We start from the raw sequence: 72,089 nt of genomic DNA, 5'->3' as shown, positions 1-72,089 counted from the left end.
TGAAGCCTTAACTGGACAAAATACTCACTTGAAAACTTTGTACTTCTCAATGTACTTGATAGTGCGTGCATCTAATACAAGAATACTTCAGAACTGGTGCAGTGACATAACGCAAAATCAGGAGTGGATCAAAGTGCCATTTCAACGTTAGTGTCACGTTTGACTTAAAATGATCAGCGACAGAGGATATTATAGCAAAAACTGGAAAAGATCTAAATGCCCCTCAACTGATAAGAGATAGAACACCACTCAGAAATGAAAAGGAATCAATTAGGGATCCATGAAACAGCATGAACAAACCTTAAAAACATTATGCTACATGAAAGAAGCCAGACACAAAAGACAACATATTGTATGATTCCATTTATATGAAATTTCTAGTCAAAAAAGCATGTCGGTGGTTGTCTGGGTCTGAGAGTGGAAGCAGGATTGACTGCAAATGGGCCTGCCGGAACTTTTGGTGGTATTGGAAATGTTCTAAAACTGGATTATAGTGATGGTTGCACAACCGTATAAATTTGTTAAAACTCGTGGAACTGTGCGCTTACGATAGGTGAATGTTATACTATGTAAATTATACCTTAATGAAGCTGTCAGAAAAATCATGGCTCCTTTGAATTGCCTCCCTAGCTGAGCAGTACAGGAGAAAATTTCCCTTATACTTCTCAGTTGTGGATTTATTTATTGGAAAAGGGTCTGGACTTCTCTTAAAGTCAGAATATTATATAACCTGGTCACTTTCCCCTTTTCCAGGATATGGTCAGAACATCAGTGTCTATCTATCCTCCTGCTGGCCAGCTTCATGGGCCTTAGAGACGGCACGATACCACCAGCAGGGCCTTGCTGGGCTCTTGCCCACTCACTAGGCAGTGGGGATGCCAAGCAGGAAATAGTGCTTTTGAAGCCCTTTCTATACTGTTGTGCTCTTCAGCAGACAGGATGTAGGATCCTTCTATGCTGCCAAAATCAGCAGCAATTGTAAAGAGAAAACACTAGACCAGTATAAAAAATTTGTGGGCTTTTTCTCCCCCAGATAACTCATCTCACATTGAAAGTACAAAGCAGTTATGATATTTTCAACCTTGTAACCTAAAATCATACAGCTATTCAAAGCTAACAATCCAGGCAGACAGCATTTTGAGGAAACAATTGCCATTTTCCACCTTTCTTGTTCACATAATCAAGGAATGTAACTTACACATCGTCCACGTTCTCTGCTCCTCTTCCAAACGGTACCCTGGAACTGTGCTAAGTACGTAATAAGTCCTGGATAAATACTTGTTGATTTGATTGATTCTTTGTCTACCCCAGTGACAATGGCCAGATTAGAATTGATGGGATTATTTCCACAAGCCTGGAATGGAACACCATGTACACTGTGGTCTCAGTAATTTGATGGATGATGATGTGTTTTATAATGATTACTTTCACATCTCAAACCTCCAGAACTTCTCAAATCCAAACCAGAAAATCAAAAAAAAGGCTTAAGGCTATTTTAGCTCTCACCAGTTCGTGCCAAAACTGCAAACCAAACCCAAGTAGGTGAAAGTTATCGTAACTCACAATTCTAGGAAAATCAATTTCAATTTTCCTAATGTTTAAAACAGACAAGCTTGGCCTCCAATTTTGTCTTGTTTGTTTGTTTAAAAAAAAAAAAACGGCACCAGGGTTTCCATGTGGTTTGAAATTCAGATTTTAAAAAGCCAAGAAATACACGGCTAAGTCCTTGGAAAAGCACACAAAAGACAAACTAAAATGAACAATAAATCGCAACTTGATATTGACCTGGGGATGACATTGGTGCTATTTTTTAACTTTTCTGAGTATTTCTTTTTAAAATACACCTCTGGCTGCCCCCCACACACATATTAGATAAAGGGAGAGCAATAGGAATGGGCTCCAGTCCAGCCCACTCAGCGGCTGAAAGTGAATGTGATTCCTGGGATCTCTCCACGGGGATCGTCAGCGATGAAGCACGCAGTCAATAGCCCTCCCTCACTTGAAGTGAAGACAGCCCGTGGGGAGCACTGGCTCCATTAAAGGCTGCAAGCCACAGAAGTCATTCTCTCTGGAGATGAGGAACGTGTGGGCTAGAAAGAGAGTCAAGAGCCACCTACCTGGTATAGTTATTCCCCCCAAATTGCCAAAAGTCAGGCTCCACGTCCCTTATTCTCAAATCAAATAATGCAGAGAGAGAGCTGGAAATGACATCTCTTGCCATACACCTGTGGTTTATTTCTATCTTTCCATTCAGTATTTACTAAAAGTTTCAACCCATGTGTAACTCACTGAATTTTGAACTATTTTCCTTTTTGACTGTATCTGATTCTCAGGGCTTTGAAAGATCCTTAAGGGGTAGGATTGAGCCTTTCCATCTTGTAGCCTTGGCCTCCAGCCCAGGGCCAGTTAAAGAGTGTGCCTTCAATTAATGTTGGTTGAATGGATGGATGGGTGAATGGATGAATAGAAATGGATGGATGGGTGGGTAGGTCAATGGATGAGTAGGCAGATGGATGGGTAGATAGATAGGTGGATGAGTGGGTGGGTAGGTGGATGGATGGATGGGTAGATGCATGCACGGATAGATAAAGAAATAGACCAATCAGTCAATAAGTTTTCCACTTTCGAGCTCCTACATGTCAGGGTGCCCCGGTTTTCAACTGTTATATATATGCATGGCATTATCATTAAGTTCCAGACATCCATCTGTTCTGATGATAAGCCTAGTGGGAACAGACAAAAAAAGAGTTCCATGCTTCACTGATGCCACATGTGGAAAGCTCTTTGCCAAATGCACTATCACCTGAAAACTACTCTTCCTGATATCTTATTCCATTTATAGATTCTGGCTCTAAAGCGTAAGATTTTATTTTTTGAATTAAAATGTGATAAGAGACATTTCAGTCCCCAGAGTCTCTTCTCTGTCTGTAGGTCAGAAGTTATTCGCTGGAGTCCCAGCATCTCCCTTGAGTTATTGCTTCTGCTGGCCAAACCTCCTTAGCCTTCAAACCAAATGATGTCATATTCTTTACGGTGCAGTTTTCCGACAGTTGACTTGTATCTACATATGTACACATATCTTAGATTTCCCACTGCTTACAGAAATTGCAGGCAGGGGAGCAAGTTTTAATTCTACATGGTGAGCGCTTCACAGAGGATTTTGGTGATAATGCTAATGAAAAATGTGTTGGCATTTGTTGAACTGACTATTGGTGACTGCATGGTTTTGCAGCACATTATGTAATGATATGCAATCACCGCTGGAACAAGGTCTCTTAGAGACACTGTACTTCTAACACAGAAAATTACAATATTAAATAATAAATACTACTTATTAAGCACCCACCAAATGCCAGGCGCTATGCAGGGCTCTTACACACATTAGCTTATTCATTTCACATTAGAGTCCCAGGAAGTAAGGAATGTTATTTCCACTCTGCTGATAAGATAATTGAATCTCAGAAAAACAAAGTGTAGTGCTCAGGGATACATAACTAGAAACTGGGTAGGTAGGACTTAAACCCAGATCCAACCTGTGTTCTTTCTACTCCACCACTTGAGTTAGATAGTTCTAAGAAAAAACACATTTCTCTTGCTTATTTCTTTTGCTTATTCCGCAGGGCATTGTGGTACTGCTCATGTACTAAAAACTGTGCTCAGAGTTATTGTGGTTTTGAGCTTAAAAAAAAAAAATGAGATCAGATGTGTAGATTTACTTCAACTTCAGTACAATGTGACCTCAAAAAAAACCTTAATCTTTCATGTACCGATTTCCACAATATGCATATTCACAGGTACTCTGGGTAGAATGAGTCTAGTTGATTGCCTCCAAAGCAACAAGTCTTGTCCGAGAATACAAGGCTGGTGGGAGAGTGGGATAGGACATCGCAACTCTTGACAATCTTTGCCTATATTTGCCTGTAATGAGAATTCAGGGCACATTTACAGCACTTCCGTTTGGCTTTGCTTTACGGAGTTTTTAACACAGTGGCAAACAGGAGGTGACTGCCAGCTGGCTGAAATCTACCGTTAATCTGAAAGGTCAAAAAGCCTCCTTTGTTTGATATACGCCATCCCTCCCCGTTCCTTTATAGCCTGTGCAGTGGTGACCCTGTGAGGAACGTATCTGTTCTTGTCCTGGAGTGTTGTGGTGATGCGAGGTGCTGAGGTGGTTCTTGGGCTCAGTCTAAGGTCAGCCTTTCCCCTATTTCATTTCATGGCCCAATAGGCACAGAGTTTGTGGTTTCCCCTCTATCTCTGCGAGCATGCAAGGCCAAGGCAGACGCCCAAGACTGAGAACAAAAGAACACCCAGTTGCCCAATAGTTCAAGACACCCTAGTCAGCCCCGTCCACCCCAGGTAGCATTCATGTGCCTTCCAACCTCCACACACAAACACACGCACTCCCCAAGCAGCATCCTCCCCTTTCTCCCATCCCAGTCCATGTTCCCTTAGCCCCACATTTTCTTTAGTCATTCAGAAATTTTCATCTTAAGATACAGCAAGTAATTTCTTCCTTGATGCATTACTCCTTCTCTACCCCACCCTATCCTCGCTCTGAGGTAATTTCCTAATTCTCTTTGACAAGACAGCTTACTCTTGATGAGGATTAAAGGTTATTTTTAACCTGTACCGCACACAAGGAAATGATGCAATGATTTCTTTGAGCCGGCTGAATGGTTCCTCTTTTGACCAAAAAAGAATTAATATGATTCTGAACTTGAAGTTGTTTCTGGCCTTTGTGAGTAATTTCATAATCACAGAATCAAGTCCATGTCTTGCAATGTAAAGGGTTTGCTAGTAGCAATTGGTTCCTAAGTCACTGGCCTTTGCATCAGATGTAGACCCTAATGTTAAAAATCTGAAGGATTTTACATCATCACGTGCTCTCGTGAAGATCTCTTAGCTCCCAAAAGACCTCCTGCGCCCTCTTTACCCCTTTCACAAAGTCTACTCCAACAGCGGAAGAGAGGTAGTTGACTGCCACCTGGGGCTATGTTGATAGGCACCAAGATGTCCAAGATGCCCACTGTCCCTTCAATCTCTGTCTAGACCTTCCACACAGCACATAGACACCTCTCAATCCATCACTATTTCTCAACTATTTGTGCATCTAAGTTCCTATGTCTGTATCAGGGTTTCTCAGCCTCAGCACTATTGGAATTTTGGGTCAGATAATGCCGTGTTGTGAGGTTGTTTACGCATTATAGGATGGTTACCAGCATTGCTGGCCTCTACCCAGTAGATGCCGGTAGCTTCCCTCCTCAGTTACGACAACCAAAAATATCTCCAGGCATCGCCGAATCTCCCCCAGGGAGGCAAAATTGCCCCCAGCTGAGAAATACTGGCCTTTCTGCTGTTCTAAATTACAAGTTCCTTTTGTATCGGAACTAGCCTAATTTGTACAGACTTCACAACAGGAAGGTGCTTAAAGAGGCTGTTTAATGATGATCACAATCACTAAAAATGTAACAAGAATTTTTGGCTCACGGCTAAAGAAAACAGAAAATTTAAACAGATGATCAAGTAAACAGTAGATAATTTGTCTTAGCCTTCCGTTCTTATGAATAAGATTAAAACAATACTTGGCTCTCTTTTGTGAACCGCACAGGGGAATTGAAAATTTGTAAGAAAGAGTTCAGCCCCTCCTAATTAAACTGCTCCCACAAAATAAGGTAAGAGGCAGGTAGACCGAAATCACCAACAGCAGTGTGAAGGCTTGTACCCTCGCAGCGAGGCGTCTGCGCAGGGATAAACATTCCTTTGCTATGACTGTTCTGTGAGGCAGGGAATGAGGACCGCACACCATCCCCTCATGGGATCTGGCCCTTGTAAAGTACTTCAAGGTTCTTTCAAGGGTGAAAAAGCAAGAGATAGATATGAACCGATACATCATTATAACTCCTGCTGCTATTCATCCATTCAAGAGGCATGAAACTGCTGGATTTGGAAAAGAAAACCTTCTAAATGATCTCTTTATAGCCCTCTCTCTAGGCAAAGGAACAAAACCTTTTATCAGTAATCTGATGAATTACGTGGCTTATTTTTATTCTATTCATAAGAGACAAGGCATGCAGGTCCTGCTTGTTCTTACATGCATTGGTTAACAATTCAATTAAGCAAATATTTATTGAAACCAGGGCAAGGCCGTCTGATAGTCACCAGCCATTGTAATGGAAATATCCAACAAGTAAAACATGAAGATCTGCCCTCAGAGTTTATCATTTTTATAACAGTTGGTTGTATATTTGTATTATAGCCCCACACGTACTTGACTTTCTGTACTTTAAGACTCAATATTGAGTGTCCTAGGAGAGGTTTAAAAAATCCGGTGGTGATTGAAAGGTCTGAGCGACCACAGATGATAGGGGATCAAGAAAGAGTTTATGGAGATAGCTTTTGAAATAAGGATGAGTGAAGTTAACGATGAAGTTTCTTCCTGATTATAAAACTAATGCATGTTTCTCATTTTTAAAAAAATATAGACAATAAAGAAAAGCCCAAGGAGAAAATGATCTAGCTCCCGTAAGCAGTAGAAGGCTTGGGCAAAGGTGCAGGTGGGAACTGTGGGGCCCCCGAGGAGCTTTGGGGGATCACAGGTAGGGGAATGAATGCCAGACCTAATTAGGAGGGTGATGGGGAGACACTGATGGTTGAGGGCTCTCGGCGTGGCCTCCTTTCACCCTCACAACAACTCTGTGAGGTCACAGTGGTTCTGCTTGATTTTCAGATGCGGAGCTAGAGGATTTAAGGTGTGCAGTAATTTGTCCAAGGTCATGCAGCTAGTAGATGGAAGAGGTGGGCACTCCAAAACCACATGCCCCTCATACAAAGTGGGGATTGAGCGAGGCAAGACAAAGACTGCAATTTAAAGCATCAAGAGTCCAGCTGAGGCAGGTGTGCCTTTGACACAATGGAATGGATCAAAAGGTTTCATAGGCACGGGAAGAGGATCAGACTTGCTTTGGAGATAAAAGACCCATTTACAGCCCAGAGACAGCCACACAGAGCAGGTGGCTCAGCCGTGCTCCTTGGTGGAGGGCACCTCCCCTGGCCTTCAGGTACCCAGCAGGGCACACCATTGCTAAGGTACCACCCACATGAGGTCAGGATCCCTTCCCAGGCTTTGAGCAGTTCCCTTTGTACTTGTCGTGGGGAGTTTGTGCCACTGGCCCATTCCACCTGTTCCAGACCATGCAGCTACGAGCCAGGCTGCTCATCAGGTGTGAGTGGCTGGAACCCCCAGCACATTCCTGAGAGACTCCGGGATGTGTTCCCAGGCTCACCGTGCCCCTGGTAGTTCCAGGCCTCTCGCCAAGAAAGGACAACATTTCAATGGAAGATTCATGAGTATGAACAGGATTAAGAGTGTCAGATGCTGCAGAAAGGACATAGTACACAGGGCAACTGATTTTGACTTTCATGGAGTTACTGGGAATCTTTGAGGAAGTACTTGTGAACAGTAGTGGGGCAAAAGCTGGACTCTCAGGGTTACAGAGGGAAGGAACAATGACTAAATAAATATGTTAGGTATGATCTACTCCTTCCAGAAGTATGTTGATAAGGAGAAGCACAGAGCTGAGAGGTGGTAGCGGGTAGAGGATTTGTTTAAGGCCAGGTGAGATGTGAACTTTTCTCCTCCAACAGCATCCAACCAACCAACATTTTTTTGTGCCTTGTATGTGCCAGGCACTGTCCTAGACACCAGAGACACAGCCATGAATATGACTGACAAAATTCCTGTCCTCATGCAGCTTATATTTGGGGGAGGGAATAGGAGGGGGAGAGAACAGAAAACAAAAATGAAAATAAGTACATAAATATAAATAAAGTAATTTGAGATAATGATGTGAAAATGCCAATGATATATTAGTGAAAAAAATAGATCAGTGTAATAAGATAGAGGCTGGCTGAGTTTGGGGTAAGGAGTGGTCCCACAAGGCCTCCCCAAGGAGGTGACATTGGAGGGGAAGCCTCAGTAGTGAAAAGGAACTAGCCATGTGGTTTCTGACAGAGGGGACAGAAAGTTCAGAGGCCTTGTAGCAGGTACCAGTTCAAGGGACAAAAGGGCCAGTGTGGTAAAGCACAGAACACAAGGGGAGAGGAAGGACAAGGAGGCAGCAAAGAGATCACCATGTACCTCTGGCCACGGAAGTGAGTTTGGGTTTCATTCTGATTGCAGTGTGAAACCACTGGGGGAGGGTTGAAGCAGGAGAGCTAAGAGATCATGTATGTATTTTTAAAAGATCACCTTGGCTGCAGAGTGGAGAACGAACTCTAGGGGCAGAGGTGGAAGGCGCTGTCACCTGTTGCGGGGGTTTAGATGGAAGGTGATGCTGGCTTGCACCAAGGTGGCAGCAGGGGAGAAGGGAGACTATTGTGGATGCAGAGTCAACAGCTGATGGACTGGACCTGGGGAGAGTGGGACAGGGGGGAATTGAGGATGAGTCCTAGAGCCTTTGCCCGAGCAGCCTGGGGAACGGTGGTGCTACTTCCCGAGATGGGAAGACTGGAGGAGGAGTTGGGGGGAGCTGAGAGTAACAGCTTCAGGGTTGGACAAGTTAACTTTGAGATGCCAGTCTGCCAGGGGAGATTTGCAGTAGACAGCTGGGAGAAGTCAGGCCAGAGAGAGCTATTGGAGTCACGAGCCTATACATGTATTTAAAAAAGCAGTTGGATTAGTTAAGCATAGAATTACAGTACAACCCAGCAATTCCACTCTTAGGTATAGACCCCAAAGAATTGAAAATAGGCATTCAAACCAAAACCTACACAGATATTCATAGCAGCACTATTTAAAATGGCTAAGTGGTAGAAATAACCCAAATGTCCATCAACGGATGAAGGGTAAACAAATGTGGAATAACCACACAAAGGAATATTATTCAGTCACAAAAATGACTGAAGTATTGCCACATGCTACAATGTGGATGAACCTTGAAAATATTATGCTAAGTGAATGATTCCATTTACATGGAACATCCAAAATAAGCAAATCCATAGAGACAGAAAGCAGATTAGTAGTTGCCAGGGGCTGGGGGAGGAGGGAATGGAGAGTGACTGCCGTGAACAGGTATGGGGTTTTCTTTTCAGGTGATAGAATGTTCTAGGACTAGACTGATGTGGTGATTACACAACAAGTGAATGTACTAAATGCCACTAAATTGTACACTTTAAAATGGTGAGATTTATGTTCATGGTATTCTACCATGCCAAAAAAACCCACAAAAAACAGGCAATGGGATTGGATAAGATAACCTAGGCGAGGCTGTCGATGGAGATGAGGATCCCGGATTGAGCCCGGGAACGCTCCACTGTTGAGAGGCCAGGCAGGGGAGGGAGAGCCAGCCAAGAAGTCTCAAAGGAGCAAATTGTGATACGGGAGGAAAGCCAGAGAAGGTGCTGTCTTAGAGCCCAAATGAGAAACACGTTCCAAGGAGACGGGAGTAACCATCTGTGTCACAGTGACTGTGTGTGGTTCGGGTAGCTATTGCCAGAGTCACCTACTCCAGAGAGGAACCACCTTGCACTCTGATCAGCCCTGCACGAAAGTGCTCGTTTCCCCACAGTCTTGCCAACTCTGTGTCTTGTCAAAATGCTTGCCAATCTCAAAGGTGAGAAACGGATGTCAAGGTAGCCTTCACCGGCAACTCCCTTATTGAGAGTGAGGTTGAGCATCTTTCCAGAAGTTCAAGCGCCATTTATCCTTCTTGAGAGCTATCTGATCATGGTCTTTGCCCATTTTCTGTTGAGCTATTAGTCTTTTTATTCTTGATTTCTAGGAACTCTTTAAATATCAGGGACTTTGGTCCTTTATATCAACCCCTTTCTCAAAATTCTCGTCTTTTTGCTTCCTCAATAGGACTCTCTCCCAGGTCTTCTCTCTCACCTCCCAGGATCTCATCTCAGTGTTGGGGATTTGTTCCTTCTGTGCGTGGGGGTTACTCCTCCCCTTCGTGCCTTTTACATGTTAGTGCTCCCCATTCTCGGCCACCTCAATGCTCCACATGCTCTTCTGAGGCATCCCTTCCCTTCTATCTCTTCCTCCACCATGATTCTAATTACAACTGTGTGCAAAAAACTCAAATCTATATGAAAAACAGGATGTTAAAGTAGGACACTTCTGATGCCTCCGTCTAGGCTGAGACCCCAAAGCAGAGAACGGAGTGTCGTGTGCTCAAGCATTCTAAAGAGAGGGGCTGGGCCATCCGTACAGACACCACAGAGGGTGACTCAGAACCCCGCGCAGAGGCCTAGCCTCATCGTGAGGGTCTTTACCGGAGGCTTGAGCGTTGCTCCTGGCTTCTTCACAGAGCTGAGGGAGTGCGGTGGCTCCTTCCCATGCCCTCAAACCAAGCAAGGGGCTTTGAGAGCATCTTTTACAGAGTCTGGCCTGTGTCTTATGGAATCGAGGAGACACAAGATTCGCACCTCACGTTTGAAAAACCTTAAAGGTGAGAGGGCAGATTGCTGCCTGGGTCCCAGGTGAGGAGAGGGGTCCCTAGGAGTGAGCTCAACTCTCGCCGGTGCTGCTCCTCGTGATGTGGCCCCCAGTTGATGGCCATTTTCTCCCTGTTGGTCACGGAAAGTTGGAATGAAATCTTGAAGACACTAAAAGGGCGTAATTGTTGACTGTGCAGGAAGTAGGAAGACAGACTTAACGTGGTAACAGGAGAAGAGAGGAAACGCCAAACAGGCAGAATTTGGTCACTCTTGGAGGACCAGCCCTCAGCGTTCATGGAAAGCATCCTTACAAAGGAACTTTTTACAAAAGACGAGGATAGAAAAAAATGTATATGATCTTATTTTGCAGTTTTCACTTACGATTTTTCTATATCAATTGAATTTGGATCTTAGTTTCAAAAAAATAAGCTCTTTCAAAACAGAAGAACAATAAACTGAGGCGTTATTTTAGAGTGGTGAACAGCTCTGGCTTTGGAGTTACACAGACCTGGGCTGGAGCCCTGCTCTGCCATTTAGCAGTTGTGAAACTTTGGGCAAATCATGCAACTTCTCTAATCTTCAATTTCCTCCTTTATAAAGTAAAAAACAATGCCTGACAAGACTATTGCAAGAAGTCGATGAGATATTGCAAATGACGCTCCTACGTAGTGTCTGGTGCTTAGTCATTGGTTTTGAAAGAGAAGGTGCCATCACTCATCATCAGGAAAAAGCAAATCACAACCACAATGAGATATTACCTAACACCTATTTGGACGACTTTTATCAAAAAGACAAGACATACAAGTGTTAGGGAGGATGTGGAAAAAAGAGAACCCTTGTGCACTATTGTTAGGAATGTAAATTGGTGAAGCCATTATGGAAAACAGTATAGTGGTTCCTCAAAATCATTAAAAATCAAACTACTTGATTTTTAATCAATAGTTTAATCAAAGTAGATTTGATTTTTAAACAATAGTTTGATTCTTAATCAAACAAATTTCACCATACGATCCAGAAATCCCACTGCTGGGTATATAGCTGAAGGAATCAAAACCAGTATGTCAAGGAGACATCTGCACTTCCATGTTCACTGCGGCGTTACTCACAATAGCCAAGGTATGGAAACAAGCTAAATGTCCATACGAAGGGATAAAATGTGGTGGATATACACATGGAATATCATTTAGCCATTAAAAAGAAGGAAACCCTGCCATTTGCAACAACATGAGTAAATCTTGAGGGAGTTATGCTAAGGGACAGAAGCCAGACAGAGAATGATAAATGCTGTATTGTATCACTTATATGTGGAACCTAAAGAAAAAAACCAATTTCATAGAAACGGAGACTAGAACAGTGGTTGCCAGGGGTTGAGAGGAGGTGGCAATGGGGTGATGTAGGTCAAAGGGTACAAATTTTCAGTTATAAGAATAATAAGTTCTGAGGATCTAATGTACAACATGGTGATTATAGTTAATAATACAGTATTTTACATTGGAAAGTTGCTGAGAGTATATCTTAAGCATTCTCACCACACACACAAAAAAAGAGTTAACTATATGAGGAGATGGATGTGTTAATTATCCTGATCTTGGTAATCATTCTACAATGTATATCTACATCAAATCATTACATTGTACACTTTAAATATACACAATTGTATTTGTCAATCATTCCTTAATAAAGTTAAAAAAAAGAAAGAAACTCCCCAAAGGTAAACTTCTTGAGCACAAGTTCAAGTCTTTCATACATAATTATTATTCCATATCTCCTGGCAAGGAGATTTTTACAGCTGTGTATTACTATTAATATTATGACAATAACGATAGTTCAATTAACAAAGACTTAAAGATTCTTTGTCAGTCAGAAGTGTTGACAGAGGTTTTACATGGTCACAGATGACATTTTCAATAAAAAGAAACAGGAAAAAGAAAGAGAGTGTGACATAGATCTATGTTTCTATTATTCTGCTGTGGAAAAAGTGCATGTCCTATGGTTCTATTCCAAATCTTTAATTTTGGTCATTTAGTTTGGTGCTTTCTGATGGATGCTGCTTACTTTCATGGAAGCATTACAAGTCTCCAAAGAAAGTTCTCTGTAATGTGTTCTGAAGGAAATTGAGACGAAAATAAACCAAACTGAAGTATGGAAACACAGCTTGGAAGTTCAGAAAACCTATTTGCTCAACATAAATTAAGTTAAAAATACAGTTGCACAAAGAGATGACTAAATAATACTCAGAACCACAGATTTGAGCTTTTCTTTAAGTACCGTCTTATGTAAGATTGTTCTACTGAACTAACCAAGCCATTAAAAAAACTTAGATGTGGGGGCTGGCCCCATGGGATAGTGCTTAAGTCCAGCACGCTCTGCTTTGTGGGGCCCAGGTTCAGATCCCAGGTGCAGACCTACACCACTTGTCAAGCCATGCCGTGGCAATGACCCACATACAAAATAAAGGAAGATTGGCACAGATGTTAGCTCAGAGTGAATCTTCTTCCTAAAAATAAAAAAACTTAGACGTGACTTTTTAAATATATAGTTTCACATACATCTAAATCCATGCTGTTTACATAGCACGCACATAGCAGATATATCTATAAGGGGGAGTCAGCATCACCACGCATAGAATGCCGTCCTATGTTAGAGAGATCCTGGCATTTTTCCTCCTTGGGCATCTGGTTCCTCGCTCAGCTCCTGTAGCAGAAGCTTGAGCCATTCTTAATATCAAACAGCAAGACAAGTCATCGGATAGAGTCCCTGGACCTTAATCAGGTGGAGATTTTTTGTTTTTTTGACATGAAAGTCAGGTTCATTTGTTTCAGGGCAATGCACAGGTTAAAATATTATTAGCTGTGTTGTCAGTATCAACAAAAAACAATTAGACACATAACTTGGGGATACAAAATTAGGCTGTTCATGAACTTTACATTCCATAATAAATCTAAAACCATATACAGAAAGGAGTTATTTCCTTCCTTATTCTTAAAGATTGGCACCTGAGCTAACATCTGTTGCCAATCTTCTTTTTTTTTTTTCCTTCTTCTTCTCCCCAAACCCCCCAGTACATAGTTGTATATTCTAGTTGTGAGCGCCTCAGGTTGCTCTGTGTGGGACATGGCCTCAGCATGGCTTGCTGAGCAGCGCCATGTCCAAGCCCAGCATCCGAACCAGCAAAACCCGGGGCGGCCAAAGCGGAGCGCGTGAACTTAACCACTCAGCCACGGGGCCGGCCCCAGGAGTTATTTCTTAATCAAACCTCTGCTAGCCAATATTTCAGGATCTGAATCATTCTCTCAATCAAAATCATCGCTTCAAGGTCATAAAAATCCTGTTTTTCAATGGTTTCTACATGAGCAAGTACCTGGTTTTATCTCCCCTCAAAGGCCAGCTTTGTTCTTCAGTTATAAAAGTTTGTTGTCTCTCTCCTTCCCAGTTATTTGCTGTCTGTTACACTAATTCTAGCTCAGGAAAAACAACAGGCATGTTGCAATGTTGCAGCTGTGGAGAGCAACTCTGAGTGTATCTACACAATGTCAAAACAACCTGCTGAAAAGTGGTCTATACAACAACCAAGTGGATTAGCTGATTTTGCTCCTTGAGTTTGAATTATTAAAGTGAAGTTGAATTTTTGTATTCCCTTAGCAAAAAAACCAGTTGTGTTTCTTGGTTTGTAATGAAAGCTATACAAGAGCAGTGCATTTACCCTGACCTTAAGCACATAGCCAACAGGGACACGCCTTGCACTCCCCCTTGCCCCACCCCTACGCTAAGACCCAGGCGGCTTACTCAGCAAACTTGAGAACTTGATCTGACCACAGTCAGCCTGTGGCATTCACAACTTTGTGACCGACTGCAACTCTACGACAAACTTGACTGTTCTCACCAGGGTCTGGAAACTATTTATTTGGGGGGCCATCTTTAGTGTGAGATACAAGAAGTCATTATGCTCGCCTTCTGTCCTAGAGAACATAACAAATACAGCATGTATAAGATACTGGTAACTAAAGACTGTGCATAAGGTGTCAAGCTTTCTTACATATGATGAACACTTTGTTATGATTTGAATGTGTCCCCCCAAAAAAAGTATGTTGGAGTCCTAAGCCCCAGTATCTCAGAACGTGACCTTATTTGGACCTCCAGATAAGGTCTTTACAGAGGTAACCAAGATAAAAGGAGGGCATTAAGGTGGGTCCTAATGCAATACGACCGGTGTCCTTATAAAAAGGAGGAATTTGGACACAGAGACAGACAGGCATAGAGGGGAAGACAGCTATCCACAAGCCAAGGGGAGAGGCCTGGAACAGATCCTTTGCTTACAGCCCTCAGAAGGAACCAGCTCTGCTGACACCTTGATTTTGGACTTCTAGCAAACGAATTCACACCTCCTTGATCCAGCGCTATTGGAGAATGAAACAGTCCATATAAACTCACTTTCTAGATAACCAAAGTGTTCTGGGAAAAAAGAAGCTCCCAGATTTTCATACTACTATTTTTCAATAAAAATGTTTCTAAAACGCACACTGCATATTCTTAAACTGAGGACAGCTGAACATAACCTAGACCTTTCTTAGTGACGCAGGTCCGTCAGTGCCTGTGGGGTACAGAACACAGAACACTGTTTGTCTCTGCGGTCAATGGCATCACTGGTCTCCCTGTTTTCTCCTCTAATGAAAAATTCCCAGATGTCCCTTCTGCCCCCCGCATCATCCCCATTCCTTCACTCCAATTTGCTGCTCCTAATCTGTTATGAAAGAACAGAAACCGGACAAACAAGACATTGAAACTGTTTCTGAAATAAAATTAACAGTTCCGAGTTAGGGTCTGAAAGACTCTCCTAGGGGTTAAACCACATGGACTTGGAAAAACTTTTATTATCATCCTCATCTTTCCTCTCTGTTCTTAGAGGGGCGATCAGACCCCTTGGACTCAGGATAACTGAAATGTCTTGCTATGTTGGCACACAGCAGGTCACAAGAGAATCTTCTGCCTCCTTGAGATCTTATGAATTCATCCCATAAAAAGGAGCAGCTTGGATCAATTACAGCTCAGGAAATAAGCTTCTCAATGAAGAGCCCGGTGGGGCTTTGTTGCGTGGTGGTGGTGGTTTCATATATTCGGACTATGGTTATACCATAGGGTGGAACTCTCTGGAATGACCTTTCCATGATGTAAAATTAGGTTGGGAAATTCTAATTCCCCAAACCAAACAATAATCAGATTAAATGACCACAAAGGAATAGACTTGCCTTTGAAATCAAGAGTACTCACCAAATTAAATTCTCTACCACATCTTCTCCCACTTAAAAAGAACACATTTATTCAATTGTTCAATTTCCACTGATTGGAAGCTGTCTCCTTTGCCACTCTTGGTTTTGTGTAGAACGAAGATTTTTCTGCTTTATGCCACGATCTTTTGTGGTGGTGGGAAAAAAAAAACAGAAAAGCTAATGTTTATCAAGTACTTACGAGGAGCCAAGTGCTGTGCCAAATGCTTACATGCCTTATCCTATGGAATCCTCCCAAACACTTTGGCAGGAGGTGTGATTACTATCATTCCCATTTAATGGAAGATGAAATGGAGGCCCTATGTGTTCAAATAACTTGTTCTGAGTCATCCTGCTCCTCACTGGCAGAACCTGGATTCTAACCCAGGCAGTCTGACTCCAGAGCCTGCATTCTTAATCATTACGGTATAGAAAGAGAGGTAAATGTCAAAACAGATTACCAAAACTAGCGTAGTCTTGCTAAAATGCCATAATTTGAAATTCTGTAATAAAAAGCATCTAAAACAAAAATGCGTAGGCCAGAGATAGTTTCAAAATCTCCCATCAAGACTGGGTATGCTATAAAATACTATTATTTTTTGCAAGGTTCATTATGGGTTTTTAACTTGCTTAATAAGTTGCTTTCATTCTAAATTGTCTCCCAGATGAGTACTTATGAAAACTATCCATAAGAGTATATACGTATGGGAATTTTTTAAATCAGATCATTATCCTCAGATAGAGCTATGAAAATATGAAGATGAATATAATCTCTTTTAATTAGTAGTGGGGGGAAACATCAAAAATGCCTACTGCAGAGTGGTTGGCAGCAGGAGAGAGGAAAAATAAGGAGGGAGATGGAAATGGTGACAAGTCAGAGTAAAACCATCATTTTAGATATTTTCAGAATAGAAAAAAAAATATTTTCAGGACTATGACAATACCAACTTAGTGCATTTTCCAGACTTCTCAGAGAGCCTCAAAGCTCAGTGCATATGTGGCTTAGCTACCTGGTTTGGAAAAGGTATTAGGATGCAGAAATGACAAAGCAAGTAGAGTTTGCTTTTTAATTTTCTGTTCCAAACTCCCAAACAGCTTCATTTTGCCTCTTACATAAAATCCCCAAGGTTGTCACAACTTTCGGGCCTTTGATTCTCAGTAAGAGTCTTCTGTGAAATCTTTTTTCCAGTTACAGATTAAAAAACAAAACACAAAACCAAATGACTTAATTGCTTGGCTTTTCTTTGGTGTTCTTTTGTCTTCAGAGTTAGCATTCATGAGGCACTTTTGGAAATTCACATTGAAATGTACTAACAATGAGAATTTCATTTGTGTAGATAAATATGATTATTCTTCTAAACCTATTATATTTAAACCAATTGAAAAATACAAATACACATTGCATGATAGAGTCTCTTCACTCGTTCAGAGCTATTTATTTTAAAAATTACTCTATGATCAGCTCCAAGACCCCAAATACAAGGTGCTGTTAAATTATGCTGACGGGTAGTAATAGGTGGGCCACAATCTGTTAAGGATGCAGGTTTTGGTAATTAAAGATTTGCTCAGGAGGCAGGAAAGTCAAGAACACCCTTTCCCTTTCCTTAAAGCACATCTCTCTCCTTATGCTTCAGTTTCTCCATATTAAAGTGGGGAGGAAAAAAACAACCGTTTCTCCACCAGTGTGAAAAGTAATTTATATTTAGAAGAAGTCTGCGAAGAAGGTCATTGCCCCTTTAACATTTAATTAAAGGATAATGCTCCAAAAACAGAAAGCTATCATAGGATAAAAGTCTCTACAGGTTTTATTCCAGGATGCTGCAAAACTGAGACATTATGGAAAATAAATGTCATGTCAAAGGTTTGATATTTATTTTCAAAGCAAGAGCCTGACCACAGGGGTCATCAAAACCAAGTAGCAGCAGCACTGTTTCACTAGTCTCTTCAGACGCTGTCCTTCTGAGGCCAAGGACTTCCCATGCCTCTATTTATTGAGTGGGTCTGGATGCACTTTTATACAGTATGTAAATAATGAGTAAGTCAACTACAAAAATACCTATACAATACAAGTGGAAAAACATATGAAAGAAGATACCTGTTTGGTCTAGTGAATGAAAAGAAAGAAATGTAAATAATCTGGTCTGTCACCCAGAGACAGAGCAGACAAACAGCTCCTCCCACCAGTGCCCTTCAGCAATTCCATTCAGTTGGATGGCCCAGATGCCATCTTCCATGGATGAGTGGAAAACACAATGTCTTCTTCTTTTGTAGAGAATCTACTGAATTTAAGCTCTCAAGTGATTCTTGTATTCCACAGGAATTTATAAAGTACCAACTACATGGTCAGAATAAATGGGAGCTGAAATATTTAAAAGGTATCATTCCTATCCTTCAGAAACATAAAATAAGGGCTTGGGCATTCTTGTTGCTACAAATTCCTCAGCTTTTTATAATATAGTTGTTTTATCTGGAACACAGTATGACTCTGTTAAAATGAAACCTAGAGGTTTTGTGTGTGTGTGTGTGGTTTTTTTTTTTTTTTGGAGGAAGATTAGCCCTGAGCTAACTACTGCCAGTCCTTCTCTTTTTTGCTGAGCAAGCCTGGCCCTGAGCTAACATCCATGCCCATCTTCCTCTAGTTTATATGTGGGACGCCTACCACAGCTTGGTTTGCCAAGCGGTGCCACGTCCACACCCGGGATCCAAACCGGCGAACCCCAGGCCACCCAGAGGGTGCGCATTTAACCGCTGCGCCACCGGGCCGGCCCCCAGACTTAGAGTTTTCAGTAATTAGCACAGCTTGTTGTCTTCACAAGCTCTGGACTGGGGCACATTGAAGGACAGCTCCCGGCCAAAAGCTTTTCATGTGTAGTAATGATACTGCCATTGCCACTAGCACTTTAAGGCAAGATTTCAGCTGCTGATCAATCAATTTTTATTCATTATACAACTGAATAATAACAGAATTTTTGAAAGTTGGCTGAATTTTATATTGCATTGCCTTCCTTTTTTTTTTTTTTTTTTAAGTTACTAGTTGTGGTTCTAAATAGTTGACTTGAGAAAAAAATCCTTTCTCTCTGGCCATTTTACCACTGACATACTTGAAAGGAATTTATTTCAGAGACTCACATAAACAAATTTTTTTTTGAAAAAAAAGAATAGGGTACATACAAAGGAAAGGCACAAAAAAAGGGGGGTAAAAACCTTTTTAATAAGATGATTTGCCAAAGGTAAAAGGCATTTAAAAATAGTTCACTGTCGGGGCCGGCCCTGTGGCACAGCGGTTAAGTTCGTACATTCCGCTTCTCAGCGGCCCGGGGTTTGCTGGTTCGGATCCCAGGTGTGGACATAGCACCACTTGGCAATAAGCCATACTGTGGCAGGTGTCCCACGTATAAAGTAGAGGAAGATGGGCACGGATGTTAGCTCAGGGCCAGTCTTCCTCAGCAAAAAGAGGAGGATTGGCAGTAGTTAGCTCAGGGCTAATCTTCCTCAAAAAAAAAAAAAATAATAAATAAAACAACAAGAAGAACAAAATAGTTCACTGTAACCCAGCCTCTGCATCATATTAATATCTGGTGTGAGAAAGAAAGCAGTTAAACTTATAAAGAGAAGCTTCTAAGCAAATCGACTCTTCTCTTACGAGTAGATGCTGACCCTTTCATGGTTTGAAATGTCATGATGATTGGATAAGGCCAAATTTGATGCGTTACAAATATACGGTGCTATATGAGATTTCAAGAAGCTTTCGCATATGTTACCTCATTCGATCCATGCACAACCCTGGGGGGGCAGTAAATGGGGAGTCCCTTTTAAAGATGAAGCCACTGCCAAAGGTCAAACCAAAAAGTGACAAGGCAAGGACACAAAACTGGATCTTCTGCCTCCCAGGTCTGAATACTTTCCAATACATCCAAATTTTGAAAAATATTATTATTGGCTCTAGCCTCGTTCAGTGTACTCGCTAGACACATCAGGAAGAAAGGGAGGCAAAGAGGGAGGAAGCAGGAGAGAGGAGACTTTCTGAGTTTTCCAAATAGTCCCTGCTTTCTCTGATTATCCCCCGTCCTGTGTGCTCATTCTCATCACAGTGGACAGAGTCGCTTGTCCCTGTGAAAACTGTAGCTGCAAAACCAGTCCATGACCTTAAGCACCAGTCATGGGTGCAGGCTGTTCTTGGCTGGTTAGCACTCAGTGACCATTTTAGCAGCAGGATTGCTTTCTGTGAAAAGTTGTCTATCTTTCCTCAGAAACAGCCACTTGAGCTCTGATTAACAAACCCTGCCACCTATTATCAGCATCAAGGCAAATTTTGCTAACTTACTGGTTTGATATACTTCTTGGGGCTTTACTTGGAAATTCCCCCCAGATCTCCTTTGGCCCACCTTCCAGCAGTTGTCCAGTTAGGCTGCTCACTTTTATTTTTATCTCATTTTCTAGCAAAGTCAGCTCAAGAATGGAAATGTCTTCGCCAAGCTCTTGGCTTACAAACATAGGTGGGCTAGCGGCCTATTAATCACCGCCATGTGGACCTTTAATTTAATTTAGATCTTGAAACTGGTATGTTTATACAGTATCATAATGTATGAAAGTGATATGATATACAGTATCATAAATGAAGGCCAAGGAAAAAGGTCATTCACCTTGAACATTTATGAAAATTAGGTAGTGTTTTTTGCTGATGTGGACTTGCATGGCCCTTTGGAAAACCTCTTACCAATGTTCCACTCTACTTATTATTGAACAGGTATGAAAGAAATGTATTTATCTCATGAGTCTATCTTGTATTTGTAAAGTATTTTGAAATGTTTACATGAAAATATTGACTAGGCTATAGGAATATGAATTATTACTGTAAACGATAAGCATGAGGGAAGACTGTAACTCCAAAAACAGTCAATTATTTCTCAAACTAGTAAATATGAGCATATCTTAATAAATTAAACATTAAATAGTGATGAATCAAAGCTTAATGTTAATGAATATTAAGTAAATATTAGTAAACATAGGAGATATAAAAATGTATTGGATAGTCCTGGCTCTCAGTAAGCTTACAGTCTGAGTGAGAAAAAAAAGAGAAAAACATATAAAAATTAAATAAGATAACAATATGAGAGATGCCAAAAGACAATATATTGTTAATTGCCACCTGAAATGCAGTTAGCAGAATAACTACTATAGGCAGAGGAAAGGACATCATTTCCAGACGCAGTGGGTAGGCATAACTGTAAAATAAAAAAAAGTATCAGCCAGATCTTGAAGGCTGAATCAATTGAGACAGAGATGGAAGCGGATTCTCGGCGGAAGGAACTCAGTGAGAAAGAGTATACATATAAAAAAAGGACAAGAGTATAGAACCAAAAAGGAAAAAGAATACAGAACTGCATGATAGGGTGATATGGAAAGTTCTAGTAAGAGATAGTGCTGGAAAGGCTACTTGGAACGTGGCTGTCGATGGTTTTGAATGCCAAGTTGAGGAGCTAAGGTTTCTGAACAGAAAAGCATCTTAGTCAAAGCAGCATTTTAGAAATATTAATTTGGCTATGGTATGTCAGATTAAACGGAGTCGGGAGGACCAGAGGCCAGGAGATCAAAGGGAACCCATGGCCAGTTCAGGTGCGGGGTGATGGTAGTGGGATGGGAAAGCAGAGGAGGAGGCAGGAATTACTGAGGAAGAAGCCCGCCTCCTTTCAAGGTGCTCAATAGCATTTTTTGTTGGAGCTCTCTGCTGGTTTCTAAAGGATTGTCAAATCTGTGGGTTCCTAGAACAGTTGCAAGTGGGGAATAGCGAAACGGAGGAGTTATTCATTTTGAACTTGCAACATGTCAAACCTGTATAAGTAGATACCTTTAACCTTTTCTTCTTAATCTTGTATTCTTATCTAAGGACCAAAAATGTTAGCTCAAAAATGTCCAAAAAAAGCCCAAAAAACAATAAAACAAGGTGCCATGAAATGTAGGAATTAAGGAAGACCCAAGAACATTTTATTTTATTTTTAAAGAAAGCTAACTCTTGTTAAATAGGGACTATTCCAAAGTTTTCCATTAGTACGACCGAAGGAAAGCCCCAAGAATACCCGAGATCCCTTTACACCTGCAGCCCTATGTTGGTACTATTATTAAAATAACCTTCTAGGTTTGAATATTTGTGATTTAATGTATTTATTATCCAGAAATTCAGAGAAACTTGATGTATTTCTGAGTGAGCAGGAGAATTTGGGGACAATTCAAATCTGTTGCCCAGATATATGGTGGGTTTATGCATATACACACAGATACACATACACGTATGCATACAATTACATACATATTTATACATACGTTAAAAGTACTGGCACCCAGGCCTCTGCCCTGAACCTCTAGAACCAAGTTCTGGCCTTATCGTTCACAGAAATGCAATCCCTTCACTCTTCAGGGGCACTTAAGGTTGGCGCACAGATTCCAGTAACACCACTTGACAGAAAGATGGTGCCCGATAGAAACCTCCTCCCCACATTCCGCACACCTCACCCCACACAGCCCAGCACTCAGAACCCTTTTCCCCCACAGCATCAAATTCAACTTTCTAATCCTTTGGCTGCTTTGAGACTGCGCCTTGAGAGCGGGAAGAGAAAGAAGAGGAAGGGGAGACACGTCCGCAGCGACTCCCGTGAACGTGAACTCGGCGCCCCGCCCCCTTCCTCCTCTCCGTCTGGTCCCTCTTCTTTTCTTGCTCCGCCGCCTCCACCTCCCCAACTTGGCAGAACGAGGCTAACAAGTCCTAGAGCAAGGGTGAATAAACAATTAAATCACCCACTCCCACTGCCTTGTAACTCGTTGATTATCAAGTTTGGGCCTAAAGCAAATTTACAAGTTTGCATTTAAGTGAGAGAAGGTGGTTAAAAGTGCTTGACTTCATAAAATGAATAGGCATTGCTCTTAGTTCCCCGGTAGCTTTGGAAGTCAGTCTCTCTCTGCAAGATAAGAATGAGTTTCGTCCAGACGCTAGAAAGACGTGTAAGCATTACATAACATTTGCGTGCACCCATACATGGGTAATTAGAAGCTGTTTACTTCTCAAGGACTCAATTAAAGGCTTTGTATGTTCAAGCGAAGCTGAGAACCTTATCGTGGTCGAATCAGAGGAGGCGCTCCGGTGCTGCTGCTGCTTTGGGGGGTCTTAGCGGCTATCCTGTGGTCAATCGGCGCATGTAACGCCAGCGACTCACTAATTTCAAACCGATTCATTTCCCAATTCAGCAACGACTGATAAAGCTTTAAATTCTATAGGATTTTAATCCTCGGGTATTTATATATTTTCTTATCTCATCCCTCCCAACTAAGCCTAAAGCTTTGAGCATCGAGGAATTTGGGCAAAGGAGAAAACAACCCAGCAGACCAAGAAATCTGAAATCTCTGTTCATTAAATCAACCAAAATTGACAGTGCCTTTTTGTTTGTACTGACCCAAACACATTGTGTAATAAAACACAAAATATAGGTGTTATCACTGAACGTGACAAGTCTCAAATTTGTGTTCTTCTTTCGTGGCGGTGTCATTTACCCTGCGTTAACATTTGTGTTTCCTTAAGCCTCTCTCTTTATATTATCCACACACACTGTTGCATCATACTCACACATTCATTAGCTGGGACTGGGGAGTGTGTATTTTTCCAACCGATCCTCAGTGTCAGCTGTCAGATGCACAAACCTTCGCTTCCTTTCTGCATCTACTGCACTGGAACAACAGACGCTCCTTGCAAGAACAGTGCCCAGAGAGCGTTCCTGACAGATGCGCCGTTTGCTCTAGCAAGGCGCTCTGCTGGAAAGTTTCCTCTAACCACTAACACCCGCCTCCGCTCCCCGGAGCGGGCAGGACGCAGGCTGCCTGGATCCCCTCTTGACGGTGGAAGGGTTTTACACACACTCTGCTAGGCTGCCCCATCCGAGAATCTATCTGGCAGCCAAACTCCTCCAACCCCAGCGGACAGACTGTCCAAGGCAATCTGGCCCTTCGAGAAAACCGAGGTCCCCTCCCCGCTAAAGGGAGCACGCGCCCCGCTCTGCAGGGAACCTGCGCACTGGAGATAGAGGGCAAGCCCGGGGAGCGGGTGCGCAGGAGGGAGCCAAATGCAGAGGCAGAAGGGGCGCAGGAGTGAGCGGAGCGCAGGAGAGAGTGGGAGCCGAAAGCGGGGGCGGGGACGCGGCTGGGAGCCGGGCGCAGCGCTGGGCCAGGGAGAACAGGGCGCTGCAACTAGCGGGCTCAGGAAGAAGCGCGCGCGCAGGAACCGCGGGCGCCGGAAAGGCGCTAGCTAGGCGATCCGTCCCGGACTCCTCAAGCCGCTGAACTGCCAGTGGGAGGGGGTGCGGGGAGTTGGGGGGTGGGGGGGAACTAGATAGGGGCGTGCCTTTGCCCGGATTGGCTGCACGAGCCTGACGCGAGGCCCCGGGGGTTGGCTTGGGGGAGTGCGAGCGGGGTGGGCTGGGTGCTGGGTGCCGGGTCTGCGGGCTCAGCGCGCTCAGAAACATGCTGAGGTCCCGGTGGCTGTTCCAGCAGCAGCGGCGGCAGTGGCGGCGGCGACAGCGTTCGGCTCTGGCGAGGAAGGCGCCCGAAGCCCATGCCTCCGGCCCCGCGCCGCGGCTGCCCTGACCTGGCCGCGACCTCCCTCTGGGCGCCCTGCCGCCCCGGCCTCTGGGGTGTTCCCTAACCACGGCCCAGCCCCGCCACACCCCCCGCCCCCGGCCTCCGCAGCTCGGCATGGGCGCGGGGGCGCTCGCCCTGGGCGCCTCCGAGCCCTGCAACCTGTCGTCAGCCACGCCGCTCCCCGACGGCGCGGCCACGGCGGCGCGACTGCTGGTGCCCGCGTCGCCGCCCGCCTCGCTGCAGACCCCAGCCAGCGAGGGCCTTGCGGCGCTGTCGCAGCAGTGGACGGCGGGTATGGGCCTGCTGATGGCGCTCATCGTGCTGCTCATCGTGGCGGGCAACGTGCTGGTGATCGTGGCCATCGCCAAAACGCCGCGGCTGCAGACGCTCACCAACCTCTTCATCATGTCCCTGGCCAGCGCCGACCTGGTCATGGGGCTCCTGGTGGTGCCGTTCGGAGCCACCATCGTGGTGTGGGGCCGCTGGAAGTACGGCCTCTTCTTCTGCGAGCTCTGGACCTCGGTGGACGTGCTGTGCGTGACGGCCAGCATCGAGACCCTGTGTGTCATCGCCCTGGACCGCTACCTCGCCATCACGTCACCCTTCCGCTACCAGAGCCTGCTGACCCGCGCGCGGGCGCGGGCCCTCGTGTGCACCGTGTGGGCCATCTCGGCCCTGGTGTCCTTCCTGCCCATCCTCATGCATTGGTGGCGGGCAGAGAGCGAAGAGGCGCTCCGCTGCTACAACGACCCCCAGTGCTGCGATTTCGTCACCAACCGGGCCTACGCCATCACCTCGTCCGTGGTCTCCTTCTACGTGCCCCTGTGCATCATGGCTTTCGTGTACCTGCGCGTGTTCCGCGAGGCCCAGAAGCAGGTGAAGAAGATCGACAGCTGCGAGCGCCGCTTCCTTAGCGGCCCCGCGCGGCCGCCCTCGCCCGCGCCCTCGCCCTCGCCCTCGCCGGGGCCCCCGCGCGCCGCCTCCCCGCTGGCCAACGGGCGCGCCGGCAAGCGGCGGCCCTCGCGCCTCGTGGCCCTGCGCGAGCAGAAAGCGCTCAAGACGCTGGGCATCATCATGGGCGTGTTCACGCTCTGCTGGCTGCCCTTCTTCCTGGCCAACGTGGTGAAGGCCTTCCACCGCGACCTGGTCCCCGACCGCCTCTTCGTCTTCTTCAACTGGCTGGGCTACGCCAACTCGGCCTTCAACCCCATCATCTACTGCCGCAGCCCCGACTTCCGCAAGGCCTTCCAGCGCCTGCTGTGCTGCGCGCGCCGGGCCGCCTGCGGGGGCCACGCGGCTGCCGCTGACCGGCCGCGCGCCTCGGGCTGCCTGGCCGTAGCCGGGCCGCCGCCGTCGCCCGGGGCCGACGACGAGGACGACGACGACGACGTCGGGGCCGCGCCGCCCGCGCGCCTGCTGGAGCCCTGGGCCGGCTGCAACGGCGGGGCGGCGGCGGACAGCGACTCGAGCCTGGACGAGCCGAGCCGCCCGGGCTGCGCCTCGGAATCCAAGGTGTAGGGCCCGGCGGCGCCTCCCCAGCTCCCCCAGCCGGGACGCGGGCTCTGGCCCCCGGGAGCAGGAAAGCCCGGGCGCCCCTGAGCGGCTTCCCAGGAGAAAGAGATCTGTGTTTACTCAAGACCCAAAGCAGGTGAACTCAAAGCCCACAAACCTCGTCTGAAGCATCCAAGACAAACAGAAGAGCCACGGACCGTTGCCTGGAAAGGAAAGTTTGGGGAGGGGTGGGAGAGTGGCTTGCCGGTTTTTCTTGGGTTCTTTTTTCTGTTTGTGGTTCGGTCTTCTTTTGTGTGTGCGTGTGATGCATCTTTAGATTTTTTTTTTTTTCCAGGTGGTTGTTGACACTTTCTGCGGGCACCGGGTAGGGGAAGGCAGAAGCATTAGGGCTTAAAAGTCTATCCACTTGGCTTCCATCCCATTCCCGGAACAGGAGCAGTCAGCCGGAGAGAGAAGGGGGAAATGACAATTGGTCAGGACGTGTTTCCTTTTGCTTTCCAGAAAAATTTCATTTTAATTCCTGAGTAATGATTTCTCCTGTTCTTAAAATAAAGGGAAAGGAGGGATGCAGAAATCACGTTTCAAGAAATTTTAAGCTATTCTTGGAACAAGCCTCACCTTGCTTTCCTTTTGTAGGACAAGCCTGCTGTCCCCGCGCGCCTCGGAGGTCAGGCCAAGGGGTGTCTACCTCACACTGTGCACATTGCACAGCACGATAGAAAGACTTGTTTATATTAAACAGCTTATTTATGTATCAATATTAGTCGGAAGGACCAGGCGCTGAGCCTCTGTGACATGTGACTCTGTCCATTGAAGACAGGACAGCAAAAGGAAAAAAAAGCGGAAACAGTTCAGATTACTGCACACGTTGGTAAAAACAAAAAACAACAAAAAAAGGAGTGGTTCAAAATGCCATTTTTGCACAGTGTTAGGAATTGTAAAGTCCACAGAAGATGTTACTTGCACAAAAAGAAATTAAATATTTTTTAACGGGGGGAGGGAGCGGGGGCGGATCTTAAAAACTAAAATAAAATTCAAACTATACTTCTGTTGTCTATTATGTTATTGAGCTAATGATTTATTGGAAAAATAGATTTTTATACTCTTATCATGGTACTGTAACTGTATCCATATTATAAATATAATTATCTTAAGAATTTTTTTATTATTTTTTTATGTCCCAGTGCCCATGTGAATCTGCTGGTAAAACTTCACACTTGTGTGTAAATTCTACTTCCTTTGTGTGTTTTGCCAAGTATTTATACTCTGGTGCAACTAACTACTGTGTGAGGAATTGGTCCATGTGCAATAAATACCAATGAAGCACGATCAAGATTATGTACCGTGTGTCTGTAAGGGGTCAGTGATCACGGAAAAGATAGTTGGTTTTGTTCAAAATATAGGCTGTATTTCCCATAGAGCTCCTTTAATAGCTTTTCATGACTCAATAACATAGCAAAATGCCTTGAGACCAAATAAGGCATGCACCTTCTGCGAGCTGCAGACTTGCTCTGAATTTTCACAGCTGGAGTCAAGGTATTCTAGACTACTTGTAGGTGTTTTCAATATCCCATTGGCTGCAGTCGACTTCAGAAATAACAGCTGGGATTGTGTGTCTTCTAAAAAAAGGTGATCAAGGCAGGTAACTCAGCCCCAACTTTGCGCAGAGACAGAGGAAAGGAGACTCACTCCGTAAACTGCCAGTTGCCCACTTGGAATTCGGTAAGTGGCTTCCATGACTTATTTTTGTTTTCTGATAGAAAACCAGAGCCTACAGATGATCGTGTGTGCAGATTTCTGCAGTGGCTGTTTAGAATGCAAAATGCTTTCATGGTTAAGCAAAAATTTATAAAAGCATTAAGTAAATATTTTTTTCTCTTGTGTAATTAAATAGACCATTTCAGCAGAAGTTCTGGGTGGACAGGTCGCAGGTAAAATCAAAAATGAAATTTTTAAACTTCCTAAGAAAATTATGACACCCTGTGGATAGGATACTTTTCATAACATTAGTTCCTAAGGAATGTATGGTGAAATTCCATCCTGGGATTAATTCTACATTCTCCAAAATAAGTTTATTTCAGTATTTATCTTTGGGTTTTTAAACAAGCTTTTCATTTCATGATCGTACAGTAAAGAAACTAAAGTAAAGAGTATAAAGTTTTGATTCATGCTGAGGTTAAACATGGACAGACTATTCTCTACAAGGAAAAATCAAGACTGACTATCCTTTTTTGCACTGGGCTATTCTAGAGACCAGGAGACAGTCTTCTGAGAAAGATTAGTGATGTAGATATTTTAAAGACCAGCAGAAGGTTGCATGAACAGCAGCCCTTTCGACAAAACCTGCTATGAAGTTTAAACCCTTTCTCCAGCAAAAATAAAGGTGAGGGGGTAGGGGGTGGATGGCAAAACTTCTTTAAAAATACGGAAATAAATACTTAAACTTATTTTGGAGAATGTGAAACAGTCAATCTCAGGATGAAATCTCCATACACTTTCCCCTAGGAACTAGATACAGTCCATTTCTATCCTCTCTTCCCCCACCACAAGTATGTAAGATGGATTTTGTTAGGGGGTTTGTTCCTCTTTATTTTAATTTTATACCAGAAAATTAATAGACTTAATGTCTACGGTTTCATCTGAAGAACACTCAAGCACCAGATTAATGCTTCACTTTCCTGACTTCCTATTTATTATTTTGTCTAGATAACTCTTCACAGTTGAATAAAAAGAAATTGGCCCAGCCCAAAATTTAAATATAGGCTCATCAAACCTCGGATCTTAAAATCATGAAAATCCTTTGAACTTTAATAACATATCTATAATTTAACTACTTAGTAGACAACTCTGAATTCTTTAGTTAATTAGAGGAAACCACTATGATCTTGGGACTGGTTTATATGTATTTGTAGGAAATAGAAAAAGATTTTTCTGTGATTCCCTGAGTTCTCTGAGGATTACAAGGATTCAGAAACAGATGGTGTCAGTGATTCCAAATACCCCTGAAAACTTTTGGTTGTTTTTGAAGACAGACATTGATTTATATAGAAATGTGCAAAGCTGGTTTGCCAATCCCAATGGCTGTGTCAGTGGGAGGAGAAAACTGCCAATCCTGTCTAATCTGGTGAGAGAATGCACAGCAGAAATGACAGGAGGAGGGCAGTGAATATGCAGAAAATCAACCTTACCCCGTGGCTTTGTGTGAAATAAAACACCAAAGGCATAAACCTTAACATTACAGCAGTGACCTTCAGCATGACCAAGATTCGTTGATTTGCTACATTGGAAATTAAGTTTATGTTGTGGACTGCACAGTTCTCTAGTGTGTAGCAAGGTATTCCAGCATCTATAAATTCTCCTTCCCATGTGGAAATGTATAATTTGTATAGCTTGTCGCTTCATCCCTTGGTGAACTTGTTTGTATAAAACTTTGCAAATAGAGTTTATTTTTTCTGTCCATGCTTTCTTTGGAACTGGCATTATTAATAACTTCTAAGTGGCTATTGTGAAACCTTTCCTCGTTAAGCACATTTTCCTAGTTTATTTTAATTTCGCGTTTTGTTGAATCTACTGACTTCCTCTGGCGATATGTAAAATTGCCAGGCAGAAATTCTGCCCCCAAAGTATCAGAATAATATTAACACTTAAGTTTTTAGCAAGAGCTTCTAGGCAAGGGCCTAAAAGAAAATTATTAACTTTTGCTGCCATTTGTGGAACACTTTAAAGTTCTTTTTTTTTTTTTAACAAAGCTGAACCCATTACTTCTTTTGAAGGAAAAAAAGTAAAAACCGTAGCAGTAATTCAAATTAAATACATTGGCACAGATAATTTAGTTTTATTGGTACACTTCTGGCATAATGTGCTGAGAAACACTAATTCTTTTGGCTCCCTGCCAATTTGCTACTAATCAAAATGGAGAAGATATGCACTGTTTGGATTATACCTAAAAATAGTTGTGCTGCAGCCACATCAGCAAATGGAATTAAATTAATTTCTCTTTCTTCCCCTTCAAACACACCCTCCACATTATTAAATCTCCATCTAGAGTATTGCTCCTGAATCTCATAATTTGTGACAATGTGTCCCAAATTGCATTGCTATGTGGCAAATGGTTTTCAAGCAAACGCCACTGAAGTACTTTCGGAGGAATATACCTCTCCTGAAATTCCCACTTTTACCCTGCTCTCATTTACAGTCTCTACTGAGTAGCCCTTATAATGAATCAAAGAGACATTAATACTATAAATAGCTACTTTGTGGATTTGTGGGAGGAGGGAGATGGTTTCTGAATCAATAAATTTTGGTCACTTGATGGAGCAGTTAACAGGCTTCCAAAATCCAGTTGCTCTAAAGACAGACTAGAAATACAGAAGCCCAAGGAGTGCTCCCAACATGCTGCCGGTATTAGAGCATGATCTTTGCAGTCATGTTAGCAGCCCCCAAGAAAGCATTGGAAGTAATTGTCTACACCCTTTAAAGCTTCACCTTCACTTGGATGCTGGGCAAGGATCACTCTGAACATGTCCCTACATTCTGTACCTGAAGCCATTTCTTGTCTTGGACTCACCCTACTCACTAGCCCTTCTCTTGAGCATTTCTTCAGTTCTTCTTGAATAACCCAAAAACATCTAGAGCATGCAATTCTAGATAGATTATCTTCATAGCAGCATTAATTGCTCATGAAACAATTTCCTAAAGCTCTCATTTTCGACATCTCTCAACGCTTACAATTCCTTTTTTCCTCTCTCTCCACATTCCTTTACTCATATCTGTTAATTAGTATTAGCAAGATCACACTGCTTTCTTCTTATTTATGACACTCAACTTACCAATGATGCATTTGAAATGGCTCAAGTTTGGATTTCTTCCTGAGAATTTCAGTGTTGCTCGTAATTATGAGTAGAAAAAAAATGTTCAACTGCTGTTAATACTTTTTCTCTAAAAATTCTTCATGTTGAGTTTAATATTCCGGGTGTGAGGCTTTCTTAACAGGCTTTATTTTTCTGTTTTTCTTGATTTTTCAGTTCTTAATTGTATGACCTTGTCAGTCCTTCCATATGACCTTGTCAGTCCTTCAGTATCCTGATTGCAAAGGATAACATTAGCTGTTCCACCTTCAACTATTTGTAAATTAGTTTTCCTAGTCATTATTAGGCTAGCTGATTTGTGGGAATTGTGGGTAAAACTCTAAGAGAGCAGAAAGTATTCAATCAGATGCCCAAAGAATTTGGCTGCTTGGGTTCTAACTGTGTTGGCCGTTCTGCCCAATGACCTTGGAGAAGTCAGTTGGTTTTCCTGCTACTCAGGTTCATTTCCCGCAAAGCCTGATCAGTAGCCTTTGTTTGTAAATCCCTTTGAGATGCTCTGATAGAAAGAGTTTATTGCTTTGCGAAGTCTAACATTTCAAATACTTCCTCTTGACCTTCTTTTCCCTTCCCTTGAAACTCCACCCACAAAATCCCTGTTGGTTTTTTTCAAGTAAAAAGAACAACTAAGAATAGCAAAAATATATGTAATACCCCATACATCCAAACAAGCAGTCTTTCACTTTTTATTACACTTAAAATTCCGCAGAAACCGCAACTGAATAAAATAATCTTCTCCAACATCGGATTTGAAAAACCTGTTTGCTGTGCGCTAAGCAAAAGTGGTTGTCTAATGATTCTTAAGCCACAGCCACTTAGAGAAAAATAAATCAATCTGGAAAGTTACTCAACTTTACAATTTTGTGTTGAGTTGTAGACGCTGAAAGCAACTATCTAGATTCTTCTCTTTTTCTTGGAATAGCAATTCAGAGATGAAAGGTACTGAGAGCAATGGGGGTTTGTATTTTTGCTTACCTCTCTTGTAGCTTGCAGGGTATTGCATTTCTGTGTTCCTGAATTAATAAACAGTGACCAATCTATGGGAACTTTACCGACCTAAGGTATCTGTTACCTGTTACGTTAACTACAGGAACTCACCTGCAACCTTGAGGTCCTTGTTTAGAAATGCTTTTAAAGAGTAAACGTTAGTAGATGTTCCAGTGACATTTTCAGCACTCCAGGGATTTTTCTAAAGCCATTAAAGGTAGCATTTTAGTCTTTTTAAAGAATTCATTGTGCTTAAATGATTCTCTGATCAATCCTGAAATAGTTTTGTTTTTTTCTTAAGATAGGCATACCTAAGTAAAACTCAGTCACTCAGAAAAATTCCAGAATCTTCGGCATGGGAAGGACCTTGATATGTCTAGTAAACAATACTCCTGTCCTCAAACAAGGCTACACCCAGATCAATGCAGACCACCGAGACCAAGGAGATTCAGTCTGAGGCTTAAAGACCTGATGTACCGTTTAATAGTCTGTCCTATTAGCAAGTGTTTCCTTTGTAGCTAACCCAAATCCCTCTTGCTGTTCGGATTCGTGATTGATCTCAATGGAATCTGAAAACTGAGGATTGAGCCACTGTTCTCTGTATTAAAATCCTTCCAACGATATATATGGAAACCAGTGACACCCCTCCTCAGCTTTCTATGCATTCGTTCCAATTGCTCTTATAAATGACTTCAAATCCTTTCATTCCTTCTGTTACGGTAGTCCCCCCCTTATCCATGATTTTGCTTTCTGTGGTTTCAGTTACCCACGGTCAACTGTGGTGCAAAAATATTAAATGGAAAATTCCAGAAATAAATAGTTCACAAGTTTTAAATTGCACGCAGTTTTGAGTAGCGTGATGAAATCTCGTGCTGTCCTACTCCGTCCCACCCGGGAGGTGGCTCATCCCTTTGTCCAGCACATCCACGCTGTATACACTACCTGCTGGTTAGTCGCTTAGTAGCCCTCTTGGTTGTCAGGTCAACTGTTGCAGTATCACAGTGCTTCTGTTCAAGCAACCCGTATTTTACTTAATATGGCCCCAAAGTGCAAGAGTAGTGATGCTGGCAATTCGGATGCCAAAGAGAAACATTAAAGTGCTTCCTTTAAGTGAAAAGGTAGATGTTCTCCATTTAAGAAAGAAAGAAAAAAATCGTATGCGGACGTTGCTAAGATCTACGGTAACTTTTATTACAGCATATTGTTATTAATGTTCTATTTTATTATTAGCTATTGTTGTTAATCTCTTACCATGCCTAATTTATAAATTAAGCTTTATCATAGGTATGTATATATAGGAAAAAATATAGTATATGCAGGGTTCGGTACCATCGGCGGTTTCAGATCCACTGGAGGTCTTGGAACGTATCTCCCTAAGACAAGGGGGGACCTACTGTATTCAAATGGGAATCGTCTCCAGTTACAGGAATTCCTCCTGGCTGGAGACCAGAGTGAAACGCAACACAATACAGTGTTAAGTGTGGCACCTGGCCTGGTGGCATCAACATGTCATCCTTCCTGGAATTGTGCTGCTAATTTTTTTCAATATCAACAGAGCCACAAAACTCTGAAGATCTGAAAAAATATTATACAAAGCGACAAGGTGTAATATGAAAATTAGTAAGTCCTTACTTCAAAAAGCATCCTTGCAAGCACAGGACAAAAGAAGCACTATAAATTTTTCTCAGACCGGGCGACCAACAGGACTCCCTCCCGAAAGGGCAAATGTTTACAACTCTTTTCAAAACTTTTGAGTGTTAACATACCTATATGGACAAATAAATTTTTTCACATTAGATATGCTCAGAAGACACTTGGGGAGTTTAACTATTTGGAGGATTTCTGCATTTAGTCTTCAAGTTGTGATGCATATATTCAACTGTTCCTAAGACCTGAGGGTACTATGTGCTTAGTGAGTGTGCCGTATGGGAGACAACCAGCCTAAGACTCTGAGCCTGTCCCCAAGGCATCTTACTCTAGAGCTGGGGAGATTAGAAATCCATGTGTGAAAAGTGACCAAGAATAAGGCAGGTGGGGTTGAATGCCAGACTTCTGGGCCAAAAGTAAGGCTCTAGACCAGCTCTATCCAAGAGAAATATAATACAAGCTATATATTTAATTTTACATTTTCTCGTAGCCACATTTTTCTTAAACGTTACAAAGACACAGGTGAAATTAGCATTAACATTTCAATGTGTAAATGCCGTAAGACATTATTAATGAGATGCTTTCTTTTTTCGTTAATACTAAATCTTTGAAATCTGGTGTGTATCTTACATTTACAGCCCCTCTCAATTGGTATGCACCACATTTCAAGGGCTCAATGGCCACATATGGCTAGTGGCTACTGTATTGGCATTATAGCTCTAGTGTGCAAAGGAGGGAGTGGATGGTGGGGTGGCATAATCTAGAAGCTTGATGATGATGTGGATCTTGGCTAAGGAGATAAAATGGTGTGAACAGCCATTCCATGAGACGTTAGAAGGCGGAGAAACTGCATGCACAAAAGCATAGAGGTGTAGGTAGTGGAAATGAATTTTCAGACAATGAATAGCCAATTGCAGACAGATCATGTTGATGGAGTAATTAGAAGATGCAACTGGAAAAGTAGTTTGGGGACAGAGCAGAAGATCAATGCAAAAGTGTTGAACTCTAACCTTCCTGAAAACATGAAGATTGATGAGCAAAAGGGTCATGACAAGAACAATGTTTTAGAAAGGTTAACCTGACATCAGAAGGTATGACAGGTGGATATAACATCTTAATCTTCAAAATAATTCTGAGTTAAGTAAATTCAATAATTACATTTTATGAATCAAAAAACTAAGGTTTATATAATCTTGTATATTAGATATGAGCTCATTATTAAATTGGCTTTCTGGTTTTTATATGTCAGCCTCAGGAGCTGACCCGGAGAAACCCATCCCTACCAAGCAGGTTTCTGAGTGCATAAGGGTGAGGGCCCGGTAAATGCCTGAAGGTCGTACCCTCTATGGAGGTAAAGTACACAAACTCAGGTAATTTGTTCAAGGCAACAGGTGAGCAATCTTGATCAAGTCTCAGTACCTGACTCCTAAATCTATCTCATTCATGTCACCAAACTTCTTGTCTATTCACCCATCAGACCAGAAGCTCTTTTAGGATAAAGGCCTTATCTTTTTATCTTTGACTCTCCAATGCCCAGCTCATTGCCAGGCACAGGTAGGCACTCTAATATTCATTGACTGCATTTGACTAGCGTCACAGAACCACATTCTCTGGCTTCTGCAACAATCCAGGCACACAGTGATAACAGGCCTAACTAGAGCTTCGCACTGCAAGAAGACGTGATGTAACCCTCTATTTCCTTTGTAAATCCAGATTGTTACTACCAGACATAAAGAAGAGTTCTTCTGAGAAAAATATTAAACCTCAAATCGCAATGTGTATTGGGCAAGCTCTGCCAGTGTCACAGGAAACAATGGGGCTTCCCAAATATTTCTAAGAAATGAGTTTATTTCTCGAAATGGCACATAGATTGCTGGCGTGATGTACCTTAGCAACACAGATTTAATGAGTATGAAGGCGGTATACACTGTATGAAAACGTATGTCTTTATTCTTTAAAAGTAGGCATTTCACTAAAATTGTTAAATCAGAACTACATATTGTAGACTCCAAGTGCAGTTGTCAACGTGTAAAATACTCGATTTATTTGTCACTTACTGTATTCTGTCCTAGATGGGATTCTCTCCTTTCTAACTGAGAGATCTGTAGCTGTTTTTCTTACTGGACTCTACAAGGGAAAAAGCCCCTTTCCCTACCCTAAGTGGCCTCCCTGGACCCCAACTGTCAACATAGCTAACAGAATCAGATTCCCTTTCACTACCATACCGATTTCAATTTTTTAAATTTTATTTCTACATTTCTATACTGTAAGAAATGACCATTATCCAAAATAAATGTATTTGGAGCAACTGTACGGATTCTCGCCTCTTGACAAAGCATTAGGACTTTAGCTGGTGTTCTTTTTTTATGTATGCATGTGCTCAATATCACAGAGTTCATTTTAGATAGCATTATATTTTTATTACCTTACCCGGATTATTGTTTGTGGCTTCCAGCTGGGAAAGTGGGGAGCAAGCAGAGGCTGACGTGAGGAGACTGTCATGGGGGCACCACCTTCTGACATTTACAGGCCCTTGGCCTTAAACACTCAGAAACCTATTTGGTAAGAATGCTTTGCTCTGGGTCAGTTCCTGAAGTTGCTATATAATATCAGAAAGCCAATTTAATAATTTGCAGTGTAACTGTCGCAGGCCTATTACACTCCCTTGAGCATGATGAGATATTCTCTCTCTATACCCAGGGAAGATCATTATAATCAAAAGGTTGCTTAGCGGGCATGGGGTCAGAACTAGGGAAGCTGGTTGCAAAATTTAACATTAAGAGCATCAGGCTAAGATTTACCAATGCAACCATTTTACCGTGGGTTGGAATACTGGAAGTCTGCTGGCTTTAAGACCAGCCCTCCTTTCTCCCCATCTAAGGATGGGCACTGCCAACAGAGGACTGGCTCTCTACTTTTCCTATCACCAGTAGCCGCTGCCCCTACCCCACAACAGATGCATTCTCCTTTATAGAAGTTAAGACGTAAGCAGGTCACTGTCAAGTCTTGTTGATCTGGCTGTCTGTTACAAGGACAGCAAATCTCTGCTCTCAGCCATTATTTCTGAGTTAACGGAAGGTGGAAGTTGGGGAGGATATTTGGCTCCCTCCTGTACAACGCTGAGACTGAAGCACGATCCCCATAGAAAAGCTCCTGGTTTCATTTGTACATGCTGGGAACGCGGGTATTTGATTCCTTTAATCTTGCTAACAGAAATAGCATTCTTTCTATTTCATTTAATATGATCCTTTTCCTTAAACACATTAGGTATATGTCTAGCTAGCCATTCAAATCTTTCTTTCTCTGATTTGCCTATCAGATGAATTTGAACTCTAAGTACATGTTTCTGATCCATACTGCAGAAACATCTGAGCTAAGTAGGCCTCAGGAAATGTCTCTTAGGTCGTCCTAGGCTGGAACTCTAGGCCGATGTCTAACAGTTGAATCAAGTCTATCCAGGGCGGAAAAATGATAATTTTTGTGATGACACTGAGGGATTGGGTTCACTGCCTAACACATTTTCGATTACAATTATAGAGCAAAGTTTGGAATTTGTGGGATAAAGCACAATTACACTCTTTTTGTTTCCAACCAATGTAATAATACATTGTCATTTTAGTGTATTACAAATCAACTTATAGCCATTTATTCATTTGTTTTACCTACTGTGCACTGGGCCAGAGACAGTCCTCAAAATCAGGCAGCTCCTCTTGCTTATGTTTCTTCTGCCTGCACTTTGGGAGCATTAGTAGAGACGGAATGAACAAGTTCTCTTTAAAGTCCGTTTATCAGAGATCAGGAATAACTTACTGTATAGCAGTCCAGTTTGGAGAGATAAGAAAAGTATTTTGGTCTTTTTAAGAGTGACCGCACAGACATATACACATGATCTTAGAAAACCCACATTTTGAAAATATCAAAGTTAATATTATGTATAATATATACGTGTACATATGTATGTGCATATTTTCTTCAGACAAAATATATGGTATAGGTCCACTAACTCTTATCTGAGGGCCCGTGGGGCAAGACGTGCTTTGGAGTTCAGAATTTTTTGAGTTTTAGGAAAGCAAAGTGGTGCATATACTACATATTACATAACACCTCGAGCAAGGTCCAGGTCAGCATTCCATAATCAGACATTCATGTCCCTGCAGTGAAATGTATGGTTATTCTTACTAAGTGGATAAATAATGACTATAAATAGCCTCATGCCAGTTCAGGTCAGGTTTTGCTGCCAAATGAGTTCAAGTCAGGTCACATTTACTCTCAAACGAGTTACGGAAAAACTCTTATCTTCAGAGCTTTCTGGATTTGGGATTGAGAATGGGAAATTGTGGACCTGTGTTATGGAATGTTCCTTTGTAGAACGTCATCTACTGTTTAGGGAAGTCAATGAAGCATATTTAAACCTACCAAATATGTTAAATCAGTTAATTCACAAGTAATGTTATTCAATAAATACTTGTAAATGGGGGAATAAACACAGCTACTTAAACAGTGGCAATTACAGGGAGATTTTGAAATAACTAGGCTGCATTCTATCAGCAGACCTTAAGAATGGCCAAAGGCATGATAGTAATTAGTGGGCAATTTTCTGGAAACAATCAACAAGAGTTAATATAAAGCCAATCTTCTGCTTGTCAGAGGCAACATACCAGCTAAAAAAATATCCTTGATTAATCTATGGCTGATTCCAGAGGATCTCAGGATTGGAACAGACATTTAAAATCACGGTAGTTCAAGCATCTCTTAGAGCAATGAATGTTCTTATCCTTGAATCACCAACTCCTTTAACATAACTAAAGAAAAGAAAAAAAAAGAGATTATGATCTTCACCCAGAAAGATGCACATACATGAAAAGTGAAAAGTGTCACAATCATTTTCAAGGGGTCTGTTAACCCCAGTTAAGAACTCCTGCCTTTAGGGTGGGCCCGGTGGCCAAGTGATTAAATTCACGTGCTCCGCTTCGGCAGCCCAGGGTTTCCCAGGTTGGGATCCTGGGCACGGACACGGCATCGCTCATCAGGCCATGCTGAGGCGACGTCCCACATGCCACAACTAGAAGGACCGACAACTAAAAATATACAACTATGTACCGGAGGGCTTTGGGGGGAAAAGGAAAAAAATTTAAAAAGAAGATTGGCAACAGTTGTTAGCTCAGGTGCCAATATCTAAAAAAAAAGAATTCCTGCCTTAGATGCTTGCCATATTTGAAAAGAAAGCTCATGTTTTATAATTCTATAGCAATCTTAGCCCCCTGGAGAGCTTCTGTATATTAAGTTGCCTTATAAATTGACTATGGTCATACATTTCAGTGGCTTCTGTGACATGTATCTCAACTTCTGATTTTTCTATGCAATATTTATAAGATAAATATTTCTATTATAAGATACTATTTATGAGATAAATAGTTTTGAACTCATTGTGACCCTTTGTCTTAATCTTAAAGGTTGAAAAGAGGAAACATAATGACATTTCTTGGCTTTTCTTTTTGTGTTTTTACATCCTGTATCATGCATAACTCAGAGAGGGAAAAAAAAAGAAAAAGAAATCCTCTAAGGAAAAGACATAAAATTCCCTACTGGTAAATGTATCAAGCATCAATTTTCAATTTGACATTAACTGCGAAAGGAGATGATGAAGTAAAATTCCTAAGTATTGAGCTGTCACTGGAGAAAAGATTTATGTTAGTCTCTGGCATCAAATCATGACTCAGATCATCACTAGTAGGCACACCATTTCTTTTCTTTGACGCTTTTAGGAGTCTGATAGGAGAGGATTCTGGATTTGTCGAAGTGTACACTTCCTTCTGTGCACTTATCTGAACGGTTCGTGAAGAGCATCCTTTCAATCTAAGTATGTATCTCAAGGAGACTCACTCACCAATGCCAGCACTTCAGCACACCCGCAGAAGGAGTGCATGGACTCCATGACCACAGTGCAAAGACTGACTTCTGTCTGCACAAGAAATTCAGAGACCAGTAGTTCCCTCCCGGCATGGACAGAAAAACTTCCCTGCAGCCTCTTTCCATTTAGTCTGGTGAAATTGAACGTAAACTGCCCTGAGGGCAAGCTGGATCCCAGCTGGAATCTCACCCTGTTGCTAGGCTTCGCCCAACAGCCCACTACTTTGTCTTCACATCCATACAAGGACTGTGTAAGGAAAAGAGCAGGTAGGTCAACAAAGGCACCACAAGCCAGATGCCTGGCTCCTCGCCCTTCCTGCGCGTGGTCTCATTATCAGGCTCAGCCCAGAGCCTGGGGAAAGTGATGGAGAGCTCTCCTTAGGTCAAATGGCCAAGGGATGTGGAGGGTTTCCCTTCACATGGTTACCCTTGAGGATCACTTCTTCTCCTCTCCCAGTAGGAGAAAAACTCTGAGTCACAATAATTTATGTATTTGGCTTCTTTGCTACTAGTCAGTATCCAAAATATACCACGAACATTACAAAACACAAAATCTGATAGGATTTTGAAAACATTATGCCAAGTGAAAGACTCAAACACAAAAGCCACGTATTGCATGATTCCATTTATATGAAATATCCAGAATAGCTGATCCATAGAGACAGAATATAGGCTAGTGGTTGCCAGGGGCTGGGAGGGGCAGGCAATGGAGAATGTTTAATGGGTATGAGGTTTCCTTTAGGGTGATGAAAATGTTCTGGAACTGGACAGCGATGGTGATTGCATCTTTGAATGTACTAAATGCCACTGAATTGTGTGCATTAGAATGGTTAAAATGGTGAATTTTATGTTGTGTGTCCTTTACCACAATAAAAATGAATAAATCTGATAGAGTTCTTTTCTACTAGGCTTGCAATTTATTTAGATAGACAAAAACATATAAAACAAAAATTAGGAAAAATATTTTAAGAAAAGAGAAAGAGAAGGGAAGAAAATTTATTCTGGCTTCAAAAATAGTTAAATTTATTTTTCTTAAAGTTGAAAGGAAAGAAGGAAGAATCATAGTCTTTGTGAGCCAATGCAATTCCCTCATTTTACAGCTAAGGAAGTTAAGGCTTCATGGTGACCCAGTCTTGGAGAGTAGACATCCAGATTTGAATCTGGTTCTGCCAGATTTCACGGCTGTGTAATTTGAGTACAGTTACTTAGTCTCTCTGATCCTCAGTTTCCAGATCAATAAAATGGGACTGAAAGTAACCAGTACTGTACTCCTCAAAAGGTCACCAGACCAGTTGTTGAGACGGCAAAGCCAAATTTACTAGAACTTCGTGCCATGAGGAAGAACGCCACCTTGACAAATTCTTAGCAGTATCTCAGAAGGGGAAGTCAAAATGGATATTTAAAGGGTTTTTGGATCTGGTCACAAATGATTTACGGCAGATCTTTCAAGTAGAGCTGACTGAGGTTGGGCAGAGTTTGTGGGATAATAATGTAGGGTCAATGGGCTTAGCAGGGCAAGGGTCTTGAAGCAAGTCTCGACAAGTAAGCTGTTTGAATAGCAAGCTGTTTGCCTGTTGCCTTTCAGATAAATTGACCTGCAGGAATTTCCTAGAGCAAGCTGTGTAGTTATTTATTGGTATACAGTCTTATCGTTCCTGAGGGAAGCGTTCCTGGAACAAACAACTAAGTCATGTTGGCGTGAACGAGCTCAATCAGGTCCTAAGAGATCTCTTCTGTTCGATGGAGGGGGTCGTGGTTCTCAGAGGTGCTATGGTTATGTGTCAGGCACACAGCCCCTGCCTGCACCCAGTAAATCCTTTATTTTCTCCCCAAGTATCACCACCATTCCCGCTAGAAACTTGCTCCTAGATAGTGAATCTCAGCCAGAACTAGAACCAAGTTTTCTGCCTGGCCTTCCAGAACCCTTTCCACCACCCACGATTGGACTGGGTTCCGCTTCTTCTGGCATAGGCAAATTAATTCAGCCGCAGTAAAAAGTCCCAAGTCTCTTCCCCGCTCTGGACAAAACAGCAGCAGAGGGTAGTGGTTATGATGCCCACACACCTAGGTCCTAGGTTTCCTGTCATTTGATCTGTGGCCCTCAGCCAATTATCTACCTCTTCAAGCCTCACTTCCTCATCTGTAACACGAGGATGACAGTGCTTAGCACTCAATATACAATCAGCTAATTTTTAAAATTAGCTGAAAATACTCCAAAATTCTAATTCAATTTCTTTTCTAAGGTTGGACAAGATGAAATTTGTTTTGTCTTGTTTTCACTCATCCCTTATCTCCTGGGAGGACCTAGGTATGGCTCTCAGGATGCTGAGAAAGCAGGCTTTTCTGTGGAATTCCTGTGGAATACTGAGCCCGACCCAAACTGGAAGAACCTGGAATCCTGTGGGACAGACTGGTCCCGAGGGGCCCACAGCAGATTTTAAACCAAAAAGGTTCATGTTGTTTAAATAAGCAGCCCAAAGTTTAGTCTGATGATCTCAACCTGATCAAGCCTAAAATCTCTTTCTTACTACTTGCTTCTCCTCTCCTATGACTTCCAATGCCCCTCAAGGGCAGAGCTGTTGACATGTTCCCTTTTAACCCGATTTACTGCCTAAGGGTCAGGTACAACAGTTTTTGTTTCAGTATTTATTTGTATAAGCTAGCAGTTTGTCTGACCTGTAGAATATCCACATCCATAGGGCAGGTTAAATCCTTGACATGAGAGTTTTGTGAATAATTCCGATTCTGGACACTATCAATGGAGGCATCAGAAAAAAGGGCCCCTGAACTCGGGGTTGGGACCGGCCTGGGTTCTAATGCCCTCTGCCCCCACTACATTTCAGGGAGTACTTTTACATCTCTTAACCACAATGTTGAATTTGTAAAGGTGTTGGCTGAACAGGGGAACGGCTAAAACCTTTTTCTAGCTCTGATTAACTGTGCCTACCCTACTTTTAACCATGGATGTGTTCCTGAAAGTGCAGGTTCTCCTTGAAGGCAAGCCCAGTAACTTTCTAAGGACTTTTACAAGAGATCCAAGTTAATTGATTAATTTATATTTTTCTATCCAGAAACACTTATTGCACTCCAACTAGAAGCCAGGTACTGCCTTAGGTAATGGAAACACACAGTTGCCGATCCTTGGCCCCCAGGGAGTTCACAGCCTGATGGAGGAAGTGGCCAGTGTAACTCTCTGATTGAATTATGCAGGGTTTACCATCAGACTCCCAAAACGGGAACAGATTCTAAACAGGCTGGGACAGTCAGGGAGAGTATCACCCACAAGGTATCAAGTGCACTAGAACCTGGTTGAAGAGTAATTTCCCCCAAGATGAAAAGGGCATTCCAAGAAGAGAGAATTTTCCAAAGGAACAAAGGCGAGAAAGAATACGCTGGATTCTGAAGACGGCAAGAACGTTTGCATGGCCAGAGCATCAGGCTGCCAAGGCCAGCGCAGTGGGAAAGGAGGCTACACTGGGAAGGGGTTTATACATCTTACCAAGTATTTTGGACTTCATTCTGAAGGGTAGAGAGAATCATTGAAGGTTTTAAGTAAATGAACAATCGAGGCAGAGTTGAGTTCTATCACACGACCTGCACTAGAACAGGGAAGATGGACGGGTAGAGAAAGAACTGGAGAGGGCACATGCATCAAGGGAGTCAAGATGATGAGAGAGGGCCATAGATTTGCAGATGGAAGACAAGACGAGTAGCAGATTCTGTTGGGGGAAGTTGAAGTAAACAGACGTGTGGTTTGAGGTTCTTAAGTTTGATATGGACACCCAGAAGAGATGTCCACCAGGCAGCTAAGAAAGCAGTTTTAGCCCAGGATAGGGCTAGACATAGAGATGCGGGAATTGTCGGCCCACCTCTAAGGAGAAGCTAAAAATGAAAAATTTCTAATACCGCTAACAAAAATACAACAAAACAAGTACAAAAATAATGATAGGGAGGGAACAAATAATTTCTAGAGTTTTCCTTAGGCTTTTTTCAAATAATATTTCTTATATCTTCATAGATAAACGTTTCTTCTTCATAGCCAATTCTGACATTATATAATAACAGGTAAGAAAAGTATAGATTCCAGTATTATTAAATATAAATGCATATGCCTGCATATGTGTAACGTGTGTATATTATGTGTGCATGTGTGTGTGTATGTGTTATGTGTGTGTATCCTTCCTCATTCTAGGAGAATATGGTACATCAGCTTCAAGCCAGGTGAGTTGCCCAGGAAGGGCTAGTAAAAGGTTATGTACACGGCTTTATAGTTTTAGTTTACTGTCCAGTTTATGCAGGACTTTCCCCTCCATCATTGAAAGAATGTATCTGGCAGGACTTGGTATCAGGCAGACAACATATTTCTTACTTTAGAAGTGCCACTGGTAGAATAAAGAGCCTGAGAACCGGAACTGCTGCCAGAAATAGCAGGGTAAATTCACCCACTTCCAAGAAGGTCACTCCGTTTCAGAACAGGGCGCAGGCAGATTGAACCAGACTCTTGGCACTGCCACCGCTGTGTCTGTCTGTTGCATAACTTACAGCTCTTAGTTCCCTTGATTGAGAGCACTGGTATTGACCCGGCATTTTCTGTTCCTCTCTCAAATACTGTTTTTCTGTCAAAATAATCACTGTTATCAGGTGACCTCTCCTAATAAGTCAGTCTCCCTTCTGTTTTTAACAGCTACCTGTTGAGAATCCTATTTTTAATGAACAGTTATAACCCAAGAGCTGTCATTTGTCAGGTTTTTAATGTTGGTTAAAAATAGGAGTCCCGGACATGTAGTCATTAGACAACAGAAAACCATAAACAATAGGAGAAAGCAAGTGACAGCAGGAGATGTTAATTACATCTGAATTCATTACTACACCTCAGCGGAGAAAGAGAAGGCCAGAGTTGGTGGCGAATCATCAGGAAATGAAGGGTTATGGCCCTCAAAAGAAGCAGGAAATTACATCTCTGTGGACACCCTGTTCATATTAATAACTATAACTATGCTTTTTCCCCCCCTGGACCTGTCCTAGAGTAGGAATTGGAAAAATAGGATAATATCTCAGGGATGATGCATGACTTGCGAGAATGCTTTGAAAAGACAGCTAATTTTTCTTGAGCATTTCTTATTTTATGAAGCGCTACACTGAATGCTCTTGTGGACCACATCACTTGATCTGAGAGAATGCTGTGAGACAAGTGCTGTATTATCACATTTTACTGATGAGGGAACTGAGGCTTGGTGAGAGCAATGACTTGCCCAAGAATACAGAGCTGGGAAATGGAGGTACAGAGCTTTCGAAAGCCAGGCACTTGTCTCCAGAGCCCGCGTTCTTATCCACGCCTATGTAACACTCCAGACTGTCCCCTACCTAGGATACCAGAATGCCCTTTTGTGGAAACTGAAATGGCAGCACCACCTCCCCACCCCACTCCCACCCCCACACTGGGCCGTCTGATTCCCATGCTTTGTCAGGTGGGTAGGGGCAGCTGGGGTTTCGGTCAAGACAGTAACTCTCGGGATCACCCTCGAGTTGGGGACTGAAGGTGGCAATCTACTCAGTGGCCCCCTTCTCCCTACCTCAATACTGTGCCATGGTGTCCTGGGTCATTGCGGATACTCAAGATGTCCAAAGGTGCAAGATCCCAGGATACCTCCCCATCTGTCAATTAAAGATCACATTTTTTAACATTAGTAGCTTTTTCCGTTTTCATACAATTTCCTTGTTGGGCCATGACTTTCTTTCTTGCTCAGGCATGATGGAATATGTGCTTTTCTTTCTGCACTGTACCCTTTGCAACTCATTTCCAAGGTCTTACCCTTAACGGTATTTTTCCACTATTTCCCCTGATTTAGGGAAATTCAAACTTCCATATCCATATCCACAGAACCCTAGGAGATAGTAGACTGTTGAATTCAATTGAGCAGAAGACCTTGCAACAGCAGGCCCTGGTGCATTGGATTACACGGCCTAACAACCACCTGGGGGGAGGGGAATAGAGTCCTGGCCAAGTGACAATCACTCAGAAATAAATATAAAGCATCTCTGAAATGCGAATTGTTAAGTGTTTATTGAAGCCTGTCTATACGCTTGTGCTGAATACTAAAGAACAAAAACATTTCCAAAGAACTCCCCGTCTGATCGCACTCATAATAGAGGAAAATTACGATATTATATGTAATCAAGCATTAAAACGTGCAGGATGGAATTCAATTGATCAAAGCCTGTTGTATAATCATGTTTCAGATACACACCTGCAATATCAAGTGAGCTACTATTTTCTTCATTAAAAGTCAAGCAGAAGTCCATCATATTCTACGGGAAGCTATGACATTAGGCTAAAGACATCACTCAGGATTTTCTCTCTGGCGTCCAGATTTTCCTCTCATTTTAACCTCATTTTAACACCTTTGAAATATTTAATAAGAAATGCAGTCATTTTAGCCACAGACAGTACTTTTTGTTGCAAATAAAAATTGTTTTCTCATCACCTGCTTGCTCCTTAGATGCTGTTTTCGAAAATGTGTTTTCTAGGACATTACTGTTCTTAGCATTTTACTTTTGGAATCCAAAGAACGCCAGCCCCCTCCTTCCCGTGAAATGCATCTGCTAGGAGCCCTGATGGCCCAGGAAGGATTCTCAAGATCTAGAGAAAATACTTCATGAACTTTACAGCCAACATCAGACATTAAAGAAAAGAAGACAAGTGCGGTGGGGGAGGACCGTGCACAGTGGCCTCCTAGGTTCCTTTTCCAGTTTGTAGGGCTGCAGATAAGTTTTTCCACGAAGCAATCCAAGCCCTGTTGCTGCAAGACCTGTTTTTTTTTTTTTTTTGAAACAAGTCAGTAAACTAACTGGAACTTCTGTCAAGTCTGGTAACTGTGAATAAATGAATGCAAATTTAACTGGACACGTTAATTTCATTCCAGAAAACAATTTATGTTCACAGAATCATGGAATTCCAGAGTTGGAAAGACCTTAATAGTCATCCAGTCCAAACACCAATCTGGTGCTTGAATTGTTCATTTTGAAAGAAGTCTGTTTTCCAGAGCAGCTGAGCGGAGGTCCCAGAGTCAGATAGTTTGCGTGACCCCATCCTATCAGTGTAGACATCATCTCATTGGTGATGACACTTGCTGGGGAGTGTGGACCAGTTCTGAGTGAAAGGTTGGTCGCTTGTAAGAAGTAGAGACTTTTTTTAAATCTTATATTTAAAGAAAAGATGCCAGAATTATTATCTCCATCTTCCACATGAGGACACTGAGACCTATAGTCTATGTGAGTAGAGCTTCATTCCAGGCCAGTCAGGTGCCAAAGCCTACAGTCTTTTCTACATTCTTTCTCCCATACCACACTATTAGGATATTTGGACAAACCCAAGAAGGAATAGGGAAAAATAACTATTTTAAAAAGAGATTAAAATGGATTAATAGGGCGCACTAGAAACTGATTTCTTTGATCACCCAATAGCTACAGATGTTCCTCTATTTCTATTTTTCTTTTCTCTGTAAAAAAAGTCTATACTTCTAAAGATTCCAGCGTGTTTGTCATTTTGTTATAAATCACCCCCACATATATGAAGATTTAAGAACTCCCTCTGCCAGTCACCCATGAAACAGGATGAGTAGTTTCAAATCACACAGCTGGAAAATCGACCAGAACAGAATACCCGAACTGGCAGAGGCACGACAGGACAAAAGGCTCAAAAGCCAGGGGCAGTAGCTGGGGGAGTTTGTCCCAGCAGATGAGTGCTCAGAAAACGGGGGAAGCTAAGTCAAGCAGATTGCTGTGAGTAGGAAAGCAGAGCGTCTAGTTACTGCCAGGGTAATGTCACGCCAGAAAGGAAGATCTCACCCGTGGAGCAACCAAGAGAGTTAAGAGAGTCCTGGCTGAGGCTGCAGACAGGAGCAGGAGAGACACCTGACGTCAGAAGAAAGGCCCAATTAGCAAGTTCAACTGAATCGAGGCGAATTGACTAAATATATAGTGTGCAAACTTACTCGTCATTATCTCCCTGTATTTAGTCTGTATTCTCAAATCTTATGTGTTAGTGCGGTAAGATTTTTTTTTTTTACTATGAACTGTTATGTTGATTATGCAGTAAACACATGGAGGAGAGATTCCAGAGACGGGAAAGGGAGTAACAGCAATGAAAGGGAGAATCCGTCTGGGCAGTCAGAAGGTACTAAGGGCAGCACCAGGAGGTTTCTGTCTGGGGAAGTCTGACTCATTCTCATGCAAGAATCCAACAGAAGGACCTTGCACAAAGGGTCAGATCTGATTTTCCATCTTCAAGTTTATATTTGCTTCCCTCCAACAACAACTGCTTCATTCGTGGTTGGCACATCCATCATTGAGTTCAACTGAGCTGAACGGGGTTTTCTTTCTCCTTAAAAACTTACATTTCATTAAACAGGAAGACAAAGAGAATACAAAAGTAAAGATAATTAGAAACAGATATCGATATATCACCACCTACGAGAATTGGCTAATATTAATATTTGGCCATAGTTCAAGATCTCTTAAAAATAAAAAAATAAAGATGAAGTTGCAGCTCCTCTGTTTCCTGGCCAGTACCATTCTCCTCTCTCCCTCCCCGGAGGCAACCTCTTTCATGAATTTAGTAAGCATCCTTTCCCAAGGTTTTGTACCTGGCCCTTACATAAACACATAAATGTATCAAGAACATTGTCTTGTTACTTTTAACATGTTACAAGCATTATATTGGAGGTATTTATCTACAATTTGCTATTTTCCAGCTAATATGTTTTGAGATCTAGCATTCTACATCTTAGAGAGTCTCAGTGACCACTAGTTTAGAGAACTATTTAGAAAAAAAGGATAATTCCCATTGGGAAAATGTTCCTATTAGATAATGAAAGATTAAAGTGATGATTGTGGGGCCAGCCGCATGGCTGAGTGGTTAAAGTTCAGCCCTCTCTGCTTCGGCGGCCCAGGTTTGCGGATTCAGATCCTAAGCCCAGACGTACTCCACTGGCTGGTCATTCCATGGAGGCATCCCATGTACAAAGCAGAGGAGGATTGGTACAAATGTTAGCTCAGGGCTAATCTTACTCAAGAGAAAAAAAGAGGAAAATTGACATCAGATGTTAGCTCAGGGTGAGTCTTCCTCACCATAAATAAATGAATAAATAAAGTGATGATTGTTATGGACAAAAGAAAGACATTAAAAGCCCTCAGTTGTACCTCCAAGGGTATCGTGAGCATCTCTGATCTGTCGAATTAAAAAGCACAACATTTAAAAAAAATGCACTGAGTCCTAATCAGCCTGCATATTTATGTTTTTATTTCATGGAGCTATTTTATTCAAATGAAAGCGCTTTAAAGATGAAAGCACGTTTTTTTCCTCCCAAAATTAAATCATCCCATCCTTCATCCCACAAAGTTCGTTAAAGTAGAAAAAAGTAAATACTACGTTCTTCCCTTTTTATGGAGTTTCAGCTTACTTATGTTAGGGCTTGCTTCAATTTTATTTCCTCATTTCTTGTCACAGCTTGTAATTCCCCTACAGTGAAAGTTATTCTTTTTTCCATCTTTTAAATTATGCAAAGTAGTGGTCTGGAGGGAGGGCTCATTAACTCTATTTTTTGTGTGTGGTTTTCTCTCACTATTTCATTGCAAGGCTATGTTTTTTAAAAGACCTCACGCTGGTGAATGCAAGCTGACATAATAGAGCATAACACTGTTTTTTGGAGTCTGAAGATCTGTGATGTAAATACCCAAGTTTGTTTTTAAAACGTTTTCATAATCCACTGTATAAATATACATATTTACATAATTTCCAAAACATGTACTTTGAAGTGACAATCCTTCCAGCATTATCTATCAGTAACCAGTAAATGTGGGATCTGCAAGCTTGAATTCCAGCGTATCACTTTATCATTTTCAAAGTTTCTGAGAGTTCAAACTCAGAGGACAGACTTGCCCCCCCATCTTGCTTCAAGAAAACATCTTCAGCGTGTCATCCACTCTGGAGGGAAGAAGATGCCCGAGTTTTGATAAACTTGACCTCTGTGGAGTCATACCAGAGGGAGCTGAAGTAAAATCAATGTCTGTAGGCATTGAACTTTAAACTTGTCCTTCTAGGCAACATTTTGCAATTCCTTCTGTGATCCCCTTTTTATTTTGCCCCCTAACTTCTGATCAGGGCCAAGGGGGTTTCAGTGGAAGTCAGCAAAGACAACACACACTCCCCTTCGGAAATGTGGAGGGATTTCCTGTGTCTGAGTGGTTTCCTCTGGGCTTGATCTACCCTGGCTTGGAGCAGGGGAGCTCAGACAGAGAGGGAGAGGGCTGATAACAGTTTCAGTGGAGTTTTACTTATCTTTGCTTGCCAGGGAAAGCACCTGAATGTGACCTCTCTGGGTATTTCCAGCCTCAGATGCCCAGCTGTGGCTGAAACCAAAGAACAAAGATAGCCAGAGACACTTTGGACCAAGCCCTCCGCTAGGTCTTGACTAAAGCTTTTACCTGGCCCTCTATAAGTTTCTCCCAAGAAGAATTCTTTTTGATCATTTGCTTCAACAGCCTAGGTCACATGTTGGTATATTCTAGGCTTTCCAATTCAACAGAAGGGCCTTCTCTTGACTTTCATTTTTTACTACATTGAAAATTTTTTTGGTTTGTTATCTTTTATTATAGCTTCACTTATTGAAGTTTGTTCTACTAATGTTTTCTCTGCATTTTCATCTTTAAAAAGTAAACTGGAAACAGTAAAAATAAATAAGAGGAAGAGATTCAAAGGAGGCCAAACGCCAACTGTCCCCCAATGTGCTCCGCCTTGCTCAACCCTTCCCGCCTGTCAATGGATCTCTCATTTCAGTTCCAGATGGTCTTCTGGACCTTGAAGACAGCTTTCTGGGAGAAGACAGCTTTCTGGGAGAAGTTTCAAGTCTCACACCTAAAATCATTATTCTTGGCAACTCAGTGGAGGATACAGGCTAAAATATTCTCTCTGGGGAACTGTAATCTCAGCCCTAAAGATGGGTTAGTGGGGCCCGAAGCACACTCTCTTATCTCAAGATGAGTAATCTTACCAATTAAAATTCTTGATTTCTCATCTGCATAACTTTCTCACACTGAGGTGGTTGAGAGGAATGTTGGCTATCCAACATTCTGTCCCTCTAGATCACTTTCGGTCTTCTTCCATCCAAATCTCGCCTTCTTAAACACTCAATGTAAGCAAAACCAGAAAAGGACCAGAGCATCCAGTGTCTTGATACCATCATCATCATGATCATCATGAAACACTTACATAACACCTGTTCTTCGCGGGACCCTTACAGTACACAGACGTGTAAGAAGCACTTCCTGCCCCGGAGGTGTCCCTAATAGTGTGTGACTATAGGGCACACATATATTGGCATAAAAGGAAAAAATAAATAGATTTCAGGAGAATGTTATGAGAGGTGTCCTCTCAACGAAGCAGGCAATAAATACTGCAGGCGTTCAGGAAAGAGAGACACCGCAGAGCCTGGGGAATCCAAAAATGATCTCAGTAAAGAGGTGAGACTTGGGAGATGGCAGGAGTGAGATTAAGAGAGAAGGACATTCATTCTTCCAAGGAGAAGCATGTGAACAAAGATGGAAAGAGGAAGGAACGCGACCTGTCTGAGGCCACTCAATGGACCAGAGCTTGATGCCCAAGGTTTGTTTCACCTGCAGGGCAAGGACTGCCTTCTTTCTACTCGTGCTGTATAGCGTCCAGGCCATTTGGTGTCTCTGGGGAATATTGAATCACGACGTCTGGGCCTCTGTTATGGAAACAAAATTTTACCATTTGTCTCCTGCCCAGTTTCTAACAACAGTGTGAGTTTACAGCTTGGAAAAGATTGAGAACTGTATTTATTTTAACTTACTTAATTCTGATAACACTAGCACATATTTTTCATCATTTAAAATTAATACATACAGTGGTATGTATGTATTACATACATGAAAACTCACTCTTTTCAGCAGACAGCCCTGCAAGTTTTGACAAATGCATACAGCCGTGTAACCACAACCACCGTCAAGATATCAAACAGTTCTATCAGCCAGAACATTTCCCTGTGCCCTTAGCAGGAAACCCTTCTCCCTCACCTCCAGCTTCTGGTAGCTACAGATCTGTTTTCTGTCCCTACAATTTTGCCTTTCCTCGGATGTCATATAAATGGAATCACACATCCTTTTGAGCCTGGCTTCTTTCACTTAACGTATTTGAGATTCATCTCTGTTGTTGCATTTATCGGTAGTTGATTATTGTTTGTTGCTGGGTAGTATTCCATCGTATAGATGTACCAGAGTGTTTATCCATACAAAAGCTGAAGGACATTTGACTTGTTCCTACTTTTTGGGCAATTACAAATAAAACTGCTATAAACATTCACATACAGGTATTTGTGGGAATGTAGTTTTCACTTCACTTGCATAAATACTTAGGAATGGGACTGCTGAGTCATATAGTAGCATATGTTTAGTGTTATAAGAAACTGCCAAACTTTTCCAAAGTGGCTGTACTATTTTGCATTCCCACCAGCAGTGTATAAGACTTCCAGTTTCTCTGCATCCTTGTCAACACTTGATACTGTGATTTTTTTTTTAACACAGCCATTCTTATAGATGCGGGGCAATATCTCATTTTAGCTTTAGCTTGCATTTCCCTAATTACTAATGATATTGTGCATCTTTCCAGCACACTGGTAGGTTTTTTGTTTTTTTGTGTGTTTTTTGAGGAAGATTAGCCCTGAGCTAACATCTGCTGCCAATCCTTCTCTTTTTGCTGAGGAAGACTGGCCCCCACAACAATGAGTTATCCATCCCAAAATGTCAACAGTGCTGAGGTTGAGAAATTGTACTAGAGTGTTGTCAGAAAGATTCCAACATAGGCCACCCTGGAGATTATGGGAGCTCTTTATGCTATATTACATTTCACTAAATAAAAATGAACTTAGAAAACCATTTTCCAGTTGATCTTAAACCTTGTTTTAACTGCCAGTCTGCCCTGGGGGTCATGTATCACGGCCCTCGGCTTGTTACTTCCCATGGCAAGCTTTCTCTCAGGTTTAGACGCACGCTCTGCTAACTTATGTGTCTGCCCTTCCTCTGACCTGAATAAACGTCAAATCATTGAGGTTTTCCTTTGCGATGGAGTTCATTTTAGTGGTGAGACTTTGTATTATCAAACTTTGGCCCAAAGTAAGTTACGTTTGCCTTGTAAATCCTTGAAAATGGTTATAATTTATTACCAAAAAGGCAAGTCACTTACTCTTTCTGCGTGTCAGTTCCTCTGCCGTGAAATAAGAGAACCAGAGAGGCAGCTCATTGCTGAGGGCCCTTCGAGCTCTCCTGTGCTTTGATTCCTATCGGAGACTCTTGGGTGCCACTGCCATCCAGCAGCACCATGAAATCATTCATGTACCATTTGTAGGCACCAAAGGTATACATTGATTTGACAACCCTTGCCTCCAAGCACCTCCCAAAAGATAATTAACAGATATACAAGACTACGTGATTGGTCCAGCACGAGTTTGGCTTCCTTTAAAGACTCCTTGTAGATCCTAGTCGTTTTTAGATTTGGGTTTTTATTTAAGTTCAGAAGCAGAGCCGTTTCCAGTCCGTGTTTGCGATCCCGGAAGTTCATATGGTATAGAACGGGTATAGAAAGATCAGAGAGGCAGAAAGGCAAAGACCGGCAACTGCTATCGCCAAATACTGCTCTCAAATTTTTATCTCATTTTTCTTACCACTAATGCAAAACAATAACTTCCTTCAACAGGTACATATTGTGTGTCTACTCTGTTCTCAGCACTGTGCCAGAGAGTTAAGTAGACACTAAAGAAGATTAAGATATGGCACCTTTCCTTCCACAATCTGTCTTGACACAGGGAAAGACTGAACCATCACCCTCAAATCATTAGCAGGAAATACAAAGCCTGGACTGTCAGCTCCTCGGAGATTTGTGTCCCCAGAGCTGACAGCGGCCCGGACCAGGCCCTAAGGAAATATTTCATTGATGAAGTGATGGAGTACCAAGCAGTCCTTCTCAAATTATCTCTGGTAAAGGACCATTTTTTAAATTTCCAATCCATTAGAGACCATTGCATTAGTAAAATGTGATAAAAATGTGCTTGATGTCACAACAATGCCAAGTTGTTACGCAAGTTTTTAAATGCTTTATCGTAATCCTAATCCTGTGAAAACCACAGAAACAAAGCACCCCATAGACCAGCACTGGTCCCCAGACCACACTTTGGCAATAAGAGGAAGAGAGAAAAGAGTGACTGAATGATCGAGGGTGCGTGAACCCACAGTTCACATTGATTTCATCCACTAAGTCTGCGATTTGATGCAAGTAAGAAATTGAAACGATCAGAATGACTTCCCATCCTCAAAACCCACCCAGACTTGAATTGTTTCCCCAAATCCTCCTTCTCCCAAATCTGTCTTCTCTTTGGGCATTGGATAGGGGCAGAAATAAAAGTAAAAAAGGAAGAGAGGCAGATGTGGGACTCTGGGGTGGCGATCCCCATTCAGAGTCAATTGACAGAGAGGTGTTCCCAGGGGCCCACCCGGGCTCTCCCTCACCTCAGCTCACTCAGGCTACCTTGCATTTATTCAGTTCGTGGACTTCAATCACACTCAGCTGTGAGCTGAGATTTGTAGACTGTAGCTTCTCACGCCTCCCAGATTAGTCACTGGGCAGGACCCGTCGTACAACATCACGGTCAAGCCACTCTCTGAAGACATTCCAGCCACTGACCTACAACCTAATGCTTCTCTAATTAGTGTTTCTAGCTCACTGAAGCATCCAGTTACAGCGATCAAAGACGCCTCTCCTTCCCTTCCATCTCGCCCACGGCCCCTGCCAGCCGCAGTCACCATAAGGTGGCTGTGACTTTCCTTTCCTCTCAGTCTGGCCAACTGCAAACCAGTGACCTAGAGAGGAGTCCCCGCCTCCCATTAGCAGCCCCGGGCATTCAGCTCTCTGCGGAAAGCTTTTTATTTTAAGAGCTGGAGCAAACTGTCATTGTAATAACTCTTCCACAACTCAGGATGAAACTTCATCACAAAACCAAGCGCCTGCTGGAAAAGGAAAGCAACAAGAGGTCAGTGTTCTGAACTTTATGGCCGCCCAGCTTTGGATTCGGCCATCTCCACCCAGCTGCTGAGAAAAAATGACGTGTGAAAAGTCTTCTGTCTGTCCCAATACTTTTGTGGATGGTGCCGAATATTTTGCAGGACATGGTAACAGAAACACATTCTGCTGCTAAGTGAGGCGTCATCGAAACTGTTGTCATGAAAGGATACAAAAAAGAAATATGCATCAGACTTAGCTCATCGAGGCAATGTTCAGAGTGATCCTATCAGCACTGCATCTTTTCAATTACTCAAGAAGTCAGGAAATTAATTTGACCTGGAAACAACCAGAAGCAACCAAACTTCGTGCTTCCTGACACTTTGACATAAAACTTTGAGTAAACAATATTAAAGTTGAATGATATTATTTTGAGAAACAGTTACTGGAATTGCCTCTCAGCTGTTCTTCCCACCTTCAGTCTCTTCTGACGTCTATCTACCCTGCATATTAAATTAATCTTCCCCAAATACTCCTCTCATATTCCTCTTTTGCTCATGAATCTACAATGGCAGCCAATCATTTATCTCAAAGAGCCATTGCCTTGTAGAGCAGAAGGAATCTCAACCATTTCATCCAGTTTCCTTATTTGCAAGGTGGTGAAGTGAACGTCCAGAAAAGGTGATTTACTCGTAGTCGCTCAGCTAGTAATTGACAGAAATAAGAACTGAAACTTCAAATCCAGGGCATGGCGGTATTTTTTTTTTTTTTTTTTTTTGCCTTAATTCCTTTGAAAAACTTTCAAAGCACAATTTGACCCCCCGTTCCTAGAGAGTTCCCAGCTCAGCCTCACTGCTGTGCCCAGACCTTCCTCTTTGCTTAGGCTGGCCCTTCAGCCAGAAGGTGCCCTCCCTCCATCCCTGTGCTCTTTCCACCACGCTTCTCCATGAAGCCCAGCCCCAGGTCTCTACTCCTCCTTTCTGGCTCCTCTCGTACTCATTGGCTATACTTTGTGGTTTAGCACTCAATCACATACCATTTTGTTCATTAAGTGTTCCTTGGATCTTTTCTTCTTAATTAACATCACAGAGTCTTGGGAAATTAGAGATGAAAAGTATCTAAAAGTCATCCAATTGGACACCATACCTGTACCGCATTGCTGACCAACTCTTTCGGAACACTGCGAAGAAGGAGAAAATTAATACCTGACCCCAAACTGCTCATTTCAAGTTAGACAATTCTATTTGTCAGAAAGCCCCTCCTTATGCTGAGACAAAAATTTCCTTCCCACCCATCTCCACCAAAATTGACCCTATTTCTGTTCCCCGGGATGACACAAAGTAAATATAACTCCTCTTCCATATAGCATCTTGTCAGATATTTAAAGACAATTTTTATGCATCCTCTCTTCTCCTAGCCCTCTCCCTTCCCCAGGGGTCTCCCTTCCAGTCCAAATAACCCCATTCATCCCATTCTGCCCATGACGTGGTCTTGAGCATGCTGCTCACAATGCTCTTAAATTGTCATCAAAAAGATTTGAACACAATATCAGAAAATAGGAAATTAGAAAATAGTCTTTTGATGGCCTAATAGAGTGGCCCAATCACCACCTTTGTTCTAAAAAGCTACACCTCTACTAATGTGTCCTGCAACCTCACCAGCTTTCTGAAGCCCACATCACACTGTGGCTCCACAGTGAGCTTGTGAAAACTATGATTTAGGGCCTGGCCTGGTGGCACAGCGGTTAAGTTTGCACGTTCCACTTTGGCAGCAGGGGGTTCGCCGATTCAGATCCCAGGTATGGACCTATGCACAGCTTGTCAAGCCATGCTGTGGCAGGCATCTCACATATCAAGTAGAGGAAGACAGGCACGGGTGATAGCTCAGGGCCAGCTTTCCTCAGCAAAAAGAGGAGGAATGGCAGCAGATATTAGCTCAGGGGTAATCTTCCTCAAAACAAAAACAAAAACAAAAACTATGATTTATTATCAGGGCACATCTTCTCTCTTTAGTATACGTGCAGGTAGATTTTCAGATTTTTGCAGACTGTTGCATTTATTCTTGTTAAAATCATCTCTTCCTTCTTTCATTGAATAAGTCATTATTGAATTTCTTGGCATCCTGTGAGAAACAAAGGATCAGACACTGGTCCTTCATCAAAAGGTATTTATAGTAGGTAAGGTAAGACACCCATAAATAACTTTATTCTAAGATAAACAATAATGTGCTTTTAATGAATTTCAGTTATGGAACCATGGGAGTTCAGAGAAGAGGAAACTGCTCCCATCCAGGGGGAGAGAAGACAGAAGGCTTCGTGGAGCTTTGACTATGCCAAAGTGTTGGGAAGGAAATTCTCTGTGACTGGAACAGGATGGACAGAGATACAGAGGCAAGAGATCAAAGAATAGAAATGTAAACACAGAGGGTAAGAGTAGAAATCGTGAGTTTCACTGACACCTCTGATTCCAGACCCATCTCACAGGGCGCTTCCTTGCTTTCCTCCATTCCATCTTTGCACATCTCTTCCTCACAGTGAGGACTTTGGCTCCCAAAATATTGACACATTTACTCATATGCTCATTTCTACAACACTCATCGCCACACCTATGTCACTACAAAAAACAAATCTACCAAAAAGAATTCAAGATTTGTTGACAGTTCTTTTTTTTTCCCCCTAGACTGAGGGTACATAGTCAAAGAACTATATTCAAAACTTGCCCTGATTAATTCTCGCCCTCCCCCACCTCTATTCAGCATGGTTGTGCTAGTCCTTTGAAATACAGATGGTTCCTTTGTTTCCATTTGCGTTCAGTTTTGGTTTTGTTCCTCTTATTTTTCTTGATTTGACTTTATTTTCCTAACATAGTGCTTGACCAGTACTCATGTGCTTGACCAGAGACTTTATTTTATGCCTGTATTCTCTGGTAGCTTACCACACCTGGCAAACTAGACCATTCATAATAAGCAGTTGTTTTTTGATTCACTCATTACTGAATAGATAGTTGGAAATTGTGTATAACAATCAGAGATACCCAGTGTTGAAGGGGGTCTTAAATTGAACCTTCAGAGCTCATGTAAGCTCAAGCCTTTGATGTCCAATTATGGCAAAGTCTGATATGCCCAAAAAGTCTCAAGCTAACCAAGCGGGTACACCCAGATGGCAGCCCTTGGATGCCCCAAAGGAAGGTACTCCATCTGGGATGCCATTCAGTGGTACCCTGGGGAAACATGTCCTGGGGCTTTGTCCTTGATGTCATAGTAGCTGTTGAAAGATTTTTAGAAGCAGCACCTGCTGAATAAACGACCCCAAATGAGTGCTGCTTCTTCCACTATGGGCAAGGCTGCAGGAAAGAAGAAAAGCTTAATCTTCCTCGGAGGTTTGGACAGATCTGTGAACACGCTGCATTTCTTGGGTGCAAATAGGGCACCCGTTTTTGAGAAACCTGGCAAATCAATTGCAGCCAGACTGGCCTCTCCCTGGAGAAGAGATAAGAAAGATGTGATCCTTTAAATAAATCATTATGAAAAAAGGGCTCTAGTTAACAGGGATCTATTTGTTTCATTTTAAAATTATACTTATCAATCACTATAAATGTGATGATTAACCAATTATTTCAATAATTGGCTCTAACATGCAAACACAGGACCAAAAGACAAACTACTTGTGTGAGTGCTGCCAAAGGCTAACTTCAAAATTACAAAGCTCTTTTTTTCCCATGAAATTCAGTGGCAGGTTCATACATTAAGCATGCTTTTCCTCCTTTCCTCTCCACGGGAAGGGGGAAAACATGTGCAGGTTTATTGGTAGCATCTAGAAGTGTGCTTTGCTGAGTGCCTCATACCAGCAGTGCCTGGTGGGAACCCAAGAACGGACTCAGCCCAGCAGCCTGGAGGCTCCTGTGACATGAATCCTTTGGTAATTCAGCTGGTAGCCAGGCTTTTCCCCAAAGCCGTCAAACCATCTCACTGGAGAGCAGAATGCAGGAAGGGACCTGAGTAAACTTCTCTCGTTTGAAGGTTGAAAACACATTTCTGACCATGGGATGCAATTAGAGGGAAAACAGAACTCGTCAATATCATCCATTTTTACCTAAACCTGGTGATATAAGAGAAGATCTCCAGTCTAGAGATAAACTTGAGTCATAGACAGATTAAATGCCTAGCCCTAACTATTCCATCCTATTTCTCATTCTGGACCTCCTTCAATAAAAGCTACAGGAGGATTCATTTATTGATCACATAGTATGTGCAAAGCAAAGTGCCAGATGCAAACGTAATGAGACATTTGACATAGTGTGTCAGTTACCTGTTGCCATGTAATAAACCACCTGAAACTGAGTGGCTAAAAACAACCACCATTTTATTTGCTCTGGATTCTGTGGGTCAGCAGTTTGAGCTGGGCTTAGCCAGTGGCTCTTCTGCTGGTCTGGCCTAGAGTCACTCATGCTGCTGAAGTCATCTATCCGGCATGCAGCTGGGGTTGGGTGGTCTAAGACGGCCTCACACGCGTATCTGGAGGTTGGTGTTGGCTGTCAACTGGGTCACGTGTCTCTAACAGGCGAGCCTGGGTTTCTTCACACGGAGGCAACGTTCTGAAAGCGTTGGTACACAAACACTTTTCAAGCTTCTTATGTCATATTTGTTGATATCCCATTGGCCAAAGCAAGTCCTACAGACAAACCGAGAGTCACTGTGGGAGGAGACCACCAAGGGTGGGGAGGGGGAATTCACTAAGGACCATTACTGGGATAATCTGCCACACGTGATCATGTAAGGAAAGAGACTATACCCATTAAAATCAAAACCTCAGTACAAGCCTTACTAGGGCTCCTCAAGACTCCAGGCCAGGACTCTTTCTCTACCCTACACCACTGTCCTCACCAGTCTGCCTCCGCTGCCTGATTAATGTGCCAATCCCATCAGGCTCTGGTAGACTCAGGGATCTACAAGACTTCGAGACCTCGTCTCCAAGACTCTTAGTCTCTCAGCCTAGCACCCATTTTGATCCTGGTCAGCCAAATCTCTTTTTTTTATTTTGTTTTAACTAGCTTAAAAATATAGAAAAATAAAATACATACTTAGTTTTTAAAAAAAAAAAACCTAACTAGCACATAACAATAAAAATGAAAAGGAGTTCTTCAACCCTGTCTACACAATCGTCTCTTCTAGGTTTTTCTTCAGAAGACATGCCAGCATTATCTGAACTCCCAAGTCCTTCTCATTTCCCACTCAGGACTTTCAAGCTACAGGAATTCCTCGGGTCTGCAAAAGCGGGCAGGGGTCGAGTGGGTCTTCCAGCCTCCACAGATGTCCTGCAATCTCCTGGGTACTCCCTCCCGGGCAGCTGTTTAAGTCTGCATTTGTTAACCTCAGAACTCTTGAGCAGGGGGTCCCCTCCACCCTCCCGGAGCTTATCCTCGGGGAGCTGGTGACGAGACCTCCCTGCAGGGGCCGGTGCAGCACTGAGCGAGGCTTCCATGCTCGCGTGAGAGCAGGCACGAGTAATTCAGTGGGAGACCCAGAGCACCAGCAGCCAGGAGGTTTCAAAGGTGTTACACGGGGAGCATCACCGAGTCCCTGTCTCTGCCTCCCAGGCATACATCTTCATCTCAGATTCCAATTAGAAATTTATTTTCTCCAGCAAATACCACAGTTAACGCACTCCATTGGCATAATATGCGCACACTATAAAGAGCTAAATGTTGTACCCCAGAGCAGGTAGACACGGGACGGAATACACACCCGGGGCAAGCAACAGGGACAGGCAGGCAGACACAGCGCTGGCCTCGGTGAGAAGACCGTACTTAAAAAGAACTGAGAATAAAGGCATCGGCAGAAACTGAGACTAGTAATGATGACCCTGGTGCTCAGACCAGCATGGGAGCTGCAGAAGAGGAGCAGCCGTGCCTGGACACAGGCAGAAGAGAAACCCAGACTGGAGCAAAATGAGCACTATTCTCTCAGCCACGCAAAGCCCAGAGTTTTCATCAACTCCCCTGTGCTCAGGAAATTAATACAATAATCATCGATATCAGAGTGCAGGCTACATATGCACATGAAATGCATATGCACAGTATAAATTAGTCTTCAATTCATTGCATTCAACTGCAATTCGCATTTAATAACAGCAGTTTCCAGTTATTCTTATCAGATCTTTTTTACTGTCTCCCTAAAGCCCCAGATTAGAGAACTCTTGCAACTATTGTTAGAGGAAAACGTGTGGGCTATGCAGACACTCTCTGAATATTGCTGCCAAGGTGCTGATGGCTAGAGGGAGAAAGGCCCAGGCAAGCCTCTCTCTTTTTCGAATCTTGCTTTAATAAGGCTTTTTTTCTGCCAGTTCTTGGGACATGTCGTACTTCCTTTAAAGGTCTGAACTCACCCTTTCTAGGAAGATCCACATTCCCCCTCACCTCTTTTCTTAAACAATAGCAGTTCTGAGCATCTTTTCCCTGTCTCTTTTTGCTTCAATGCCACCTTCTCCTAATCCTCAATCTTGTTTTGAAATAATATTTATTGTTATTAAACTTGCCCCTTAATCTCTTTTTTATTCTTCCTCTGGGTTCTGGGAGAATTTCCCAATCTTATCTTCCCCTCCACTGATTTACGTTTCTGTGGTATCCGATGCCTCCATTGGGGTTTGCAATTTGGCAATCACATTTTCCATCTCCACACCGCCCCTCCTGCTCTCAGATGTCTCCTCCTCAAGATTGCTTTGACTGTTTCCCCAGAAGCAACGTTCTCTCGGATCTTACTGGGAACACAGATTAGACCATCTTTTGCACTGAGTTTATTTCATAGTTTATTTTGCATATTTGCTTGATTCCTCTGCTGGGTTCCCTTCGTTAGAACTGTGGGGTTCTCTGTGTCTCAAGCATTCCGTCCTAGCCGAGCCTTCCAGAGAGACATGGACGAGCTATTGGGAGTTGAGATACAATCTTTCAAAATGATGGAGCCTGATTGAATTTTTCACAAGTGAAAGGATTCACTCTGGTTTCACCTTGCTAGGTCAGAGGTCAGCAGCTTCCACAGAGAGTGTGGTGGGGATTGGCGAGAAAAGAAGGGAGGAAGGCGGCGCCATGGCCCCTTGGGCAGAGGGCTTCTCCTACCTGCCAGAGACCCCTGTTCATGTTTACAGCAACACACGTGCTTTGCCGGATGCAACTGTCCTCCGAGCAGGCAGCCCGGATTCCCCGACTTTGCCTGGCGCCTCTGTCTACTCCAAGTGCTGCAGCTGGAAAGAATTGCTCCCCTAAGATTCTAGGAGCTGGGAGAATCTCAGTGTTTCTCTCCCTCCCTCGCCTGCCCCCACTGCCCCACATGCTCAACTCCAGCCCTGACCCTCAAATTTGGTGGACGTGTGTGAGGATCTAAGACTCTTCCGCTTCCTAGATAAGTGGTACCTTTACATGCGTGTGTAATGAGATGGAGGTGGGGGGTATCGTAGTTACCAGAATTCCTTTCAGGGAGAGCACTGTATTTGAGAGAGAGAATTCGACAAGCTGCTTGGTAGAGTGGATGAGACTCCAAAGGTATATTCTTATTACTAAAGGGTGATTGCTTAACTGTAGACCATGAGACAGGATGGGGAATTTGTTTTGTTCCTGAGAAGTAACAGAGAGCGAAAAAGAGAAAGAAAGAGGGGAAAAGGAGAAAGGGAAGTCATAGAGACAGCAAAACCCCATGCACTGTGTGATGTCGCCAGTGCCCTGATCTTCACATCTTCAGTTAAGGCAGTTTCTCAATGTCGACACCGTTGACATTTGGGGCTGGATAATTCCTTGCCTTGGGCGCTGTCCTGTGCACTATAGCATCCCTAGCCTGTACTCACTAGATGCCAGTAGCACTTCCCCACCAGTTGTGACAACCGAAAATGTCTCCAGACACTGCCAGATGTTCCGTGGGAGGCAAAATTGCCCCAGTGAAGAACCGCTGAGTTAAGACAACTAATCTCATTAAGTGCCTGGTCTGAATGAATTTTTTGGAAAAAGCATTGAAGGCTTTGAGTTTCTGACCAGCCTGATATGGGGCCAAGCAGAGACAGCATGAGGGGTAGGGGGCCCAGAAGCAGATGGCTGGTGAGAATAGAAACCACAGGAATTCACACATAGGATGGGTCGGACTTTGAAGTTTTATGGGCTGTGGGCTCTGGGGGTGGTGAGTTTGCCTGATGTCTGTGTTACTGAGTCAGTCCCAGATCAGATCATCCCTTCCTTTAATCTGGTTGGGTCTGAGCTGTAGATGACAGAGATTCCTCTGTGTTCCTGGTACATGGTAGTCAGTCTTCCTTAGTCTCCAGCTCAAAGACTGGCTGTTCCTGTTTCTTTGGTGGGAATCTGGGAGAGACCTAGAAGTCGTCCCACCCAGAAGTTGTCCTGTTAACCGAGTCTCCACGCCAGTTTTGAGTCTCCTCCAATAGGCGAGACACCAGTGGGCATTTATGTTGACACGGATGGGGAGTGTCTCGTGCAGGAAGATGGGCATGGCTGACAGTCACACTGAAGGACCTCAGGACAGTGTTTTTCAAGCTCAAGTGGAGTAATGTTTTTTGGTGGCTTCCGTCAAGACAGATGTGTCCTGAAATCTTGTGTGGCCAACTGCTTGCTTTTTTTAATTTAATTTAATTTTTTAATTTTTGTCTGGGCTAATCAATGCCTAACTCCTAGGGATTTAGGGCTTCTGTCCATTTCCCACCAGCCTCTGCTCCCTTCTCCCACGGGAGAATTCCGACTGGTTTGCTCTGCAAGGCGCCCACCTACTTTTCTTCAGTAAGCACCATGATCTCGTTTTCCAAAATTTTCCAAAATCACTTCCTTCTCTTCTGCCAGATTACCATTCTCTACAAGATTCCTAGCACATAGGTGGATTACCTGTTAATTTAAATCAAGTCAGCAAATACATGTTGGAGGGTTGGAACAGAATGATGACGACCTGGAAATCATGACTCCACCATTTATCAAGCAATTATTGTGTGCCCTCCAATACTTTAGGGAATTAATTGAATAGCAAAATCCCATTTTAAAGATTAGGAACCTGAGGATTAGAAAGCTTAAGTAACGTGCCTGTTATCACAGTGTTAGTGACTCTACAATCTGCCTGTAAACCCTTTCTCCTTACTGTATTGTAAAATGACAAAAAAGAGGAGAGAGCATCTGCTAAAATTTTGTGGTTTTGGTCAAAGTTAGCATACATTTATTGAAGGAGAGTTCACTTTTTTTTTTTTGAGGAAGATTAGCCCTGAGCTAACTACTGCCAATCCTCCTGTTTTTGGGAGGAAGCCTGGCCCTGATCTAATGCCCATCTTCCTCTACTTTATATGTGGGACGCCTACCACAGCATGGCATGCCAAGCAGTGCCATGTCCGCACCCTGGATCAGAACCAGCAAACTCCGGGCCAACGAGAAGCAGAACGTGTGCACTTAACCGCTGCGCCACCAGGCCAGCCCCGGGAGTTCACTTTTAAAAACAGGGTTGTAATCTTTGAAATTCTAGCCTTTAGATAGATTCCTAAAGGTGGAATTTGGGGTCAAAGGTAATGAACATATTTTTCAAGGCTCATGTTATATATTACCAAAGTCCCTTCTTTTCAAATCTTTGGCCCTTTGACAGGTGAAAATATGCTATCTTTTCATTTTATTTGCATTCTTTCTTTATCGCTAAGATTGAACATTCTTTTACACTTATTGGGTGACTGCACTTCTCTTCATGTCCTTTGTCTATTTTTTTGGTGCACTTTTTGCTTAATATTTTGTAAAGTTTGCTTGTAAAGTAAGGCTATTAACCCTTTATCATAGTGCTAAAATATTTTTGCTAAGTTGTCATTTGCCTGTTTATTGTTAGTGTTTCTTTAGACACATAAGAATTTCTTTTATTGTATTGAAACATCTAATTTTTTTCGTTGTAACTTATTCTATTGATATGATACTTAGAAAGTGCTGAATTTTGATGTTTTCTTCTGCTTTTTAAAAGGCTTCTTGCCTTCCTTTTATGCTGATCACCTGTAATGTATTTTAATATTTTGGGTGAAGCTGTAATTTCAATCTTTTACAAATGTAAACCAATTTTTCTACCACTATTGGAATAATCCAAATCTTCCGCCATTAATTCCTTTATGACGCTTAAATATTTAAATGTTCTGGAGTCTCTTTCTGGTTACCTATTGCGTTCCGTCTATCCATTTACCACTTCTTACGCCCAGAGCATTGTGTTTTAAAGTAGCTTTCCAATCTCCTTTAATATTTAAGGCTCCTTTCTCTTCCCATTACCCTTTCCCAAAACTTTCTTAGCTCTGTTGGCATGTTTATTTTTTCAATGAAGTTTAATCATTATGCCTTTTTTTAAGAGAAGCAAAATCTCGTTGTTATTTCCATGGAGGGTGGTGGGGCTGGTCGCCTGCAGTTCCCCCAGCCTGCCTCTGGGCCTTTTAACCCTCTCTGTCCTTGCCTGGAATGCCCTTCCCTCCCCACCCCACTTCATCTCCTGGGTAACTCAAGCCACCAGATTAATTGTCCAGTTGTTTGTCTGTCCGTCCCACGTCACCCCCTCCCTGCCTCCACGCCCTCTACACTGTAAGCCTCTCAGGAGCAGAGCTAGACTCTTGTTCTGACGTTCTGCACGGCAGTCTGCCTTCCAGCACAAAGTGTTGAATAAAAGAAAAGGTGGAAATAGAGCCAAGTGGAGATGGACGTGGGCGGTGAGCTTCAGCTTTGATCTTGAGGAGGCCTCTGGGTGCTTAGCTGGGCCGTCCTGAACTCAGCACCCCAAGGCCCCTTCCTGATCTCCACAGTCTCTTCAAAAGACTTCCATCAAATCTACGCCTCATTCCAGCCTTCTGCAGAACTGCTGGAACACAACCCACGTTGAAGGAATGTCATGACAAGATTTCTGTTAAGGACCCAAGTCAAAGAACCAAATTTTAATTTTGACAGCACAAAGTGTGAATAAACATTACCATGCTTTATTGCTCTAAATCTGTTGCTAAATTCCTTGCTTCTCTACGAGTCAGAAGCCCAATAAACAACTTCTGCAGTGTTCCAATAACTACTTTGTCATTCCAGATACTCTGAATGATTCAGAGTCTTTCTGCTGATTCCAACCACAGAAGTACTTTCTGTCAAAAGCATTAAACCTGAAAATCCATAACTCCCAGGGTCATTGGAAGCAGTTGGGAAAATAAGAAATGCTTTAAGTGATATCTGGAGCTGAAACTGGCTGCAATAGGACTTGGGAGGTAGCATCTTTCGATTTGGTGAGAACGAACTCGAGCTGGGTGTTGTATTTCCGTATCTATCCTTATGTAGCTTCTGATTTCAAAGACGTAGAGAAGGTCTTGCTCTTGAAATGGAGTGACTGTCTCACTGGGAACACTTTGCACTTGAAATAGAAAGGGTGCTATATTTCTCTCTAACTATGCCCTCAACCAAAGATGCTTAATTTGTCTTGGGTAAGCAACCATCACCCCTTCTAAATCTGCACTCACAACCTGCATTAGAAAATAAGTGATGGGATAGTCCCTCATTCGTGTGTAGGTGTGTTAAGCTTTCAAATCTGTACCAAGATATTATGAACAGGCTACTCCATGCTCTGGCCCTATATATAGGCAGAGGAGCGGGGCACTGCCTGAGGGGTAGGACTGAGAACGCTGCTTACATTTATCGCCCAAGCCCACACGCCCACACCCAACTGTCACAGAGCAGAAAATTCCTACCATTACAGTTACTACTTTTGGTTGAGGCAGAGGGCTTCAAGAAAACCCTTGTTTAAATATAAATGTAACAGGCAAGAATTGTTCCATGACACTCCATTGCAAGTAGCGTCACATTTCTTTATTTTTCTATTGCAAATAAAAAAGGGTTGCATGCCTTATAAAGAAAAGGATAGGGAAAGGGAAATAGTGACTTTACAGTGGTGAGAACTGGCAGCCACCACCTTCACCAAGTGATGAGGGCTGACATGATCCGTGACATCATGTGGGTGCCACGGACCTTTGGACAGGATGCGATGTGACGTGATGAGAAGACAATTCACCCTTGTGGTATTCTTCCCCAAATCCGATAACCCCAGTCTAATCATGAGAAAAATACCTGACAAACTCCATTTGAGAGACATTCTACAGGATAGCTAGCGAGTACTCCTTAAGACTGTCAAGGTCATGAAAAACTAAGAAAGACTGAGAAACTGTCACAGACCAGAGGAGACTGGAGATATGTGATGATTAAATGTAATATAGCACCCTGGATTGGATCCTGGAACAGAAAGAGGACATTAGGGGGAAAACTCATGACATCCAAGTAAAGTTTGGAGTTTAGTTAACATAACATACCAATCAATGATGGTGTCTGAGTTTTGACAAATGTACCATGGAAATGTGACATGTTCACAATGGGGCAAATTGGGAGAAGGGTAGACATGCACTCTCTTTACTACCTTTCAACATTTTGGTAAATCTAAAATTATTCCAAAATAAGTTTTTTTAAGGGTCAGGGAAAAGTCCAATATCCATTATATTCTTTGGGGCTCCCGCTCCCATTCCTGGACTGTACAAGAACCCTGGGAACTTAGTCGTGCCCTAAACAATTCTCTAAGTCTGGGGTCAATACTCAGCTGGTTCACCTTACATCGCCTTCGGTACTTGTGCGTTCAGTCCCCTGCTGTCTGTCCAGCCTCACTTGCTCCATGAGCCCAGACCAGCCTGGTCTGGGTACTGGCAGGCAATTAATGCTGAGTGCACCACTCCTTGCATGCCAGGCTCAGTACCAGGGACACTTGTCTTGGCTGTTAGAGGCCTACACTTCAGGATCTGATCCTCACTGGCCTCCAGGGAACTAGCCTTTGTCCAAGGTGTTAGCTTTCACAAGATGGTGCCTGCCAGCTGGGGCAGGTCTTCACCATTTCAGAACCTCACCTCCTTCCATTTGGCCAGCCTTGGGGCTCCACCCCCTTTACCCTCCCCTTCAATCCACAGAGCCCTTGTCATTCCAGTGGGTTGAGTTCTGTCTCCTGCAGGAACCTAGACTGTTAAAAACAAAGGCATCTAATGTTCCCCTGAGAATGGAGAAGTCCAGATATCCAGGACGCAGGATCTGGCTCCTCTCTTGGGAGAAGAAGGAAAAAATACCTCTCATTCTTTCCTGATGAGCTTACAGCTGAGAAAAAAAGTAGGCATAGTTAATTCTCAAGCTAGTTATTCTGCCACATTAAATGTTCAACACATGGCCTTGCACCATTAACACGTGGAGGGTGACACATGACACAGTAATGGGAAGAAGTGGCACCAGGCCCTGTACTGCCTCCATTCCCAAGAGGGAGATGAGAACAAAAGATGGAAGAGTCTTGACCATAAATAGTCAGCCAGGAGCCCTTGCCAAGGACGTCAACTGGAATAGCCAATAGAGGGTCCTTTACTATCTTGAGAGACTCCAAGGAGACCACTCTGCATAAAAATAAAGTTTGCTGTCTCTGCAGGAAAAGAGCCTTGCAATGTATGTGAGAATTTTCTTTCTTGATATGAGTCTAGACTATATTGTCCCTTGAGGCTTAATATTTGTCCCTCCTCTGGAGATATGTGTGAGTGTGCTCTAACTGGTCAAGCAGTCAAAGAATCAGGAGTGCCTGCCATGCTCATGGCAGAAATGGGGACAAGGAGATCTAGCCCAGAGGACTCAGTTACTATGGGGTCTGGACCACCTCTTCTGACATCACTGACCATCGAGCCTCTGAAGTCCAAGGTACCATTCCAGACAGACAACTCCAACCTGAGCACAAGCAACTGGGGCACAGTTTGTGTCTATTTAGGGGGGATAGTTCCAGAGCATGAACCCCCGTGGATAAGGTTGGGTCTCCCAAAAGAGGTGGAGGGAGATTCACAGTGAGATCTTTAGAGAAGGAAAAACAAACCTGAGGACCAGAGGTGCCTGGTTAGGATTTGGGGGCATGCCGGTAAGATGGTGGCCACTGCGGCCAGTTTATAGAGGATGCGGAAGTTTGTCCAATGTGAGAAGAGGTCACAGGGCAAGTAGCAATCTCTTTGTCCAGAAAGAAGGCAGTGGAATATTTCCGAGAACAGTTCTAGAATTGATTTGTGGAATTGTTGCTGGCTGCATAGCCTCCAAGCTTCATTCCCTAGCCCTCCTGGGATTCTAGAAGTCATCTAATTCACTTTAATAAATCCCTTTCTGCTTTATGGGGCCAGACTTGATCTCTGCTATTTGTCATTAAGAACCCTGATGGACACATGTTAACTCCTTTAATCCTGAATTCACATAGATAAATGTCACATGGAAGTGATTCCCTTGCACATGAAACAGTAAATTAAAAGGATGTCATGGAATCAGGCTGCTGTTTAGGGAAAGAGATTAAAAATGTGTTTTTGTTTCCTTCTTCCATAACACATATTAAATAACCCCATCTTACATTACTTCTGAGCCTCAGAGACTCAAAAACCACCAATAAGCATACGAGGGTTTGTGAGTTAATTATAACAGCCTTTGCTCGGTGTGGCTTGTGGTTTTCCTCTTATAATGAAATGTTGAGAATGGGGGAGGTGAGCTCTGTCGTGTACTGCTGCTAATGGTTTTAACCAAAGATCTAAGGCTGTTTGATATTTTTGGCTTCCTCATTCCCATTTCCAGTCCCCTTTTAGAAACAAAGCAAGATTGAAGTCCAAAGAAAAGGAGTCTCTCAGCTACAAAAGAGTCTTTTGGTCCAAGGTAAAAAGTTAAATTCCCGAGGTCTGTCTTCTTCCCACTCTTTTGAGTGTGCTTCTTTCATGCAGCAAGCTGTGCTCTCCTGATGCTCTTTTTTTTTTCCTTCCTGCCTTCGTACTGGAGGTAGTTTCTGCTTCAGTTATCACAGGATTTGTTTGGAGGCTGTGGTCTTCTCATTCTTGACACTTTTCCTGCATGATGAGACTTCAAACTCGGGACTTGGCACCACAGAGAAATCAAGATGTCACTGCTTTGCTCTTGGATACCCAAGGAGGGTATAGCCGTATTTCCCGTCTTGCCCACACCCTGTCATATGAAGTAGAACCCAACAGACTAGGGGTTCCCATAGCTGAGATTGGAGACTCCAGCTTTGAAGTTTCAAACTTCAAGACAGAGATGAAAGGTGCATGACGATATCTTTCCCCTCTAGGAGCAAAAGGCACCCTTCAGCACAGCTTTTACTAACAGTAAAAAATACCAACACTACTTTCTTTATTCAAGGACAGGTGCAAGCTTTTCTGGCTTCTGTGCACTCCTCTGTGTGTGTGTGTGTCACTGGTCCTTGTTTTTCATAAACCCAGGTTTGTCTCACTGTATCAGATATTTAGCCTTGAAGAGTGACAAAATCTGAATTTTTTTCCAGCCTGAGTTTACCCCTTGTCACCCCAGTCCCAAACCCAGGGTGACCTCCAGGTTCTTCTAAAACTCCACATCCTCAGTAGCCTTTGGTGACTGAGGAAGGAAGAGGCAGGGGGAAGTTGTGGAAGGCAAGAGATATTTTCGGTGAAGTTCCCCATAAGCTGTATAGAAAGACAAATTAGGAGTCTTCTCTTGATTTATGAAATTTCCTATAAAATTCATCCAGCCAACGTGCCAACTTGCATCATCTGTAGATAACGGATCACACTGACCCAGTGCTTGGCAGAGTAGGTGTGAAATCAATGGTGATGAATAAATAGATGAGTAAACGATTTGCATCATCACTCTGGGCTCAAATTCCTAAGAAGACATGATCTTTAGAAGCACATTTGCCACTCCATCTTTTCATGGGGAAGTTGGCCTATAATCTTGGGTGTATACAGAGAACGTGACTTTCACACAGGCCTGTAAGATACATTTTTCTAAGCTGCCTAGCCCACTCCTGTAGGATAACTTGCTTTTGTATAGCATTTGACACCCTCCAAAGTCCCTTTCCTTACTTTATCTCACTTGAGTTCAAAAACAAGGAAGGAGGAAGTTTTATTCCACTCCTACCAGTGAGGATACTGGGGCTCTGTTATGGGCTGAATTGTGTCCCCCAAAATTCACGTGCTGAAGCTCTGCCCCCAGGATGTCAGAATGTGACTGTATTTGGAGATAGGGTCTTTAACTAAGTTCAAACCGGGTCATCAGGGTGGCCCTAATCCAATATGATTAGTGTCATCATACAAAGAGGATATTAGCACAGAGAGAGAGAGACATCAGGCATGTGCATGCACAGAGACGCCCACATGAGGACACAAGAAGGCAGCTATCTACAAGCCAAGGGGCGAGATCTCAGGAAAAAACCAAACCTTCCGACACCTTGATCGTTGATTTCCAGGCTCCAGGAATGTGAGAAAATAAATTTCTGTTGTTTAAGCTGCCCAGTCTGTGGTGGGTTGCTATGACGGCCCCAGGCAAGGAATGCAGGCTCAAAGAGGTTAACACCCAGGAAGAGGCAGAGGGACGTTTAGCCCATAGGCCCCGATGTGAAAATCCTGTATCAAATAAAACAATTTACTCACAGGGAAAAACCCTTGCTTCCCAGTTGCTAATGCATAATGGGCCTCTGATTTACTTACTACTTCCTCACCCGAGGGGTAATACATACACAGACACAAAACAATATTTCTTTCATTTCAGATGACTTTTTGTTCAATTAGTATGTATAGCAAAATGTCCCTTTAATCCTAGGCAGCACTGGAAAATAATTCAGGGTCCCCTGTCCCCTCCCTTATTCCCCCCACAAGAAAGCTAAAACATCCCTCTTTATCTCTCCTTGTTTGTCCAATATTCATATTTCCTATTTGAGCAACATAGAGAATGACAAAGATTCTGAGAAAAATTAGACTTCTTCAGTTAGTCCTAATTCCAGTTAAAACAGCCCCTTGGCCCTGACGCATTGTCTTTGGGGATAACTGAAGAGCGCTGCCCCCTGCCCAAGCCAGAAGGGACTGCTCACTTAGAGGGGGCCACTTGCACTTCTCTTGCTGCTTTCCCGGCCTCCTGGCTCCCTCTGAGAGGCTCGAGCAGCGCCCTTTAATGCTCTGCCATTCTGAAACAGAACCGAAACTTGGGCGCCAGCGATGTTTTGCATCAGGACCCAGTTCCTCTTTTCCTCCCTGCCTCCAGAGGAGACCCTCACTGGAGCTTCGACTGGGCCTGGCCTCTGGGGACATCTCTCAAGGCAGAGGGAACAAGAGCCTCTCAGCCACAAAGGCGGCTCTGGAAAGGGCGGCCCAGGAGCCAAGCTCTATTCTGGGCAGAACACTCCCCTGCTGAAAGGGCTGGAAACGCATCTGTCACTGCTGGGGAGTGAGGGGGGCGGAGGACGGAGGCCGCTGACTTTCCCCGCAGGCAGAGATCAGGCACTACCTGGTTAAAATAGTAACTGCGGAAAGTGACAGTGACATAATCCATGTGTGTAGCCACCGCCAGGGCGGTCACATTCCGAGTTCTCCAGCCACGCTCTGGCTAAGGACTGCCCTGGATGATGATTTTGCACACTGCCCAGCTCCAGGACCAAAACCTAAGTGTTTTGAGAATTTGTATTCCTGGTCATTAATTTAAGTACTATATATTAACTGGATTGGTTAAAAAATGCCTTTGTGTTTTCATTATTATCATCTTTGTAGTTTTCAGGATGATCATTAGATCCTTATCAATACATGCACAATTGGCAAGGATTCCAGTTGCGCCAGTCAACGCCAACCTCAATCTGTGATCTTCACGCCAAGTGGAGAAGATGGTGCCCCACCCAGACTGCGACACGGGGGCTCGGGGGATGTGTGAATCTTAGACATGTCAGGCTGTAAGTGATTCA

The 72,089-nt window shown here is 43.0% G+C and overlaps 1 protein-coding gene and 1 long non-coding RNA gene across 3 annotated transcripts; both read left to right on the top strand.

Moving 5' to 3' along the window:
* The first annotated feature begins 24,165 nt into the window (after positions 1-24,165).
* Positions 24,166-27,170, top strand: ADRB1 (adrenoceptor beta 1). The gene has a single exon (XM_023638967.2). The coding sequence runs from the start codon at positions 24,444-24,446 to the stop codon at positions 25,845-25,847; it is 1,404 nt and encodes a 467-aa protein (XP_023494735.1). The 5' UTR covers positions 24,166-24,443; the 3' UTR covers positions 25,848-27,170.
* A 110-nt stretch (positions 27,171-27,280) lies between these two features.
* On the top strand, positions 27,281-65,290 carry LOC138915202 (uncharacterized). Of its 2 annotated transcripts, XR_011420797.1 has the most exons (3): positions 27,344-27,563; positions 56,565-56,745; positions 59,490-65,290. It is a non-coding gene; the product is annotated as an uncharacterized lncRNA (long non-coding RNA). The 2 variants fall into 2 exon arrangements; XR_011420796.1 differs by lacking the exon at positions 59,490-65,290 and having other exon boundaries at positions 27,281-27,563; positions 56,565-57,121.
* Positions 65,291-72,089: the final 6,799 nt, after the last annotated feature.

Source organism: Equus caballus, chromosome 1, assembly GCF_041296265.1.
Source record: "Equus caballus isolate H_3958 breed thoroughbred chromosome 1, TB-T2T, whole genome shotgun sequence".
Lineage (NCBI taxonomy): Eukaryota > Metazoa > Chordata > Mammalia > Perissodactyla > Equidae > Equus > Equus caballus.
Note: the sequence above shows the minus strand (reverse complement) of the source record. Positions and strands in the feature narration are given on the sequence as shown.

Bases quoted from the DNA above. Each gene is read 5' to 3' on its own strand.
- ADRB1 (XM_023638967.2), top strand. From the start codon at position 24,444: ATGGGCGCGGGGGCGCTCGCCCTGGGCGCCTCCGAGCCCTGCAACCTG.